Genomic DNA, 72,089 nt, shown 5'->3' with positions numbered 1-72,089 from the left:
ATGCATATTAAAAGTTGTGTATTTCTTTTAGAGAAAACTCAGGTATGAATTGTAAACTAAGTCTGACATTCACAAAGTGAATCTGAAGTACTTAGGGAGACATTAATTCAAACCCACATTCCACGTACTGTCTCATCACAAACTTCCAGCAGTGAAAGTGACAGAGCGGTTTAAAGGATGCACTTTGTAACAAATGTCTACTGATAATAACATAATATTTTATTATTGTTACGTGAATTTTGTGTTATTAAGTAATTTTGTATGACGTGCTCTCATTGCACTGTCTTACTGAAAAGTAAGTCCATTTACGAAATGGAAATGAAAGAGAATTTCAACGACATAACGTGCATGGGACCTGATCAGGTAGTATCAAGGTAACAGCGCCGCAAACCATCGTTCCGCTGTCAGGAGATTTCAGGAACGTGTGCCCTATTACACCATATGCAACCAAGCACACAACTCATGGCTGCCACACCAAGTGGTCACTAAGCACCGCTATACGCTATAAAGTGATTCTGGACAAACACTACTGCACGCTGAATTTCACGTGGAGTTAATGCCAGCACAGGCCTACGGAGATGATACAGCTAACACACCAACTGCACCCGCTTCTCCTGTGACGGGCCTGTTATGGACCCGTTTGCGTGCTACGACCATATCTGTTGCATACAGTTGGCGGTAGATGTTTTGCAATGTGCGGCACGTTGGATGTTCTCTGTCCGGGTACTGTTCTGCATACACCCTGCAGGCTTCAGCTGCATTTCGTCGACACTCGCCATAGATGAGTATCATCTCCGCCTTTTCAGAGTTCGAATACACTATGGTCACAGTTCCTACAACACTACACTGTCACAGACGTCTGTTAACACGGTGTACTACAGTTGGTCTGCGTGCGGAGACGAATGCAGAATAACAATAGCAGCAAGCGCTACATGCGGACACTGCGACAGCTAGACCAAACCACAACAGTGCACTACAGCCACACTCGTAAACACGGTCGTCATCGTAAACATGTCCCTGCAGATGCTGCTCGCCGACCGTGGCCAGTGTTTGTTACAACACGCAACTGAACGTCGGAGGTTTCAAGTGTCAACTTTAGGTTACAAGATCTCCGGATGTAATTAACATTTTACAATGCAACAAACGGCACTGATTACGTATTTGTTTATATGTTCAGATGTGCTAACAAAACTAACGTGGTTCCATTTAAAAAAACGTAGGTTTGTGATAAAAAACATACTTCCGTGCATTTTTGTATGGTTTGTATTAAACAATTACACTAGCCCCTCTCCTCACGTTCGGTCTGTAGAATCGGTTCGTCAGTATTTGATGTGGTTTACGAAATATATCCAGCGGTAACGTTAGGTGACTCACCCTGTATATATGTATGTCCATAACCTTTTCTTTCAGTTATTTGATTTCATGCAACCCGGTAGATTTATTATGTTTACTTAAAGCAGCTGCATACTTACACCTTACCATATTGAGCACCCTTGCTGAAGACAAAGGTGGAATGTGAATGTTCTAAGATGGTATCAACAGTTAACTGAGTTAATTACATTCTGGAATCACAAACCACTAGCAATGAATACTATTTCTTTGCCTGAAATTAAGTTTCAGATGAAGAAAGGTAGGTTATCGCTGCTGCTTTGGATCATAACTATTTTATGAATACACTGCAGGATGACCTGGCTTATTACCAAGATATACATGGTGTTTCAATAATATTTCTACCTATTTTGGGGAGAGGTATCTTATACCAACACAAGAACACAGTGTCTGGCAAACATGGGCTCTAAAATGCATACCTTAAGAACTATGAGCAATTCATGTTCGATGCTGTGATACATCCCTTCTGCTGCAAGCTCTTTGCTTTCCGTATTTTGGTAGGAGATAGTATGGATCTATGGATGAACACAAAAAAAAGGTTCAATAAACATTGCTTCTAAAATATGTTCCTTAAGAGCTATGAGCACTCGTTCATCTTCACTACAGTGAATCACATCTCTTCTGTCGAACAAGCGTTCATAGTTCTTAAAGCATGCATTTTAGAGTCATTATTTGCTGGACATTTGTTCTTGTTTTGGACCATACTATCTTCTTTGACAATATGGAAAGCAAAGAGCTTACAGGAGAAGAGACGTGCTCCACGTTATAGAAGATGAACAAGTGCTCATAGCTCTTACGGTACACATGATATAGCCCATGTTTACTAGACATTTTGTTCTAGTTTCGGAGTAAGGAACCCGTCCCCAAAACTTGTAAAAGTATTATTGAAACAACCTGTATTGTGGTATACGTAATAGCAACGGGGTTTTTTGATTACAATATTTGGTGGAAATTATATTCTGAACTTATGTTCTGATCTTAATGGTTCAGAAAATTATTTATTTAATTATTCTTTCAAATTCAGAGCCAATTTCTTCGTCCTACTTTTATCTGGAGAAATAACGCAAATCTAAAATTAGAGATACCAGAGTCTACACGCAGGCTTACCAACAATCGTTCATCCTGCAAACCATTCGTAACTGGAACAGGAAAGAGGAAATGACAGTGGTACACAAAGTACCCTCCACTACACACCGTCAGGTGGCCGTTGGAATGTAGATGTAGAGGTACGGAGATCCAGACGAAGCTGCTACATGATTGGTCGGATGGAGGGTTTGGTATCATGAACAGTGGAACGATACAGTACCCATGCATTTGTTTTACTAACTTTACTCTGTCGGGGGATTCCTGTTGGATGCATAATACGTTCTACTTTTGACGATCAAGAGTATGTCCAAGATGTATTAATATTTTACTTGATTGAATAGATGGGCGAAAATGGTAAGTACTCGTCATGGCGAAGGAATCTATGGATGGTCCGTTTTATGATTATGACCTGGGATTTGGAAGGATTTATTCTGAGGAGCGACTGATTGAACCTGGTGGATTATTTGAGGTGATTCTGAAGGGACTGTTTGCGATTTGTAGTGGGTGGGTAGAGGGCTAGAAAGACGCTGTCATTGTGTTATTGCAGGTGATGCACAGAAGGGGATATTTCTGTTCATCAGCGGTATACAGGATACTTAGGAGTAGGGAGAGCGCTATGCGTTGGGGTGCACCAGCTCTGAGATGGAAAGTGCAGAAACTGAAATTGGTATGGATTACTCTCCCTCAGGATGGTATTTGGCACCTCTACTATTGACTCAATGTACGATAATTGTGCTACATTGCAGCTAGAAGCAGCTGTACGATGTACTGAATATTTTATCTGAGTGTCTTTCCATAGGTATGTAGAGCGATTTTTTTCCACCGTTTTCAAACTATAGGGACTAATCGATGAGAGGATATGAAACAAGAAAGGTCTAATGAACTTATGTCCGGAAATGCATGGTTTACATGCTAGAGACCATTTATTGGTTCAAATGGCTCTAAGCACGATAGGACTTAACATCTGAGGTCATCAGTCCCCTAGACTTAGAACTACTTAAACCTAACTAACCTAAGGACATCACACACATACATGCCCGGGGCACGATTCGAACCTGCGACCGTAGCAGCAGCGCGGTTCCGGACTGAAGCGCCTGGAACCTCTCGGCCACAGCGGCCGGCGGACCATTTATTAAATCATACATTGTTACAGAGACTACTTTCTAATAGGCGCTGTACCTTGCAGCCACAGTTACAGTATGCATGGTTTCCTCCTAGAGGGTGGTGCTGTTCCTCATACGTCATGTTCTAGCGCCCTCTGCTGCCATAGTAATTGGTAATGTTTTGTCCGATTCACTTCTCTTGCTGACTCAGCTTGTAGTGGATGTGATACAGCGTTGTACACAGTGGTTCCGTACTCGGATCGAGAGCTTGCCAACATGGTGTTTACTTACGGAAAGGCAAATGGCAACTGGAAGCGGGCAGCAAGGTTGTATCAGGAGACCTATCACCGCCGACAATAACCACAGCATTCACTGTTTGCTACAGTGTTTCGCCGTTTGTCTGACACAGGGTCGTTTCAGGAAGCAGGAAATCATGACGGACTTGCCCGAAATGTTCGGACACCAGACTTGGGAGAAAATGTGATTAACACTGTGGAAGGCGACTGTCGCGTCAATGCCAGGCAGTTGGCCCGCCAGTACAAGGTAAGCCAGCCGACCATGTGGAACATTCTTCATGGCAACTCTTACTACCCTTATCACTTACAGCGTGTGCAGGGCTTACTAGTGACAGAGTTTCCACATCGGGAGCAGGTTTATCACTGGTTTCTTCACCAGGTAATCACTATTCCGGGATTTGCGTCATCCAGCCTATTAACAGATCAGGTCACCATTACACTGAGTGGTATCTTCAGCTTTCATAACGGTCATCTGTGGGGTAGCATGCAGAACGCCCTTGGTATGGTGACAGCGAATCATCAGCATCGGTGCAGCCTGAAGTTGTAGGTCTGGATAATTGGCGACCGTATTTTGGGACCAGTCTTCCTTTAACGTCGCCTATTAGGCCGGAACTATCGGCCTTTCTTGCTTGTGACTTTGCCTCCCCTACTGGAAGAAGTGCCATTTATGATTCGAGGAGTTATGTGGCTGCTACATGATGGTGCTCCAGACCATTTCGCCGTTAACATCCGGACGCATCTCAATTGTGTCTTGTCTGGTCGATGGATAGGACGATGGGGTGCAGTTGCATGGCCTGCTGGTTCACCTGTGCGATTTCTGGTTATGGGGCGATCTCAAAAGCATCGTGTATGCAGAGCCCATTCCAGATCTGGAGACACTGGAGCAGCGTACTGGAGCTGCCTTTGACACTGTTCGGATGCAGCCTGGCAGACGCGAATGTGTGAGACAGAACATTCACGCGTGCGTTGAAGCACATGGAAACCATTTTCAACACATACTGTAACTGTGACGGCATGATACAACGCGTATTAGACAGCAGTCTATGTAACAATGTATGATTGAATAAACGGTGTCTTTGTAGTAATAAGGAAACTGTTAAGACCTTCGTGGCTTTCTGTTTAAATGTACTAATCTCCGCTGTCACTAGACGAATTTTCATGGTTTTTCACGGCTAACTTGACCGTAGCTTGAGCAACAAGTAGGCTTTATTTCATCAGAAAAGGAACACGAAAAAAAGACACCGTAATTTAAAGTTTTACCTAAAATCATCTACTCAGTTTAGTAGCTCGGATGTTAAATCATGGCAAGGTACTACACCAAAGAACCAATAGATGGCGCTGGTAGCTTAGTAGTACGCCAAAGAACTAACAGATGGCACTGTACGTTTTTTTAACACAATGACATTTATTTTCGGCAGTTGACTTCAGTGACAGGATTAAGCACTCCAGTCTTACCTTTACAAATCGAAATTAACAGTGAATTTGCTTAGTTAGGATATACGGATTTACTGATTTCGTCTTTTGTATCAAAGTCTTAACGACAATGCTTTGCTTCTTTCAATAGGTTTCATTTACATTCTTTGCTAGGAAAAACGAATTTATAGAGTTTGCTTTTTGATTTGGGCGCCTACTCATTACGTTTTGATAGAAATAAAAATGCCTAGAAAACGGTCGAGTCTTTCGAATAAACCAGAACGGCTAGAAACTGTGGACTATGCGGCCTCAAGAATCCAATGAAGATCGTCAGGAGAGACTTGTTGCAGCTCAAGAACATCTGGAGACTCCTTCCAAAAGCGAGGCGCGACGTAACTGTGATCAAGAACGTCATGCATTGTCTCGCTCCTCAGAAATCTTCGCTCACCGAGGTTTAAAGTTACTTCTCTCCAACGTAACACCAAGAAGTGGAAATTTTTACGAGAACTGGCCCAGAAGGACGTGTTTTATGCCCTGAAATCTGCTTATTTCTATTTTCCATTGCTCTTTAAACATATGCAAATTCCAGTGAGCTATGTTACTCCATGATCATAAGCAAAGCACAAGGACAGACGCAGTGTGTTACAGGCGTGGACCTTAGTGACAGTCACTTTTTGCATGGTAAGTTCTATGTGGCTCTCTCCCATGTTAATGAAAGAAAGAAGCTCTCCGTTTACGTCCCGAATCATACAACTAAAAATATTGTATACAAGGAAGCTTAATAAGTTAAAAATAAATCCACCCATACGAAGTTTCAGGCACAACTACAAATAAAGACCAGATCAACGCCGGGTTTCTCAGCTAGTAGGGGAATAAAACTACGTTTATCAGAGAGCCCATGCTTCTGGATACTCATTATCGCTAATGTATTTTTCTGACCCAATCGTCCAGATAATAGTTAGGCAGGTGGCAGCGATATCTGTACGTAAGAATACGTACGGCAGAGTAGGTGTAAAAACTGTTATTTTTTGTAGGAAAGCCAATAATTTTCGTTATATAACTAGAAAAATCATAGTTCACTTTCACGCCAGAGGGAACGTTTCATCAACGAATCTGCTGCCGCACATGTTTATGCTCTCAAACAACGTATTATTCAGAGTACCAGTTTAAAGTGATTATCGACAACATCGACCTCCATAGATCCAGTATAACGGTGCGTCAAATTATTAAACTCTTATTCAAAGACACTTGGTGTTTGCTGGTCAAAAACTCAGACAGCTAGTACCTTAGGCACACTGCCTGTTATGTTGTGCACACACAGACAACCAAAAGAATATTTTCCAAAAATTTGAATCTCACATTACACTGAGACACGGGATAACGATGTCCACTCAAGCGGTTGATACAAAATACGGCCCTCATACTCGATCACGTTGTGCTAGAGCTACACGGTTTTGAGACTTTGGTGTCCTATCTCGAAGTACAAAGGGTACTCTCATTCAACTATCATCTGTCTCATTTCGTTGCAACAGGAAAGAAAAGCAGCTGTCATCATGTATAGCGAAATTGTAGAACTGGTGAGAATACTTACATGGAGCTTGAAGCCACCAACTGTAAAGAAGGCAGCGACTGCCAGAAAAAATGTGTTAGGTGTTGTTAGGAAACTCCATTCACGTAACATACTGTATGTACACGCTTTATTGCACAACCCACTTTGTCAAACATCGTGCTATGTCACAAGAAACACATCATAATCTACATACATCATACATTTTACAACACATTTTTATTCAGAATGAGAATGCTGTGCCTTCTTTACACGAATATTAAATTACGTTTCTCTCGAAAAAATCTGTACACTCATATACTTAACTGTAAATATTAATACATGGATAAAACTAATACTTCTCTCGATATATTCATAAACGACAAATTTGTTAGTAAAATTTCAAGTTCGTCCAAACACACTTTGTACAATAATTTTACATCCTACAAGATTGCATTCTGCGCCACCTTGCGCACATCAGCATGCTACGCCGACTACGTTTCCCCACACGCACTGTGCGACCGCTTGAAGGCGTTGTCCATTCAGAACAATGCCGCAGGCAGAGTCAGTCTCTTTACAGTTCATTTTGTATACACCCATCTGTGAACCTACAAAAATTACGAATTTCTTCATAATTTCTTAAATTAGCTCTTTCACAGAGGTGAATTTACATTCTCTCTCTCTCTCTCTCAAATGACTGTAATACCGCAATGAATGAAAACATGATGTCAATTTATATTCAGCTACCCGCATGGAGACTGACTTGAGTATACTTATTGCAGAGGTAACATTTTAGCAGATTTGTACGCTTACGTCGTATACTGCAAAGATGGGCTGCCTTGACTTGTGAAATGTAAAACAATGACTTAGCACCTTCGAGGAGAAGGAGACACAGTAAAAATCTTCTACTCGCTAATGAATTTTATGAAGTATTTGGTAGACAATTTGTTTTACAGAGAGCGAGCAATGGCGACATATAGGCAAAACTTAGGTTTACAACATGCAAGGCGTCACAACAGGAGCAATGCAATACTGTTGAAGAGTTTTGCAGGCTAATGTACACAGAGAGAGAATATTTTGAAACCTGGACAAAAACACTTCTCTCGATGTATAAATTAACTATGAAATGATTAAGAGAGAAAGGAAGAATATTACAAACTGTCGATTTTTTTCGTAAATATCCATATCACCGTTCCGCAGAAATAGCTGAAGAAACGTGCAGCAGAGTGACACTTCAGATATGGTAAATTGCAAAGTATGCCTGTCTTACCTTGACGTGGATGACTTGGAGAATTTCAGAATCTTCGAAGATATCTACTTTGGCATGATTCTTACGCAGCCATCATAATAAATGTCAAAAATGTGCGGCAAATGCGGAAAGGCTGCTGAAATGAATCTAAATGTAATATTCATTGTGAGCACTAATAAAGTAATAAAAAGTTTATACGCCATTATCTCAATAAGAAGCAGTTACTCAGATACACAAGGTAACCTCATTTTGGTCAGAAACTCCGAGAAAGTTCTTATTGTTATGCGGCAGTAAAATAATTAAATGATGAAACAGAAATAAGAGAAGAAACCTGAGTAGAATACACTGATGAAAGTATTACATGACAAACTGTAAAAGCGTAATACTGTGGATGAACCGAAGTTGGAATTAGAGAAATATAAAAAGAAATGTTAAAATGTTACGAGATATTTCATCATACATTTCTGTCTTCAGCTGAACGTTACTCATGGTACAACAATTTCAGTTTTATCAGACAGAGATTAGACTGCCTGCTGTTTGATGGGAGCGCTAGTTATATTCAAGAAAATTTTCATATAACGCAGATTATAACGAAATAACTGCTCAGGTATGATTTATTTAGTTGTTAAGTATATAATTTCGTTGTAAGTGAATCATGCGACAAGTGATCAATACAAATGCTGTAAATGACACATTCTGTCCCAATGAAATGCATTCAACGATTTGTTTCGGATGTGACTTCCAAATCCAAGTGCATATTATATCCAATCATCACCCCTAAAAACTTTTTTGTGGTACAGCTCCTTCCAGCAGTATTAACAGAGCTGAAAATTTAACGGGAGTATGTGATTCTCTTAACAAAACAATCATTTATGAAGCAGAATGTAAAAGAAGAAGAAGAAGTGTTCGGCTTTGTGTCATAAAGTGATATATTTGATATTTCAGAAAGTGTTTCAGAAATACTCACATAAATTTTACATGTCATGCAAAGACGGAAAGTATTTTCAAATTGTGAATCGAAACGGAGAAATTAAGATGTGAAATTTCGGTTTGTCATTGGAACAGAATTCACAGTGAACAGTCTTTCATTCCGTGTCACTCGCGTTGCCGCAGATGTTTGCACGCCATTCGAAACAGATTAGAAATTATATATTCCATTACACCGCACCGCTGGGCTAAACAACGTGGCTCCTATTTCGAATTGGGTTCATCGTGGCTCTGTTGCAGTGCCTATTACAAGACATAATTATTCCACGGCGTGACGCGGCGTAATTGAGGACAGTGTCATTAATTCGAAAAAATAACGCAATCACGGGTTTAAATCTTTAATAACAGTTCTGCGGACGCGTAAATTGACCACGACGAGATGAGAAATTTGGCCAGTTTGCTTCTCACGGACAACAAGCAGAGGACTGCGAATGACACTGTAGTTTATCAGTTTAGTTTCTGTCTAACCAGAATCTCCTGAAATGCAATAAACTGCTCTTAAAATTACAAGAGAGTAGTTATACTTCTATATTTCTGACGTAATTATTCTAAAAACACGTAAGTTCACAAGGTCACCTGCGTATGATATCACTGCTTGATGCAGTTGTTAGTAATTACTAAGTGTTTCTAAAACTCCTGCTTTCCGTAAAAAAAAGGGCAATGTTGAATTTTTATTTTGCTGTTTTTGACATGGCCCAGTAAACATTTTGCCCAAAAACGTAGTTTCCACGAACCAGCAGCTCATTGTTTCGGATGTAACTTACATTTTCATGATAAATCTTTTCAGTATAAGTACTTTAGAAAAGTACCTTAGAAATGTTACATCGCCTGTTCTGATTCATAATCTGAAGCTTTTCCAGAGTCAGAAAAATTATGCTAACCAGTTACGCTAGAGAACTAGCTTGTTATAATGATTTTTTGTTGAGCTGTATCCTAATTTCGTGAAGAACAGCCTAGGGACTACAGCAATCGGATTGACGATAAAAATATTTGGCTGTTAAAACACAAATAAATTACTAAACACACACTATTTGATTTACTTCCTTTATTCATTCCGGAGTCCAAAACTTCATAATTAGCTGTATCAGTCAAACTCTTATTTCAGCGTAGAATGTTCGTCGTGCACGAGTTTCAAATTGCGGAAGCCTTTATGAAGAAGCTGACAACGTTTTTTCGCTGTACCTGCTGTAGATGATTTACACACCGACTCATATCTTGAAAATACAAAAATACAAAGACTTTGCAGTAATTCATTTGTATTTTAACCACTCTTTAAGAAATCAAAATGGAAATTAACAAGCAATATCTAGATTTAAAAAAATTAGCGTGTATGTGGAAGCTATGTGTTTAGTAAATTGTACGCTACACTTACGAACACTTCTTTATAAACTCGTGTGTTGCAAATCTGATATATGAGCTTTGCCGTTTACTGAACCACAAGTTAACAGACTTGTCATTCTTAGTAATTTACTCCTAGTGTTACCATCTTACATAGGCTGTTTCTATTAGATCACCCTATAGAGAAGGGTCACGAAAGTACAAATAGAAAAAATTAGCATTACAGGAATAGCAGAATGAAATATTTTCACGTATTTCATTAAATTAAGTATGTGGGTAGTGAACTGGTGAAAACACTAGAACTTGAAAGACTTTCCACAACATTCATGGCATATGAGCAAGTCGATAGTTTCGTTTCTATGCGGGAGGAAAAACGAAGGAAGGAAGATGGGGGGGGGGGGGGGGTTAACGACACGTCGACGGCGAAATCATTAGGGACGAGGGACGGAGCACAAGCTCGGATTGGTTAGTGATGAAGAAGGAAATCAGCCAAGTCCTTTTAAACAAATCATCCCGGTACTCGTCTTCGGCGAGTCAAGGAAATCACTGAAAACATAAATCTGAACATACAGACAGGTTGAAACGTCATCCTTCCAAATATGTGTCGAGTGCCTAACCACTACTCCAGTTCACTATGCTTTACCTGTGGAGTTCATGGGGAAACGAACTCCACTCTTAGTGTACTGTTGTCTTTTGTTCAAAAGAAAAAAAGCTTCTCCAATAGACAATTCGAAAAATGTGCACCTATACTCTTTTATATTGTGTGAGAGGCCTTGCCACTTTTACATATAATCGTAAATAAGTTGATCCGGAAACCTTGCTATCATGAGATAAGAGTGACGACGATTTGTACAGATGTTTTAATTTACAAAGATTCGCTCTTAAGTTTCAATCTTGCATTGTCTTAAGAGAGTAAGAAATTATTGCAACTCATTTTTGTTGCCGTCCTGGTGGTGGAAGATTCTGCCGCTAAGATAATTCCTAACGTGGCCCAGGGTACACCCGGTAGTCTGTGATGGCATATTATCAGCGGAGCGATCTTCAGGGAGACAGCTTTCTTCGGAAAACTGAAGCAATTACAGTATCACCTTCCGCTCGTCGAATAGAAACGTGGAGAAACAAGGCCACTGGTAGTAACGACCAAACCTTAAAGGAAGAAATCGCTGCTGTTTCCAACTATCCTACCAGACGTGGAAGACTGAACAGACTGCGAACTGGAGTGAAGTGGCACAAGCATAACTTGAAGGGATGGGTCCACATCACTGGAGATGCAACCTGCGAATGTCGAGAGCTTCAACACGGTGAACACCTCTTGGTCTGCCCGAAGTTGTGCGAAGCCAGCACGCTGGAGGACCTGATTTCAGAGAATGTCCCAGCAATCAAGACTGGCGAATTTTAAGCTTAAAAATCAATATGACAGGTACGAAGTCCAGTGTATGTATTGTCAATGTTGTATTGTACAGTGCTGATTGTAATGTGTTATTTTGAATTTGTAAATAACTGTGCAGTACTGCCCTGGACACGAAAATAATAGTAAGTACTGCAACTAACACACATGTCTAAAACGTTTACAGAAATCAAGACTCTTTGGTAAGATGTAAGAATTAATTCAAATATGAGAAAGGTCACTTACTCTCCTACAAAACATGAAAGAATGCAGTGCTCTCCGTGTGACGCCTTACAAATTACAGGCTATTTTAGTCGAAGACGTTCTGACTCAATTTCTCGAGGGTTGAATATAAATATGTAAGGCGTACACGTACTTTAGTTTCAATTGTGGCAGTCCCATCGATGGTTTTATAAAGAACATCCAGCTAATAAATCGACAAATTCTCAGAACCTAACTGAAACGTGTTGCTAGTATGTCCTCTAAATTGTCGTTAAGCCCGGCGGTTCCCGGGGGGAGAGGCATCGCAACACGCCGCTAACACTTAGACAGGTCCCCGTCGCCGGACGCCGGCGTCACGCGCACTTCACTGACGTCACCACGCCGGCCGGCCTGGGCACACGTTCCCTCCGATGAAACGCTGGTCATTGTTGCCGTGGTTCCTCTTGCAGAAGCGGCGAGGAGGGCGCTAGTCGAACCGGCGCACTAGCCACGGCGCTGGCTCTCAGTTGAGGGCGTCATTGCCTTCGTGCCCGTAGAAGACCGGATCTGTCGACAGAACAACGGAAAGACGTCACATGTGTAGCGCAGTATAAGGAAAAAAATCGCAACATCAAAAAATAATTAGTGTAAACTAATGAAATTTCTGAAATATATTTGTCTAGGCGACATATTTAAGTGATTAACATTGCAGATAACACATTGCAAATGTGGAATGCTGGTACATTGGTAACCGGTGTAACCGCCAGAATGTTGAATGCAAGCATGAAAACGTGCATGCGTTGTGTTTTACAGATGCCGGATGTCAGTTTTGTGGGATGGAGTACCGTTTTTGATACTAACTCGAGTCGATAAGGTCTTTCCATTCTTGGGAGTACACCTACAGGTGTCAGAAGACACGTAGCGGCAGAGACTGAACAGAAGAATTAAGAAACCGATTCGAGGCCTCTTTTGTTTGGAATTCGTTTTTATCCATTACGACTGAAATCCAGAAAAAAAATTCCACCAATTTCAACGTCAGCGGACGCCCGCCTACCTGAGATGTGGGGAACGAAGTCCTCCAGACGATTATGGAGAATAAAAGAGAAGCTACTATCAGGCCCGCATCTCCAATATGGGACTTGGAAGACCGTCAACAGACTGGCTGTTGGGTGACAAGGTGCAAGACTAATTTGAAGAAATGGGGTATCAGTGATGATGAAGTTTGTGTGGGGCAAGGCAGAACTCGGAATAGCGAACCTGTGATTGAAATACTCGTTTGCAGTGAATGATTGCGCCGTTCTGGCTGCTGAACACGGGACTCACGAAGTGTGCATTCAGTCATTAATATCAGATTGTATTTTTAGGATTATAACGTGTTTTAGTGCTGGACGCGGATAAATCCATACATATTATAAAGACGGATGTATTTTCCACATCTCCTACTAAACCACTGGACCGAATTAAAGCAAACTTCGTACACACATTACTCACTGTCTGGAAAAAATCGCTGTGGGGATCAGAACAACCTATCTACCACAAGGGTGGGGGTGAAAAAGCAATGTAGCCCACGACGTCCGAATATCTACTCTTTATTAATCCTGTACTTGTTGATGAGGGTACATGGTGACTTACAAGCTTTACACATAATTTCAAACTATTATGAAACTTTTTCTCGCTGACAACCTCCACAAAATGATGAAATGGAAATAAGTTTATCGCTTACTACATTTTTGCTGTTCGCGCAGTAAAACTGCCGCATGAATCATGACGTTTTAATTTATCTCTTCTCTACTACTAATCCTTCGTGACACATGTTGCAGACAGTATTCACATACATCATTGAATGTCTCGCAAAAATTATATCCTTGTTCGTTTCATAGTTCAGGAGGTATGATGTGAAATACACTGAGATACGTAAGAACCTGCTGCATCATGCACGATCTTTGAAGTTATTACCTCTTTACTACTATCTCAGAAAATTATTTTGGACAATTAGTTCATGAGCCCACTCGAAGGGTACATGGTTGCGAAAATGTACTTGACCTCATAGCAACAAATAATCCTGGACAAGGGTGAGTATCGTGACGAATACAGGGATTAGCGACCACAAGGCAGTTGCTGCTAGGCTGAATACCGTAACACCTACAACCATCAAAATGAAACGCAAAGTATATCTATTTAAAAAAAGCTGATAAAAATGCTCTTAACGTCTTTTTAAGGGACAGTCTCACTCCTTCCGATCTGATCATGTAAGCGTAGAAAAGTTGTGGGATGATTTCAAAGAGATAGTATTGACAGCAATTGAGAGATATATTCCACATAAATTAATAAGTGATGGTAGTGATCCTCCATGGTGCACAAAATTGGTCAGATCGCTGCTGTACAAGCAGCGAAAAAGCATGCAATAATTTAAAAGGACGCAAAATCCCCACGACTGGCAAAGTTTTGCAGAAGTTCGAAATAAAGCGCGTACTTCAATGCGAGGTGCTTTTAATCATTTTCCACAATCTGTCAGAAGACCCAAAGAGATTCTGATCATACATAAAGCCCCACTAGTGGCAAGACGCGATCAATACCTTCACTGCGAGATAACAACGGTGAAGTAACTGATAACGGTGCCACTAAAGCAGGGTTGTTAAACACGGTTTTCCAAAACTCCTTCACCAAAGAAGACGAAGTAAATATTCCTGAATTCCAATCAAGAACAACTGCCAAGATGAGAAACATAGAAGTAGATATCCTCGGAGCAAAGCAGCTTAAATCACTTAATAAAGGCAAGGCCTCCGGCCCAGATTGTATACCAGTCAGGTTCCTCTCAGAGTATGCTGATAAAATAGCTGAATATTTAGCAATTATATACAACCACTAAGGACTGGAAAATTGCACAAGTCACACAAATAACCAAAAAAGGGAAGTAGGAGTAATCCGTTGAACTACAGGCCCATATAACTAACGTCGATTTGCAGTAGTGTTTTGGAACATATACTGTATTCGAACATTATGAAGTAACTCGAAGGAAGCGATTTATTGACACATAGTCAGCAAGGATTCAGAAAATATCGTTCTTGCGAAACACAACTAGTGCTTTATATTTATGAAGTAATGAGTGCTATCGACAGTGGATGTCAAATTGATTCCATATTTTTAGATTTCTAGAAGGCTTTCGACAACGTTCCTCACAAGCGTCTTCTAACCAAACTTCGTGCCTATGGAATATCGCCCAGTTGTGCGACTCATGATTTCCTGTCAGAAAGGCTGCAGTTGGTAGTAATAGACGGAAAGGCATCGAGTAAGCAGAAGTAATAGCCGGCGTTCCCCAAGGAAATGTTATAGGCCCTATACCGTTCCTGATCTATATTAACGACATAGGAGAAGATCTCAGTAGCCGTCTCAGATTGTTTGCAGATGATGCTGTCATTTACCGTCTTGTAAAGTTAAAACGACTTGCAAAATGATTTAGATAAGATACCTGTATGGTGCGCAAAGTGGCAGTTGACCTTAAATAAAGAAAAGTGTGAAGTTACCCAGTTGAGTACTAAAAGAAATCAGCTAAATTTCGATTACGCGATAAGTCACACAAGTCTGAAGGCTGTAAATTCAACTAAATACATGGGGGATTACAATTACAAATAACCTAAACTGGAACGATCACACAGATAATGTTGTGGGTAGAGCAAACCAAAGACTGCGGTTCATTGGCAGAACACTCAGAACAGGTCTGAGATTGCTTACACCACGCTGGTACGCCCTATTCTGAAGTATTGCTGTGCGGTGTGGGATCCGCATCAGGTGGGACTAACGGACGACATCGAAAAAGTACAAAGAATGGCAGCTCGTTTTGTATTATCGCGAAATAGGGGAGATGGTGCCACAGACAGTATCGAGAATTGGAGTGGCAATCATTAAAACAAAGGCGTTTTCCGTTGTGATGATGGAATTTCAATCACCAGTTTTCTCCTCCGATTGTAAAAACGTTCTGATGGCAGCCACCTACATAGCGAGAAATGACCATCACTATAAAATAAGAGAAATGAGGGCTCGCACAGAAAAATTTAAGTGCTCGTTTTTCCCGTGTGCCGTTCGAGAGTGGAACGGTAGAGAGACAGCTTGAAGGTGGTTCATTGAACCCTCTGCCAGGCACTATATTGTGAATACCAGAGTAATCACGTAGATGTAGATCTCTGTTCACTACACATTTTGCAGGCACTAGTCACATATTCCACTAAACGTCCCTGCAAAATTATATCATTGTACGACACATATTTCAGGATATACGTCATAAACATTGAGTTGCGTGAAAATAAAACTTCAGGGTCAAATTCGCTAGACACACAGGTGAAATATGTGTAGAAATACGTGTGAAACATGTTAAATACGAGTATATGTGAATATATAATACATGTGAGTACGTGGACAAAGCCACGGATAAAAAGCTCATCCTAAATCCCTAGAATGATTTGAAAACAAAAAGCTGTAGAGGTGAGAACCACCGGCCTCCTATTGGTGTGGGGGCGATATCATGGCGAAAAAGGGAGGAGGAGGAGTTAGACAAAGAGGGGGAAGGAGGAGATGGGCAGGAAGAAGGGGGAAGGAAATGCACAGAGAGTGGGATGAAGAGGAGGAGGAGGAGGAGGAGGAGGTGGAGGAAATGTTATATGCTCTATGCTGTTCCTGATTATATAAAAGATTTAGGAGACAATTTGAGCAGCCCTGTTACATTGTTTGCAGATGTTGCTGTAATTTAGACTTGTAAAGTCATCAGATGATCAAAACCAACTGGAAAATGATTTATAAAAGATATCTGTATGGTGCGGATAGTGGTAACTGGCTCTGAATAATGAGTGGTATGAAGTCGTCGACTTGAGTACTAAAATGAGTCCGCTAAATTTCGGTTACGTGATAAATCACACAAATTTAAAGGCTGAACATTCAAATAAATACTTAAGGATTACAGTTACGAATAACGGAAATTGGAACGATCATATAGATAATATTGTGGTTTAAAACAAACCAAAGACTGCGATTTATTCGTACAACACTTGGAAAATGCAACATGTCTACTAAAGAGACTGCTTACATTGCGGGCTTGTACGATCTCTTCTGGAGTACTGCGATGCGGTGAGGGATCCACATTAGATAGCACTGACGGAGGACCTCAAAAAAGTATAAAAGAAAGCAGCTCGTTTTGTATTATAGCGAAACAGAGGAGAAAGTGTCACAGGTATGATACGCGAACTAGGGTGGCAATTATTAAAACAAAGGCGTTTTTTGTTGCCACAGGATCTTGTCATGAAATTTCAATCACCATCTTTCTCCTCAGAGTGTAAAAAATATTTTGTTAGCGCCCATCTAGATAGGGAGAAATGATCATCACAGTAAAGTAAGAGAAATAAGAGCTCGCACGGGAAGATTTAAGTGTTCGTTTTTCCTGCGCGCTTTTCGAATGGAACAGTAGAGAAATACTTGAAGATGACTCGAAGAAGTCTCTGCCAGGCACTTAATTATGAATTGCAGAGTAGTCGTGTAGCTGTAGATAGTCCCCCACGAATCGCTCCTGTAGATACCGGGAGACAACATTAGATTAATTTCAAAGCGCACAGGATTTCTGAGCAATCATTCTTCCCGTACTCCATATACGAAAGGAACGGGAAGAAGCCGTAATAAGAAGTACCCTCTGCCATTCACTCACTTCATAGCGCTTCTCAGACCATAGATCATAGATGTAGATGTACATGATACCACTGTCACTGCCAGGGAACACGCACTGTCAGTTTAAAAAAAAAATTGAGAAGTGGTACTGCCAGAAAAGTCATTTGGGATGTTCTTCAACTAGCACGGTACATTGGCTTGAACGTCGATTACGTCGTCAAAGCATTGACCTTTCACGTGACTTTGCGCACTGTGTATTTTTGTGGTAGGTTCATAAACGTAACACTAAGTCTTGTCTCCCATGTTGATTTTTTCCAGAAAAGAATTGTTCGAATATTGTATTCAAGTTGTGGCAGGCACCCACGCGTCGTTGTTTTCGTTGGCGAGTCGCGTGTCTGGGACAAACTTTGCATACACTTCTCTCTTTTTCAAAAAATTCTGGATATCGCCTTGAACACCTGATTTAGAGATGTTGTACCATTGCGATTTACGACAAAACAGCGTTTACACAACACGGCCGTACGGCCATTACTTAATACTGGCTGCCCACAATTGACAGATGGAATGCTCGGGTGTTGTTCACAGCTTTTAGTACAAGCAGGCACTGTAGTTACTCCGCTAACGTCGCTTGTACGCCAGAGAGGAAATGAATATCGGAGTTTTTGAAGAACGGTTTACTCATTGGTAAAGGTTCTTTTGATGACTGAAATAAAATAGATGGTTTTTGTAGGATGTGTTGAGACTGGAGCAACTCTGAAGCAGCTGCCATGAAGGTTTGTTAAGCGCATACAGTTTCTGGAACGTGCAAGAACCAACCAGTGTAAAAATGCTCCTATTGCAGCACAAAAACCCGAATATCCTCCAGCTTAAATAAAAGATTCTGACTGAAAAGAGGGGTACCAGCTGCTTCATTCTACCATCCTCAGTACCTTCAAAAATTTCCCCAAAATTTTGGCATGCCAACATATTCGCGCTCGTTTTAACATGCAACCGTCATCTCACTCCCACAAGCTCCTTTAATTGTAACTTTCTCACACCCACCAGTCCATCGCTGTAAGTCGCTCATACCCATCCACCCACTTATTCAAACCCGACACATTGTCATTATCGGTCTTTGTGCCTCTAACTGTAACTGTCTTATAGCCAGTCTCCTTTGTTCTGTGCTACTACTACTGTCTCCTTTCACTGTCACTGTATCCCTATTGCTCTCTCTTTCTGCTACTGTCTGGTTCATTCCTTCTCACTGCTGCCGCCTCTTCTCACTGCCACTATCTCTCTCTTCCTATTATAATTGTCATTGACTCTTAGCCACTTCCACTTTGTCCTTTTCTTTATTCCTTTTTCACTGGTACTGTCTCCTTCACTCTTTTTCTAGCACTATTCTATCACTGTCAACTATGTTCCACGGCCACTATGTCCCTCTCCCTCACACACTCCTTTGGTCTTTCTATGCCACAAACACTCTCTACTATCTTCCAATATTTATTACTTTTCCGTTTCTTTCCCACTACGACTATCTCCTTCTCTCTCAGCACAAGAAAGTTCCAACATATTCGCAAGCTAAAATTTTTGGGAAAATTTTTGAAGAAGGCAGCTGGTACCATATTTTTCAGAGTCTTCTAAACAGCAGCGTATTCGCCATTTTTGTTCTCCGGTAGTGGCATTTTTCTGCTGGTACCCTTCTTATCTCTGCTACAGCACCGCATGTCACTCACAAGAAAAGAAGTTTATGGGTCAGTTGAGCCGTGCTGCGGTTCGCCTTGATGCTGTTTGTAGGTTTCCGCTCTCTGTTGGAGGCCAGACGGTATAGTTTAGTTGGCATGGTTGCGGTTGTTTGTCTTCTTCTCGTGTTCACTGGCACCACTCGGTTTCGTAAGCGTTGCCTGTCCACTAGTGACAGCAGCGGTGGTTATCGATATGTAGTAACTGTTGCCCTATCTTTGGGGCGACGTCGTTTTTTTTCCGGGTCGTGTGAGTGGGCTAGTTCGGTTGGAGACTCAGGAGGAGCTAGGTCCGTGCAGTGTGCCAACATGCCAGGACCGCTGGTGGCATGCGTGGATTGCCGGATGGAAGGGCTGTGGTCAAGAGGGTGCACGACCTCATCGTAAACCGGATCCAGCAAGCTGTAAGATGAGTGCATTTCAATCAGAGTAGAGAAACCTCCACCATTGTGATATCTCGCGATTTTCCAGTGACTTGGGTTCGTGTTCCTGCTCGTAGTGTCGCTGAGGTGAAGAGCAGCGTGTGGAGTGCTTTCTACTCTGGTGGTAGTGGTTCCTTTCTCGTTCTGGGCACTCTAAACACAGTTTCCTGGGTACGTAGTGCAGACCGCCGGTTCCGGCTTTGGCGTATTGTTCCGTCATTGCATTTGATTTATCGGACATCAGGTAGTTTCAGCAAGATTATCATTAGTCATTCGTTAGACTGCCACTAGTCTGAGTTACCATCTTGTGAAGTGAATGCAACTCTTGGCTGCCTATGTCATCGCTCGCGAAAGTCTTTGTTGACAGACCTTCTCAGAGGTCGATTCCTGGAGCACCGTCTGGATCAGTTGCTTGTTTTTTTTTAACTAACTTTTGCTATTGTATTTGCTGTTTTACCGCAGGTTTCAGAAACTTTTTTAAAAATATTATTGCCTTCAGCTGTGATTGTGGTCATTTGCCTTAAAATTCTAATTGGGTATTTGTATTTTAGCCATAAAACCTTATTTACTGCCATTCCTGACGTCTGATGCCTTCTGCTGTGTTTGTGGGAACTTACCCTAATATTTCAACACCTGTAAGTTGTAAATTGCAGCGAGTTCTTAAACAATTCTTAATTTATTGAAATTTTTGCGTGTGAGGCCTTCAGCCGTGATTGTGGTCGCTTGCCTCAAAATTCTAATTTGGTATTGGTATTTCCCCCCCCCCCCCCCCCCCCCCCCCTGAACCATGGAACTTGCCGTTGGTGGGGAGGCTTGCGTGCCTCAGCGATACAGATAGCCGTACCGTAGGTGCAACCACAACGGAGGGGTATCTGTTGAGAGGCCAGACAAACGTGTGGTTCCTGAAGAGGGGCAGCAGCCTTTTCAGTAGTTGCAAGGACAACAGTCTGGATGATTGACTGATCTGGCCTTGTGACAATAACCAAAACGGCCTTGCTGTGCTGGTACTGCGAACGGCTGAAAGCAAGGGGAAACTACAGCCATAATTTTTCCCGAGGGCATGCAGCTTTACTGTATGATTACATGATGATGGCGTCCTCTTGGGTAAAATATTCCGGAGGTAAAATAGTCCCCCATTCGGATCTCCGGGCGGGGACTACTCAAGAGGATGTCGTTATCAGGAGAAAGAAAACTGGCGTTCTACGGATCGGAGCGTGGAATGTCAGATCCCTTAATCGGGCAGGTAGGTTAGAAAATTTAAAAAGGGAAATGGATAGGTTGAAGTTAGATATAGTGGGAATTAGTGAAGTTCGGTGGCAGGAGGAACAAGACTTCTGGTCAGGTGACTACAGGGTTATAAACACAAAATCAAATAGGGGTAATGCAGGAGTAGGTTTAATAATGAATAGGAAAATAGGAATGCGGGTAAGCTACTACAAACAGCATAGTGAACGCATTATTGTGGCCAAGATAAACACGAAGCCCACACCTACTACAGTAGTACAAGTTTATATGCCAACTAGCTCTGCAGATGACGAAGAAATTGAAGAAATGTATGATGAAATAAGAGAAATTATTCAGATTGTGAAGGGAGACGAAAATTTAATAGTCATGGGTGACTGGAATTCGAGTGTAGGAAAAGGGAGAGAAGGAAACATAGTAGGTGAATATGGATTGAGGGACAGAAATAATTAGTGAAGTTCGGTGGCAGGAGGAACAAGACTCCTGGTCAGGTGACTACAGGGTTATAAACACAAAATCAAATAGGGGTAATGCAGGAGTAGGTTTAATAATGAATAGGAAAATAGGAATGCGGGTAAGCTACTACAAACAGCATAGTGAACGCATTATTGTGGCCAAGATAGACACGAAGCCCACACCTACTACAGTAGTACAAGTTTATATGCCAACTAGCTCTGCAGATGACGAAGAAATTGAAGAAATGTATGATGAAATAAAAGAAATTATTCAGATTGTGAAGGGAGACGAAAATTTAATAGTCATGGGTGACTGGAATTCGAGTGTAGGAAAAGGGAGAGAAGGAAACATAGTAGGTGAATATGGATTGGGGGACAGAAATGAAAGAGGAAGCCGCCTGGTAGAATTTTGCACAGAGCACAACATAATCATAACTAACACTTGGTTTAAGAATCATGAAAGAAGGTTGTATACATGGAAGAACCCTGGAGATACTAAAAGGTATCAGATAGATTATATAATGGTAAGACATAGATTTAGGAACCAGGTTTTAAATTGTAAGACATTTCCAGGGCAGATGTGGACTCTGACCACAATCTATTGGTTATGACCTGTAGATTAAAACTGAAAAAACTGCAAAAAGGTGGGAATTTGAGGAGATGGGACCTGGATAAACTAAAAGAACCAGAGGTTGTACAGAGATTCAGGGAGAGCATAAGGGAGCAATTGACAGGAATGGGGGAAATAAATACAGTAGAAGAAGAATGGGTAGCTTTGAGGGATGAAGTAGTGAAGGCAGCAGAGGATCAAGTAGGTAAAAAGACGAGGGCTAGTAGAAATCCTTGGGTAACAGAAGAAATATTGAATTTAATTGATGAAAGGAGAAAATATAAAAATGCAGTAAGTGAAACAGGCAAAAAGGAATACAAACGTCTCAAAAATGAGATCGACAGGAAGTGCAAAATGGCTAAGCAGGGATGGCTAGAGGACAATTGTAAGGATGTAGAGGCCTATCTCACTAGAGGTAAGATAGATACCGCCTACAGGAAAATTAAAGAGACCTTTGGAGATAAGAGAACCACTTGTATGAATATCAAGAGCTCAGATGGAAACCCAGTTCTAAGCAAAGAAGGGAAAGCAGAAAGGTGGAAGGAGTATATAGAGGGTCTATACAAGGGCGATGTACTTGAGGACAATATTATGGAAATGGAAGAGGATGTAGATGAAGATGAAATGGGAGATATGATACTGAGTGAAGAGTTTGACAGAGCACTGAAAGACCTGAGTCGAAACAAGGCCCCCGGAGTAGACAATATTCCATTGGAACTACTGACGGCCGTGGGAGAGCCAGTCCTGACAAAACTCAACCATCTGGTGAGCAAGATGCACGAAACAGGCGAAATACCCTCAGACTTCAAGAAGAATATAATAATTCCAATCCCAAAGAAAGCAGGTGTTGACAGATGTGAAAATTATCGAACTATCAGCTTAATAAGTCACAGCTGCAAAATACTAACACGAATTCTTTACAGACGAATGGAAAAACTAGTAGAAGCCAACCTCGGGGAAGATCAGTTTGGATTCCGTAGAAACACTGGAACACGTGAGGCAATACTGACCTTACGACTTATCTTAGAAGAAAGATTAAGGAAAGGCAAACCTACGTTTCTAGCATTTGTAGACTTAGAGAAAGCTTTTGACAATGTTGACTGGAATACTCTCTTTCAAATTCTAAAGGTGGCAGGGGTAAAATACAGGGAGCGAAAGGCTATTTACAATTTGTACAGAAACCAGATGGCAGTTATAAGAGTCGAGGGACATGAAAGGGAAGCAGTGGTTGGGAAGGGAGTAAGACAGGGTTGTAGCCTCTCCCCGATGTTGTTCAATCTGTATATTGAGCAAGCAGTAAAGGAAACAAAAGAAAAATTCGGAGTAGGTATTAAAATCCATGGAGAAGAAATAAAAACTTTGAGGTTCGCCGATGACATTGTAATTCTGTCAGAGACAGCAAAGGACTTGGAAGAGCAGTTGAATGGAATGGACAGTGTTTTGAAAGGAGGATATAAGATGAACATCAACAAAAGCAAAACAAGGATAATGGAATGTAGTCTAATTAAGTCGGGTGATGCTGAGGGAATTAGATTAGGAAATGAGGCACTTAAAGTAGTAAAGGAGTTTTGCTATTTGGGGAGCAAAATAACTGATGATGGTCGAAGTAGAGAGGATATAAAATGTAGGCTGGCAATGGCAAGGAAAGCGTTTCTGAAGAAGAGAAATTTGTTAACATCCAGTATAGATTTAAGTGTCAGGAAGTCATTTCTGAAAGTATTCGTATGGAGTGTAGCCATGTATGGAAGTGAAACATGGACGATAAATAGTTTGGACAAGAAGAGAATAGAAGCTTTCGAAATGTGGTGCTACAGAAGAATGCTGAAGATTAGATGGGTAGATCACATAACTAATGAGGAAGTATTGAATAGGATTGGGGAGAAGAGAAGTTTGTGGCACAACTTGACCAGAAGAAGGGATCGGTTGGTAGGACATGTTCTGAGGCATCAAGGGATCACCAATTTAGTATTTGAGGGCAGCGTGGAGGGTAAAAATCGTAGAGGGAGACCAAGAGATGAATACACTAAGCAGATTCAGAAGGATGTAGGTTGCAGTAGGTACTGGGAGATGAAAAAGCTTGCACAGGATAGAGTAGCATGGAGAGCTGCATCAAACCAGTCTCAGGACTGAAGACCACAACAACAACAACAACATTGGTATTTACGCAGTAAGCCTTTAAAACCTAATTTACTGCCATTCCTGGCGTCTGACGCCGTCATATGTGTTTGTGGCGACTTGCATTTAATATTTCAATACCTGTAATTTGTAAGTTGCAGCAAGTTTTAAACAATTCTTAATTTATTGCTATTCCTGGCGTGTAAGGCCCTCTGCGCAGATAACAGTGGCTTGCTTTTAAAACATTATCTGTTGTATCTGTATTTAATGGTGATTTGCTAAATTGCAACCCACTGAAAACACTAGTATTTACACTGTTGTTTATTCCACTGTTGTTTATTTCTTCATTAATAACATGTGGTATTTTTTAAATTTATTGTTGAGTCTGGAATTACTGGTTTAAAATAAATTGTGTGTAATTGTAAAAGGCAACCAATAGTAACTGATAACGGCCCCGTCCACAATCGTAACCAAATCCTGCCTTCACTTGACTACCAGGTCTCAACTGGTGGAAGCGTGCTGGGCTCATAACTCAGAGGTCCGTGGATCGAAAACACTCTCCTATTTTTTGCGCAGCGTTTTGGAACACATTGCTAGCGCATGCTGTTGCAAGTGTACGGATACTTTGATCAGTTTGATGAGAGTGGAATAGTGGAGACGTAGTCCAAGAACAATGACCAGGAAGACGACGTGAAGTGATGTTACTCCACGATAACGCTCGAACGCATTTTCTAGACTGACAGGAAACACTGAACAGGAATTGGGTTGGGAAGTAATTCCGCATCCACCTTATTCACCTGATCTTACGCCCTCAGACTTTCACCTTTCCTGCTCTCTATCGAAGAACCTTAAAGGAACTTCCTTTTGCGGATAAAGATGCTTTCCGAACTGGCTCGACGAGTTCTTCACCTCAAAATCCATGTGGTTTCTGCAGTCGCGGAATCGGAAAGCTATCTCCGCGTTGGCAGACTGTTGTAAATAGTGAATGAGAATGTACTAGTGATGACTTACACCTGTTATGTGTATCTGTTGTGTTTATTAAACTTATGGAAAAACGCTATGAGCTTCTGCACCATCCTGGTACCTAACTGGTAACATATGGATAACTCTCAGCCAAATGAATGAAAACACTGAACGCTCTTTAATGTTACAATCTATTTAGCTAGTGACGTACGGATAATTGCCAGTCAAATGAGTGAAAAGAACACTGGCCGAGCTACAAGTAAATAAAAGACATTGAAATTCCCACGCAACGGTAATTTCTTTTACGGGTTTTGTAAAATCGATAAGTTACAGGCCTTGCTGCGTGCGCGTTCCAAACTGCCCGTTGAGTCCTGCATTAATATGGCGGCGGTTTTAATCGATACAGACGCTGGTTGGAGCTTCCATCAGCCTTCTGTGCCCACTCACAGAGCAGTCCCTTAATCCTATTATCTCTCGAGGAATAGTGAACATCAAAATTGCTTCTTCTCGACTTCTAACCGCGTATTAAACCACAGACAGTATAGTTCTAAATGAACGCTTACTTTTCACGGACAACTCGTATGCGTTAATTTCAATTCAGCTCAGGTGTTATGGCGAAACAAGTCGTTATTTCTGCAGAAACTTTCGGCAACAAGTATCACTTCTATTTTCAGGTGACTGCTGAGGGAGGCAAGAACTTAAACAAAACACAAAAAAAGAAATTAAATTACAAATTCTCCAAGAAATTCACCGACCGCATGCCTCTGCAAATGCAACGCAAGTTATGTGTCATATCTGTGGAAATATCAATCTAACACTGAATTGTTCCCGTATGAAGAATAATTTTGTTAGCCTAAACAGAGACATGAAGCGGCTTCCTTGAACAAAAAATTGACTACGAGTTGTTAGGTATCTTGTACTGGTCGCTGCAAATTATGTTTTACAGGCACAATCAATGAACCGTTTCACAACATAAGATCCGAGCGATATGGTGCAGCGGCAAGACATTTCGCTGGTATTCGCGGATGTACGGCAGTTCAAATCTCCAGCCAGCAATTCGGATTTAGGTTTTCCTTGATTTCCCTAAATCGTCATATTAAACACTTTAGTTTCCAGTTACGGCTACGAACAATCATTTTATTAGGATAACATACCTCAAGCAGTGAAAACGGAATTCTTTGGATCGCTTTGTTATCCGTGTGTCTGTCAGTCCGACCGTTAAGCTCTGTTTTTCTCGGGAACTGGTAGAATATCAAGTTGAAATTTACGTAACATACTAAGGTCTGCGGTCCCTGGCGATGTGAAAAGTTTCTATGTCAATGCAATCAAGAGATACGGCTATTTATGTCACACATTTCGATACTCTCAAACTCCCATCAAAACCTATAGAATGTTTTCCGTTGAACAACAATCATGAAGCAAGTTTTCACAGTACAAAGAAAATACCCGAAAATTGTTAATTTGTAATTATATAATATAAAAGACATTTTTTACCATTTGTTGTCCGTCTACCTGTCCGTCCGTCGGTTAAGATCCCATTTTGTCAGAATGCATATAGGATCAAGATGAAATTTGTGTCAGGTACTAAAGTCCACGGAGCCTTAGCGCTGTAAATAATTGAAGCTTCTAAGTCAATGAAATCAAAAGAAATGGCCATCCAAGTCACATTTTTGATACTCTCAAACTCTCTCATGAAAACCTGGAGATGGGCGTGGTGGCATAGGAGTAAAGCGGGGACCTGGGAAACTGAAAGATCGCGGGATCGATTCTCAGTCGACCCACGACTTTTTCAGCCTTTATTTTAACCTAGCCTTGAACTCTCAACGACGTGAGGAGTTGCCAGAAGCAATACGTGGTTTGTATTCCACGTTAAACTTCGGGGCCCCGTTTTCACGCTTGGATAACTGGGGTAGATTAGGGACACGCAGGTCGGAGAATTTGCGTCCAACAGCTTGCATTTATCGCGTATCTCTTGCCCAACGTAAAGTCCCGGGCGACTGGAAAAAAGCGCAGGTGATGCCTGTATATAAGAGGGGCAGAAGGATGGATCCTCAAAATTATAGACCAATATCCTTAACATCGGTTTGTTGCAGGATTCTCGAACATATTCTCAGTTCGAATATAATGAATTTCCTTGAGACAGAGAAGTTGCTGTCCATGCATCAGCACGGCTTTAGAAAGCATCGCTCCTGCGAAACGCAACTCGCTCTTTTTTCACATGATATCTTGCGAACTATGGATGAAAGGTATCAGATGGATGCCATACGCCTTGACTTCCGGAAAGCGTTTGACTCGGTGCCCCACTGAAGACTCCTAACAAAGGTACGAGCATATGGGATTGGTTCCAAAATATGTGAGTGGCTAGAAGACTTCTTAAATAATAGAACCCAGTACGTTGTCCTCGATGGTGAGTGTTCATCGGAGGTGAGGGTATCATCTGGAGTGCCCCAGGGAAGTGTGGTAGGTCCGCTGTTGTTTTCTATCTACATAAACGATCTTTTGGATAGGGTGGATAGCAATGTGCGGCTGTTTGCTGATGACGCTGTGGTGTACGGGAAGGTGTCGTCGTTGAGTGACTGTAGGAGGATACAAGATGACTTTGACAGGATTTGTGATTGGTGTAAAGAATGGCAGCTAACTCTAAATATAGATAAATGTAAATTAATGCAGATGAATAGGAAAAAGAATCCCGTTATGTTTCAATACTCCATTAGTAGTGTAGCGCTTGACACAGTCACGTCGATTAAATATTTGGGCGTAACATTGCAGAGCGATATGAAGTGGGACAAGCATGTAATGGCAGTTGTGTGGAAGGCGGATAGTCGTCTTCGGTTCGTTGGTAGAAATTTTTGTAAGATGTGGTTCATCTGTAAAGGAGACCGCTTATAAAATACTAATACGACCTATTCTTGAGTACTGCTCGAGCGTTTGGGATCCCTATCAGGTCGGATTGAGGGAGGACATAGTAGCAATTCAGAGGCGGGCTGCTAGATTTGTTACTGGTAGGTTTGATCATCACGCGAGTGTTACGGAAATGCTTCAGGAACTCGGGTGGGAGTCCCTGGAGGAAAGGAGGCGTTCTTTTCGTGAATCGCTACTGAGGAAATTTAGAGAACCAGTGTTTGAGGCTGACTGCAGTACAATTTTACTGCCACCAACTTATATTTCGCGGAAAGACCAAAAAGATCAGATAAGAGAGATTAGGGCTCGTACAGAGGCATATAAGGAGTCATTTTTCCCTCGTTCTGTTTGGGAGTGGAACAGGGAGGGAAGATGCTAGTTGTGGTACGAGGTATCCTCCGCCACGCACCGTATGGTGGATTGCAGAGTATATATGTAGATGTAGATGTAGAAGACTTGTAGCAGGCCACCGAGCCCCACGAAATCAGTATTACTATCTATACACATTATTAAGTTTGTATGGAACCCACAGAGCGCGAATTATATTCGCATTTGTCTCTTTTTTAATTATTATTTATTTGTTGTCCGTATCGTTCGTTTGAAAGGGCACAGCCGGATTTCATCTTCAAACCAAAATTGTGTTCCGTCTCTAATAACCTCGTCGTTGACACCAAGTTCTTTTCAATCATTCAGCCGTCATCAGCAAACAGTAGATATACAGACGTACTTCGTTAAGGTATTGTACATGTAAGAGGCTTGCGTTTGTTTCCTGGAAATGACCATTGATTGTTGAAATCGGTTACTTTGCGAGACTTTTCAGAAATTCTAGCTGTGAAAAATAAGCACTCTATTTTAAAGGTTTTTTCGTCACATAAGAAATAATTACGACATCAAATTTACATAGTGAACTATTCATAGGAAAAGTAGGAATTTATGTCCCATTTTATGGTTGATAATGCTGGTTCTTCACGAAAAGTGAAAATACGTAACCTAAAATGAAAGTTGTGATACTAAATGTATATTCACAAAAGAAAGTTATCTTTATTCTAGTGCAATAGCTAACGATATCATCCTGCAAGACAACACAAATCTAACACAATTGTATCGGCTCGTGGATAATTATTTTGAACAGTAATTAAGCGGCCTGTACGACACTACGTGTGTTCGGAAAGCTCTGGGGAGGAATATTGCTACCCAGACACTTTTCACGGCGAGGAAAGTTGCATACATGCATACACTTCCGATGAAGATGTATTGATGGTCAGCGCAAGCACACTCACTTTGTCAGTTGTAACAACCGAGTGACTCATCCGTTCTGCACGTTTCAAATATTTTCCAAATACGAACTTAAACTTTTTCCTGGACCTATTGTCGTGTTTGGTTCATGCTGAGCCTTGTATTCCTCATTTCAACTACATTTCAACTCATGCTTCAACACAACGTGCTGAAAAGACTCGTTAAATTCATCCATCGTCGAGCACTTAATGTCCGCTGAACAAACCAGTGTGCCAGAAATCAGCTATGTTGAGAGATAACTGCTAAAGAACAGAAGGCACATTGATGTAAGAGCGGTAGTGATAGGATGGAACAATGAAATGAAAATTGGAAATTTTATAGTACTATCCGAACCTTTTATCCATATAACTTTATTTTGTGTTATACTTTGAAAAACTCAAGCACTTATAATTGGCTTACATACGAACTGACTGATACTAACTTCGTGACTCTCTACGCTAGTAGCTGCAAGTTAACATATCTTTACTATGTGTTGCGCTAAATAAATGTAACAATTTCATCTCATACCTTTTGAGCTATCTTTATTTCCGGAATTCAAGCTTCATTTTTGGAACTATCGCGTTCAGTAAACGATGTAAGTTCATTTAAAATAGAGTCCTGTTTATTCGAAGTAAAATCTTTCAGGAGGTTTTAGTTAAAACTTTGCTCTTATTTCTTAGTATTCGAGACGTTTTTCTCGTTATTCAGCTACACAAGGTTGGAACGGAAGTATTCAGTCAACCTATGACCGGCAACCCGGTGCATATGAGGTGCGGCTAGAAAAAAACCGGACTGATGCTGGAAAAAACATTTATTTACAATTATTTACAATTTCATGTTATCTCCTTCAATGTACTCTCCTCCTCGGTCTCTACACCGCTCCATACGAATTTTCCACTGTTCATAGCAATGCTGCAGATCGTTTTCGGTAAGTCCATACATTACTTCGGTCGCTTTTTCTTTTACTGCTTCAACAGTCTCAAATCTAGTTCCTTTCAAAGCTGACTTGACTTTAGGGAAAAGAAAAAAGTCACAGGGGGCCAAATCAGGTGAGTAGGGTGGATGATCTAAGATGGGAATGTTGTGTTTTGCCAAAAACGTCTTCACTGACAACGCACTGTGAGCTGGGGCATTGTCTTGGTGAAGGATCCATGACTTTTTTCTCCACAAATCGTTCCGTTTTCTCCGTACTCGCTCACGTAGGGTAGCCAGGACGCTAATGTAGTAATTCTGATTCACTGTTTGTCCCTCTGGTACCCAATCAATGTGCACAATCAATTTGATGTAAAAAAAAAAACAATCATCATTGCCTTGAATTTCGATTTTGACATTCGTGCTTTTTTTTGTAGTGGAGAACCAGGAGTTTTCCAATGCATCGATTGGCGTTTAGTTTCGGGATCGTAAGTAAAAAACCACGATTCATCGCAAGTACACTCCTGGAAATTGAAATAAGAACACCGTGAATTCGTTGTCCCAGGAAGGGGAAACTTTATTGACACATTTCTGGGGTCAGATACATCACATGATCACACTGACAGAACCACAGGCACATAGACACAGGCAACAGAGCATGCACAATGTCGGCACTAGTACAGTGTATATCCACCTCTCGCAGCAATGCAGGCTGCTATTCTCCCATGGAGACGATCGTAGAGATGCTGGATGTAGTCCTGTGGAACGGCTTGCCATGCCATTTCCACCTGGCGCCTCAGTTGGACCAGCGTTCGTGCTGGACGTGCAGAACGCGTGAGACGACGCTTCATCCAGTCCCAAACATGCTCAATGGGGGACAGATCCGGAGATCTTGCTGGCCAGGGTAGTTGACTTACACCTTCTAGAGCACGTTGGGTGGCGCGGGATACATGCGGACGTGCATTGTCCTGTTGGAACAGCAAGTTCCCTTGCCGGTCTAGGAATGGTAGAACGATGGGTTCGATGACGGTTTGGATGTACCGTGCACTATTCAGTGTCCCCTCGACGATCACCAGTGGTGAACGGCCAGTGTAGGAGATCGCTCCCCACCCCATGATGCCGGGTGTTGGCCCTGTGTGCCTCGGTCGTATGCAGTCCTGATTGTGGCGCTCACCTGCACGGCGCCAAACACGCATACGACCATCATTGGCACCAAGGCAGAAGCGACTCTCATCGCTGAAGACGACACGTCTCCATTCGTCCCTCCATTCACGCCTGTCGCGACACCACTGGAGGCGGGCTGCACGATGTTGGGGCGTGAGCGGAAGACGGCCTAACGGTGTGCGGGACCGTAGCCCAGCTTCATGGAGACGGTTGCGAATGGTCCTCGCCGATACCCCAGGAGCAACAGTGTCCCTAATTTGCTGGGAAGTGGCGGTGCGGTCCCCTACGGCACTGCGTAGGATCCTACGGTCTTGGCGTGCATCCGTGCGTCGCTGCGGTCCGGTCCCAGGTCGACGGGCACGTGCACCTTCCGCCGACCACTGGCGACAACATCGATGTACTGTGGAGACCTCACGCCCCACGTGTTGAGCAATTCGGCGGTACGTCCACCCGGCCTCCCGCATGCCCACTATACGCCCTCGCTCAAAGTCCGTCAACTGCACATACGGTTCACGTCCACGCTGTCGCGGCATGCTACCAGTGTTAAAGACTGCGATGGAGCTCCGTATGCCACGGCAAACTGGCTGACACTGACGGCGGCGGTGCACAAATGCTGCGCAGCTAGCGCCATTCGACGGCCAACACCGCGGTTCCTGGTGTGTCCGCTGTGCCGTGCGTGTGATCATTGCTTGTACAGCCCTCTCGCAGTGTCCGGAGCAAGTATGGTGGGTCTGACACACCGGTGTCAATGTGTTCTTTTTTCCATTTCCAGGAGTGTAATAACATTTTGTAAGAAGGTGGGATCACTTTCAATGTTTTCCAGGATGTCAGAACAAATCATTCTTCGGCGTTCCTTCTGTTCAATTGTGAGACACTTTGGAACCATTTTTGAACACACTTTGTTCATGTTGAAACTTTCATGAAGAATCTGCCTAACACTTTCCTTGTCAACTCCTGTTAACTCAGACACTGCTCTGATTGTTAAACGGCGATCTTGTCGAACAAGTTTACCGATTTTTTCAATGTTTGCATCAGTTTTTGCTGACAATGGTCTGCCAGTGCGAGTGTCATCACTGGTGTCTTCGCGGCCATCTTTAAATCGTTTAAACCACTCAAACACTTGTGTTCGCGATAAACAATCATCGCCGTACACTTGTTGTAACATTACAAACGTTTCACTTGCAGATTTTCCTAGTTTGAAACAAAATTTGATGTTAACACGCTGTTCTTTCTGTACACTCAACATTTTCCGGCGCACAGACAAAACGTCAACTACTTAAAACAGACGCCACGGGCAGACTGAGTGCAGGAGGGAGATGAAACTCGAGCAGTAGGCGGAGCGAGAGTCACGTGACAGGCCACGCGACTTTCAGCCTTATTGCATTCGTTTTATTGTTTCACCAGTACTAGCCCGGTTTTTTTCTAGCCACACCTCGTATATACTGAACAGCCAAAGATACTGGTACACCTGTCTCATATCGTGTAGGGCCCACGCGAGCACCCAGCAGTGCCGAACACGACGTGGCATGGACTCGATCAATGTCTGAAGTAGTGCTGGAGGGAATGGACTCCATGAATACTGCAGGGCTGTTCACAAATCCGTAAGAGTGCAATGGGGTTGAGATCTCTTCTGAACAACACGTTGCACGGCATATCAGACATGTTTAATACTTTTCATGTCTAGGGAGTTTCGTGGCAGTAGAAGTGCTTAAACCCAGATGAGTGTTCCTGGAGCTACTCTGTAGCACTTGGGGACGTGTGGGGTGTTGCAGTGTCCTGCTGAAATTGCCCAAGTCCGTCGGAATGCACAATGGACATGAATGGATGAAGGTGATCTGACAGGATGCTTACCTACCTTTCACGTGTCAGATTCGTATCTAGACTATCAGAGGTCCGATATCACTCCAACCGCACACGCCCCACACCATAACAGAGCCTCCATCAGCTTGAACAGTCCCCTGCTGACATGCAGGGTGCTTGGATTCATGAGGTTGTCTCCATACCTGTACCCGTCCATCCGCTCGATACAATTTCAAACGATGCTGGTCCGACCAGGCAGCATGTTTCCAGTAATCAACAGTCCAATGTCGGTGTTGACGAGCCCAGGCAGGGCGTAAAGCTTTGTGTCGTGCAGTCATCAAGGATACACGAGTGGGCCTTCTGCTCCAAAACCTCAGATCGATGATGTTTCGTTGAATGGTTCGCTCACTGACACTTGTTGATGGCCGGCATTGAAATCTGCAGCAATTTGCGGAAGGGATGTACTTCTGTCACGTTGAAGGATTCTTTTCAGTCGTCGTTGGACCCGTTCTTGCAGGATCTTTTTCCGGCCGCAGCGATGTCGGAGATTTGATGTTTTACCGGATTCCCGATATTCATGGTACACTCGTGAAGTGGTCGAACGGGAAAATCCCTTCTTCATCGCTACCTCGGAGATGCTGTGTCCCGTCGCTCGTGCACAGACTATAACTTCACGTTGAAACTCACTTAAATCTTGATAAACTGCCATTGTAGCAACAGTAACCGATTTAAGAACTGCGTCAGACACTTGTCTAATATAGGCGTTGCTGACCGCAGTGCCATATTCTGCCCGTCTACACATGTCTGTATTTGAATACGCATGCGACAACAGATTCTTCGGCGCTTCAGTGTGTTACGTGGGAAATACTTGAGTGTCAGCATGTTCGTGGTGTACGTGCATAATAACAAAGAGCAACAAGGAAATTTCCAGAAGGCGAACAGGCGGAAGCCAACCGGGAAGAGATCGTCTGTAAAGTCATCCTTCGCTGGAATCTTGCCAGACACATACGAGAGTGTTTGTTGAATACAACGGCTGCTGGCGACAGAGGAAAATGACACGCCGGGAGGTGACGCCGCGTTTAAGAAGCTATTATGGCTATCCTTCACATCCGCTGTTATATATAAATTACTATTGGTTTTCCGTCTTAAGATTATTGCAGTTTAAGATTATTTTCCACGAGACGCTTTTCACTTTTAATTGTAAGAATTTTAATTGGTCATTCAGGAAATATGGTACACATAATACAGTACATCTCTACATTTTGGTATCTGCGGATTAAAAACGGTATTTCAAGAGAAATTTGGAGTGCAATTTACTTACAGTATTTATGTCCCTTAATTACCTGTTAAGAAGTCTAATGTTTTGTGTTTTTTCTTCGTTGTTACCGGACGCTGAAGTCTAAATAAGGCTGGCTGCACATTCACTTTTAGATTTTTTTCAACTTTTATGAACAATCGTTTTCTTACGCTGCATTTGCGTTTTTTCTGATTTAATTTTTGTAAACTTTAAGAAGGGAAAAGCTGTATTCGTAAGTCTGGCAATACTCACAACTTACACAGAAAAGAAACGAATAAACAAAAACACTGTGCTGAGCACTGAATGGGAAAAGGCGCAAATGCTTTTGTAAGAAAAAGCTAGTTCACAAAAGCCGAAGAAGTTCGAAAAGTGAGTGTGCAACTAGGTTTCTTGACTTCAGCCTTCGCTAACAACGAAAGAAAAAGCAGAGGACCTCAGAACACGTAAACAAGAAGCAAATGCACTGTAAATAAATTGTACGCCAAATTTTAAAAAAAGGACTGCTTTTAATTTACAGATAACATACTGTATAGAAATATTATGTATACAGTAGTTCCAGAATGATCTTTGAAGATGCTTTATAAATAGAAGCGAAACGTATCTGGCTTGTAAACACAGTTAAACTTCTGTAAGCTGAAGAAGAAAAAAGTTGGCTACGAGTGAGTAGGACCTGCGCACTGAGGGTTCCTTTCTAGCTTAATTACGTATATATAGAGTTCATCCATCCTGCGAATGGAGAATCTCAACGATTTTTGCCTGTTATTGACACCGATACTGGCAAGATATTTGTCTCAGGAATTTCAAGAACGTGACAAAGTCTCTAGAGTAATTTCTCAGACTAGTCTGAATATACAAAAAGAAGCAGACAAGGGACTTCAGTTTATGTATGTGGAAAGAGAAGATTCAATAAAACGTTTTTATTTACTTACTAAAGGATTACTATAGCTCACTTTTTATGTCTGCATGCAGTAATGTTCTTCTATCATGTTTCTGACGGATGTATGACCAACGAAAAACTATATTTTTATGTGATATAATTACCGTTCAACAGGCTTCAGATTTTCCACTTGATTTCCACAGTGAAATACTGCTTCTTCCGAAATTTCATGATTCCAGGTCGACGGGAAATGCACTATAGGTTCTGATGAGAGAATTTTCGAGTATCAAAATACGTGACGTAAATGGCCATATCATTTGGTTGAAGTGACTTGAAAGCTTAAAATGTTTACACCTGAAAGAGACCACAGACCTTAATGTGAGACATAAAATTGAACTTGATACGTCAATCCGTTCCTGAGAAAAAGGTTTCCTAACAGTCGGACAGACAGATAAACGGACGGACGGGAACAAAGCGATCCTACACTGAAGAGCCAAAGAAACTGCTACACCTGCCTAATTTCGTGTAACCCCCGCGAGCACGCAGAAGCGCCGCAACACGACGTGGTATGGACTCGACTAATGTCTGAAGTATTGCTGGAGAGAACTGACACCATGAATCCTGCAGGGCTTCCGTAAATCCGTTAGAGTGTAAGTAGGCTGTTTATGTTTTCTCTATGTAAGTAGGCTGTTTATGTTTTCTCTATGTAAGTAGGCTGTTTATGTTTTCTTATTGGCAACGTTACGTAGCGCTCAAAATGAAATCACTGGCTGTGCTGTGTGCAGTCTGTGGCTAGTTTGCATTGTTGTCTGCCATTGTAGAGGGGCAGCTGGATGTTAACAGCGCGTAGCGTTGCGCAGTTGGAGGTGAGCCGCCAGCAGTGGTGGATGTGGGGAGAGAGATGGCGGAGATTTGTAATTTTTCATGAACTGCTATATTTATATATGATGATATCAAGGTAAATACATTGTTTGTTCTCTATTAATATCTTTCATTTGCTAACTACCCCTATCAGTAGTTAGTGCCTTCAGTAGTTTGAATCTTTTATTTAGCTGGCAGTAGTGGCGCTCGCTGTATTGCAGTAGTGGGAGAAACGAAGATTATTGTGAGGTAAGTGATTTAGTGATTTGTGAAAGGTATAGTTTAATGTTAGTCAGAGCCATTCTTTTGTAGGGAATTTTGAAAGTCAGATTGCGTTGCGCTAACAAAATATTTTGTGTCAGTTTAAGCACAGTCATGTAGAATTGTTCAAAGGGGACGTTTCATATGGCAACCCTTAGCCGAGGATACCTCACTGGAATCTTCTGATTTTTTTTCTTGTAGTTTGTGTAATTAGTGTAGCTATTGTTTATTGCTAGCGCGTAATTATAGAGAGAATTTCCTTTGTAGTTGTAGTTTTTCATTGTTGTACAGCAAAACAGTTGTGGCATGCATGTAGATTTGCACCAAGTATTTCGCAGCTGCGCTGGCAATTAAGTAGACATTATTTCCATTCCTATGTTATTTTATTTTGCTCTTCAAATTGCGCTTTTCTGTGTTATCGTGTGAAATACTGTGACAATAATGGCGTGTGAAAAACGTAATACTAGGCTCCAAAGTAAACTGAGAAATGACAGTGAAGACGAAAGCAGTGTGTTAGCGCCGCAGAGTAATGAATTAACTAATGTTCAAAGTAGTAATTTGGTAATTGCGCATAGGGAAATGGAGCGGGCGGCAAACAATGGTGTAGACAGTGAAACAGGTAGTGAACAGGGAAGCGTTATCGATCGATTGGTCGGCAACAGCTCGCCTCAGGAATCGGGAATGACAGAACACAATATTGCAAATACTGCAGACTCAGGTTTTGCGTTCCCACCGTTTTCTCAAATGAGTCAAGACACATTTTCCACTTGTCAAAATGTGAATGTTGCCGGTGCAACTTCACTGCCGAAAAGCACTGAGGAACATGTTTCAGACACCAGTGCATTGTTATTACAATTAATGCAACAAATGGGACAAAAGCTTGAAAAGTTAGACAGAATGGAACAACATCAGAGACAAACACAGCAACAGTCAGACAACAATGCAAACTAGCCACAGACTGCACACAGCACAGCCAGTGATTTCATTTTGAGCGCTACGTAACGTTGCCAATAAGAAAACATAAACAGCCTACTTACATAGAAAAAACATAAACAGCCTACTTACATAGAGAAAACATAAACAGCCTACTTACAAGAGTAGGGATGGTGTGAAGATCTCTTCTAAACAGTACGTTGCAAGGAATCCCAGATATGCTCAATAATGTTCATGTCTGGCCAGCGGAAGAGTTTAAAGAAGAATGTTCATGTCTGGCCAGCGGAAGAGTTTAAACCCAGAAGAGTGTGCCGGCAGACACTCTGCAGCAACTGTGGAAATGCAGGGTGTCGCACTGTCCTGCTGGGATTTCCCACGTCCGTCGGAATGCACAGTGGACATGAATGGATGCAGGTGATCAGACAGGATGCTTACGTACCTAACACCTGTCAGAGTCGTATCTAGACTGTCAGGGGTCCCATATCACACCAACTGGACACGCCTCACACCCCTGCAGAACCTCCATCAGCTTGAACAGTCCCCTGCTGACATGCATGGTGCATGTATTCATGAGATTTCTCCATACCCGTACCCGTCCATCCACTCGATACAATTTGAAACGAGAGTGATCCGACCAGACAACATGTTGCCAGTCATCAACGGTCCAATGTCGGTGTTGATGGGCCAAGGCGAGGCGTAAATCTTTGTGACATGCAGTCATCAATGGTACACGATTCGGCCTTCGGCTCCGAATGCCCAGATCGATGATGTTCCGTTGAATGGTTCGCACGCTGACGCTTTTTGATTGCCCAATATTGAAATTTGTAGCAAGTTGTGAAATAGTTGCACTTCTATCACGTTGAACGAGCCTCTTCAGTCGTCGTTGGTCCCGTTCTTGCAGGATCTTTTTTCGGTCGCAGTGATGTCAGAGTTTTGATGTTTTACCGGATTCCTGCTGTTCGCGGCTCACTCGTGAACAGATCTTACGTGAAAATCCCCGAATTCATCGCTACCTCGGGGATGCCGCGTACCATCGCTCTTGCGCCGACTGTAACACCACGTTCAGAACTTACTTAAATCTTGATAACCTGTCATTGTAGCAGCAGTAACCGATCTAACAACTGGGCCAAACATTTGTTGTCTCATACAGGCGTTGCCGACCGCAGCGCCGTATTCTGATTGTTTACATATCTCTATATTTGAATACGTATGCCTATACCAGTTTCTTTGGCACTTCAGTTTTTACAGATGAAAACGCAGCCCCACAAATTAACAATAACTGACTTTGAGTAATGAAGCAACATAGGGAAACCGTTGTGCCGAGCGATTGTATTCATTTTAATCAGTATAGCGCACAGCAATCAGTCGCAAATGTTCGAATTTTGTAATAATAAAACAGGCAACAGCCAACAATATGTTTTTAGTTTCCTGTTGCGCTGACTCATATTGTCGAATCTGTTCCAATTAGTTACGATACAATGAAAGTGTATAAGACACTGTCTCACTGATAAATAGTTAGATAGAGCCGGCCGTTGTGGCCGAGCGGTTCTAGGCGCTTCAGTCCGGGACCGCGCTGCTGCTACGGTCGCAGGTTCGAATCCTGCCTCGAGCATGGATGTGTGTGCTGTCCTTAGTTAGGTTTAAGTAGTTCTAAGTCTAGGGGACTGATGACCTTAGATATTAAGTCCCATAGTGCTCAGAGCTATTTGAACCAAATAGGTACACAGAAGAGTTTGAGAATCTGCATAAAATGGAGGAAATTAATCATACTATTGTGTATAAATTTTATCTGCTTGTGAACGTAGCACCAATATGTATACGCTAAATACAAATTTATGTAACACGCGACTTGTAAACAAATGGCCATAAACTTGCAGAAATTATGTCTGCAATATAAGACTTTATAGTACCGTGTCTCGATATTTTTCAACATATGAAGTGCCTCACATCAATATGACATTTACAATTAAACATTTGTTGTGTATGTCTATGAAGAGTAACTGGTCTTCTTTTCACATGGGCCTACTTCTCTTTACATTTGTGGCAACAACAGTACCGCACTATAGCTGTCACTAAAACTCGAACGTGCTGCAACGTATATAAAATGAGGCGAATACGTGTAATATTCAAGTTACGCTCTTACTGCAAGTTGTACAGTAGCAGCATCGTCCAAACGTCAAGTGACTAACACGTTTTGATGTTGAGAACATGTGCAGTAGACTATGCTCGTTCCATAGATACGTATTCTATGGCTGGAATCACAGATAATAAATCCAAGAAAGTTCTGCGATAAATTATCAATGCAACAAACTGAGAATAAAGGGGGTGCCGCTGTTCCGTCAGGCCTCAAACGACATGTTATATGCTGGTTTTTGAATGGGACTCGAAGTCATGAATAACGCTAGATCATAAAGTGTTACCACCGGCCCTCGCTTATGCAGTCGCTCCTCCCCGCAGTGGCCGAGTCGGCCTGGCGATCGCAGCGCCAGGCCCGGCGCGGGGCGGCGCTGGGAACGCAAACACGGCCGCTGCCGTGACGTCACGCGCGGCGCTAACAGTGCTAAGTGGCGTCGGCTGCCCCCGGGCGCCACGCCAGCCCGCGGCCCCACCAGGAATGCGTCCGCCGAGTCTTGCGGGCTGATCTGGCGGGTGGCTGCCGGAGGAGGCAGTTCCGGAGCTGTTGACGTGCTCTGGGAAGCCAGTCGCGTGAGCATGGGAGGACTAGACTCTAGTGGCAGTACGAATTGAAAACAGAATCTGAGAAATGTGACTGAACGTCCGATCCTGATATGCGGATAAAACACGAGCGATTTAGATGATAGGGCGAGGTAATAGACGCAGAAACAGGGATTGGACACAGCACTCTGGACACAAACCTAAAGTCACTGAAGCTAAACTCTACCTACAAAATTTCCAAAGTTGTTAAGCCACTCTCGGACAGCGCACGGAAAAAAACAAACAGTTATAACTTTTCGTGCGAACTCTGATTTCCCTTGCATAAAAAGTTCTCGCTTTACTTGCCGCGTCAAATTTGGGTAACACCCCAAGCTTTTGACGACTACCTCCGTCATCTTCGTCAGGGGTAAAACTGACTGTCGTGAACCGTTTTTTTTTTCTTTATTGTGATTTTATTCCCCTGCCCCATATGGGCAGGGGAGGGCTGTCAGCGGCACAATCCGCCGCTCTTCAGCCAAGTGACACTACAACTAAAACAAGAATAAAATGATATATACATAAGGAGATAAAAAAAGGGGAACATAAAACAGAGTAAGGGGAGAAAATGGAGGTAAAATATACACTGACATGGAGACGTTCATGAGGGACAGTCAAAAAAGTCACCAGAAAGTTAAAAACACAGTTGGCGATTCTTAAAACACAGAGAAGACACTGAATGCGCAGGCACAGGTTAAAAGTCGGCCACAGTAGTAAAAACACTCCAGAACAACACACTTAAAACCCACTTGGAGCACACACGACGAAGAATAAAACTGCCAGGTGGGCCCTGCCGAGGGAAAAGGTCAGAGAGGATGGAAAAGGAGGGGAGAGCATGGGGCAGCAGGGAAAGCAGCGGGATGAAGAGAGGAGGGGCATCAGTGGGTTCAGGAAGAGGCAGGAGACACGTGGGGCTGGAGAGGAAGAGGGAAGACAGGGCAGGAGGGAGCGCAGAGACACTGAAAGGAGGAACAAGAGATGGAGGGGGAGTAGGAGGGGGAAGCCGCTCAGGAGGATCGTGGACCGGTTAGGCTTCCGCTTTTATAAGCAGTGGACGGCTTCTCATTGGCTGGATGACGTCACGGTGAAAACGGCGCGTACCGAGGTGGCGGCCTCTATATCCGTAGATTTTCTTTGCGCGCTTTATCCAGCGTTGCTTGCAGCGCCATCCATCGCAAAAGGCGGAGAACTGCGAGGAATGTAAGAAGTCTCCCTCTGCGCTCTTTCTTTATCAATTGCGCGCTTCCATTCATTGCTGAGTGCATAATCGGTGTCTCTGGTGAAATAATTTTAACAGAGTCTAATTTCAACTGCTTCCCTGATGGCGGAGTCCCAATAGTTTGAAGCGTGAGCAAGTGGTCTTGTTTCATCGAATAAAATCTTATGTTTATTTAACAAACTATGCTCAGCCACCGCTGATTTTTCTAGATACTTGTTTTTCAGGTGACGCTGATGTTCCACACAGCGATCGGCAACAGTTCTTATAGACTGGCCCACATAACTTTTGCCACACTCGCAAGGAATGCTGTAAATTACCTGCATTCTCAGGCCAAGATTATCTTTCACGGGCCGCAACATCTCCTTAATCTTCCTGGGTGGCCGGAAGACTGGTCTGATTCCCTGCCGGCTCAAGACTCTGCCGATCTTGCTGGTCGTTGCACTGCAGAATGGTAGCCGCGCGATGTGTTGGTCCTCTTCATCTGTTCGAACAGCGTCCTTCCTAGGTTTCTTCGGCAGAGTAGATCTGATATCACGATTGGAATATCCATTTTTACTGAATACCGTCGTCAGATGGTTAATCTCCGGGCCGAGATGATCCTTGTCCGAAATAGTCCTTGCTCTGTGTACAAAGGTATTCAGCATAACTGATTTCCCTTATTTTATTATAATGATCGTTTCTCCCTACGTAGGTCGGCGTCAATAAAATATTTTCGCATTCGGAAGAGAAATTTGGTGATTGAAATTTCGTGAGAAGATTCCGCCGCAGCGAAAAACGCCTTTCTTTTAATGGTGTCCATCCCATACCCTCTATCATGTCCGTGACACTCTCTCCGCTACTTCGCGATAATACAAAACGTGCCGCTCTTCTTTGAACTTTCTCGTGGCCTGGTAAGGAACCCAGACCGCGCAGCAGTACTCCAAAAGGGGAGGGACAAGCGTAATGTAGGCAGTCTCTTCAGTAGATCTATTACATTTTCTAAGTGTTCTGCCACAACATTTTCTGTGTGTTCTCCCAATTTAAATTGTTCCTAATTGTAATTCCTAGGTATTTAGTTGAACGGCCTTTAGATTAGGCTTATTTATCGTGTAACCGAAGTTTACGGATTCCTTTTAACACTCAAATGGATGACATCACACTTCTTTTACTTAGGATCAACTGCCAATTTTCGCACCATTCATATACCTTTTCTAAAGCGTTTTGAAATTTGTTTTGATGATCTGATGAGACTATTGGACCATAAATGACGGCATGATCTGCAAACAACCTAAGACGCCTGCTCGGATTGTCTCCTGAATCGTTTATATAGATAAAGAACAGCATTGGGCCTATAATATGACATAGGGGAACGCTAGAAATCACTTCTGTTTTAGTCGATGACTACCCTTCAGCTCCTACGAACTGTGACCTCTCTGACAGGATCATGAATCCAATCACATAACTGAGACGATATTCCATAAGCGCTCAGTTTCACTATAAGCTGCTTGTCTGGTACAGTGTCAAAAGCCTTCTGGAAATATAGAAATACGGAATCATTATGAAATCCCTTGTCAATACAACTCAACAATGTGTAAAGAGCCAGTTGTGTTTCACAAGGACAATGTTTTCTAAATCCGTGTTGACTGTGCGTTAATAGACCGTTCTCTTCGAGGTAATTCATAATGTTCAAACACAATATATGTTCCAAAATCCTGCTGCACATCGACATTAACGATATGGGCCTGTAATTTAGTGGATTACTCCTACTACCTTCTGTCAATATTTCTGTGACCTGTGCAAATTTTTTAGTCTTTGGGTACGGATCTTTCGTCTAGCGAGCGGTTATATATGCTTGTTAAGTATGGAGATATTGCATCAGCGTACTTCTGAAAAGATCTAATTGGTACACAGTCTTTACCAGAAGACTTGCTGTTAATAAATGATTTAAGTTGCTTCACTACTCCGAGAATATATACTAAGTTACTCATGTTGGCAGCTGTTCTTGATTCGAATTCTGAAATATTTATTTAGTTTTCTTTCGTGAAGGAACTTCGAAAGGGTGCGTTTAGTAACTGCTTTCGCAGCGCTGTTCAGATGCTTCAAATGCCTCTAAGCACTATGGGACTTAACGTCGGAGGTCATCAGTCCCCTGGACTTAGAACTACTTAAACCTAACTAACCTAAGGACATCAAACACATCCACGCCCGAGGCAGGGTTCGAACCTGCGACCGCAGAAACTTCGCGGTTCCGGACAGAAGCGCCTAGAACCGCTCGCCACAGTGGCCGGCCGCAGCACTATCGTCGATAGTATTTCCATTGCTATCGCGCAGAGAAGGCATTGACTGCGTCTTGCTGCTAGCACATCTTATATACGAACAGAATCTCTCTGGATTTTCTGCTAGGTTTCGTGACAAAGTCTCGTTGTGGAAACTATTACAAGCATCTCGCATTGACGTCCGCGCTAAATTTCGAACTTCTTTAAAAGATCACCAATCTTGGAGATTTTGCGTTCGTTTAAATTTTGGCATGATTTCTTCGTTGTTTCTGCAACAGTTTTGTACACTAAAGGGGATCAGCTCCGTCGTTTGTTAATTTATTTGGTACAAATTTCTCAATTGCTGTCAATACTATTTCTTTATATTCAAGCCAAATCTGGTCTACACTTACATTATTAATTTGAAAGGAGTGGAAATTGTCTCTCAGGAAGGCGTAAAGTAATTTTTATCTGCTTTTTTGAACAGGCATATTTTTCGTTTATTTTTGGAGGATGTGGGGGTTACAACATTTAATTTCGCTATGACAACCCAATGTACAATAATCCCTGTATCCGTTTTAATGCACGTTATTAGCTCAGGATTATTTTTTGCTAAGAGGCCAAGTGTGTTTTCACAACCGTATACTATTCGCATGGGCTCATGAATTAACTGCCCGAAATAATTTTCAGAGAATGTGTTAAGCAGCGTAAGTGTTTGAAATTAGACTTAAGTTCTCTTTGAACCGTTCAACAATTATATCATCTGAGTTGGGAGGTCGGTAAAAGGATCCAATACCGTTATGTTCTTAGCAAAAATTTCGGCTGAACTTATCACTGGGTTTAACCAGCTTTCAGTCCTTATAACGATTTGAGCGTCCGTGCTTTATAGACCGTGTTTTCATAATCGATTAATCATAATGCTCCAAAATACGAAATGTAAAAACATGCAACGCACGCAACGACAAAAGAACTCACCAGTCACCATTTTAGGAGAGGAAGAAGGTGTTTTGACGACATCTTTATTGTCTTGTGACACTTAAACTTCACATTTTCGAAATACGCAAGGAAACCTACATACTGCAAGAAAACGAAATGTTTATAAACAACATAGCCAAAGACAATGGTGGACCAAGAGATGAAAGGTCGATATCTCAAAAATGCTATTATTGCACCACGAAAATATGATCTTTGGACAAAAGTACAATTATTTATCACAACAAACAAAGATTTTGAGTGCGAAAACACACACACAGGTTGCTTATCGTAATACATAAGCATATTTAGAGGTCCAAACGAAAATATGTTCTCTGAATCAAAACAAAATTACTTATCAAAATATGTAAGACTTCGAGCAAAAAACACTCGTGGCACTCCTATCAACTTAACTGTTCTATAGGATTGTGAATCCAGCTCACGAATTTTTTTGATCTTTTTTACTGCAGTGTCTCGCAACCTAATCTAGCGTTTTATGTGCTGGTGATGTCACTGAACTCGATTGTTGCGATACTACAAGAAATTACTTCACAGAAAACTAGTAAAGCAAGTGTTACATTTGAGAGAGTACAAGGATTTCGATGTAATTTTGCGTTACACAATTAGTATCGGTTACATGGTGTAGGAATTCGAATATTAATCGCTGGATGTTGGCGGAAACTCATAAGTTGCGTATCACTGTTCTTGGCAAGATGTGATTGAAGGGTAATTGCTTATTCTTAGCTCAGTCAGTAAATGATTTTCGTGGTAGGGAAAAGCAGAAAATAGAAGCCAGTAACGACGGCCTGTGAAGAGTTATGTTGTTTCTGTGTTTCTACCCTGGAGACTGGAGACTGGGAGAACAGAGGATGGGTAGGTGGTTGTAGCAAACAACCTTTCTGATGTATAGCTCATCAACAGAGTCATTCATATCCTCACTCGCTACGATTGTCTGGAAAGGTTTGTAATTTAACTAAGCAAATCGGCATATCGTCAGTCGATGATCACTTGATGCACATTACCACTTCTTCTAGCATTTTGGCACTATTCTTGTGATACAAAATATCTCACTCAACCAAGTTTCCAAATGACAGCATTTGTATTGAGCGGCACCATACTTCCATGTGTGAACGACTTCGACTAAGGAGCCAGGTACAACTTCGCAAGTTCCAACTTCATCCAACTTGGTAATTTTGGTTGCACTGAAATAAAATAGTGTATATGCACTAACATGTCATGCCCATTCACAAAAAATATTAATTTTTTTGAAATGTCATGATTTGGCACAATAGCTGTATGATGCTTTAATAAAACTAGTAGCTTTAGTTCAAAATGGCTCTGAGCACTATGGGACTCAACTGCTGAGGTCATTAGTCCCCTAGAACTTAGAACTAGCTAAACCTAACTAACCTAAGGACATCACAAACATCCATGCCCGAGGCAGGATTCGAACCTGCGACCGTAGCGGTCTTGCGGTTCCAGTAGCTTTAGTCAGACAACAGACCATCCTCAGGTACAAAAAGCTTGTTTACAGGACGTGCATCAAACCATGAACATTTATATATGTACGTTATTATAAAGGGTGTCCAAGAAGTCTTCCCCCGATTGCAAACATTCATAAGGCATAAAACATTACATGGAGAAATACTTTTTCTCTTGAATTACTTGCGACATATTCGAGTTTTTCTGTACATGCATACTTACTGTTACTTTAATTGTTATAGGGTCCCGTTACATAATAACAGCGGAATCGGATACCATTTCCGAACAAAATGTATTCAGACCAGTAGAAAGCCTGATGTATCCTCTGGTATCATGAGACACAGTCAACAACAGTCGAGAGAAAATTCCAGACGGCGTACCACGGACTCCCATCAGATGTTAAAAGCATTAAGATGTTGTCTGTGAAGATTAAGAAATAGGGAGCGTCTGTCATCTCCCTAGAACCTGGAAGTAGTGCATAGACAATTCAGACAGTGAGAGACGCCTTTGCGAGAAGCCCCAAGAAGTCAGTCCGCAGAGACTCAAGTTAGTTGAAGATTCCGAAGACATCAGGGCACTGCATCTTACATAAACAACCTCTTTTCTGTCCGTGTAAAGTCTAGATCGCTCAGTCCCTCCAACCGAAAGGTTATACTGCTCACTCTGACTTTGCTGTTGCCATTCTGGCTGAGATGAGGAAGATGATGACTATCTGAAACGTGACCTACTCTCAGACGGGGCCACATTAAATACCAACAGCGTGGTCAACCGACACAATGCTAGGATCTGGGGGTCCAAGAACCCCCACACTGTATTTGAGACAGTCAGAGACCACACTAGGCTGAACGTGTCATGTGGTCATCTGCACAGTAAGATCATAGGACCTTTTTAATTCAAGGAAACCAAAATAAAAGCCCGGACTTATCTTAATATACTGGAGTTATTTCTTGTGCCACAGAATCAGGACACTCTGGACTTAATCTTCCAGCAAGATGGTGCAACATCTCACTGAGGGTTAGAAGTACGTGTCTGTTTAGATACATTTCCTGAGAAGATGGATCAGGTGTAGCCATCAACTGGCCTCTGCGATCGCCTGACAGTAGTACCATTGGATTAATTCTTTGGGGGTTAGGTCAAGAATCAGGTTTACCAAACACAAGTGAATGACATCGCAGCATTACAGGGCAGAATTGCTGACGTCATAACATCCACCCCTCACGAATTATTGACCAACAGGTGGTTGGAATTGGAATAGCACTTGGACATCCATCGGGCAACTTCGACATTTATTAACTGTGTGTACACAAAAACTTAAATATGTTAGCTGCACTTCATGTTTGTAATCATGGAAAGACTTTTGGAACACCCGGTATATTAACTGTAAGGAAACTGGACAATGCAGGGAGTACCCGATTTACATGTTAAGCAATTACGTTAACGGGTGAAACACACGGCTGGTGAACATACTACCTAAGGCACAATATCTGATGGAAAGTATCCGGACACTCCTGTGTAATACGCAATTGGCGATTAGATGTCATGATTGGCGAATTCGGCAATACAAAAGGAAGCGGAGAATGTTGCGTTGTCAGCAGTGCAGCAGAACAGCAGGATGGGTCGGTCACGAGAGCTCGGTGACTTCGAACGTGGACTAAACACTGGTTATCACCTGAGTAACAAATCCATCACAAAGGACCACAGCGAAACTAGGACTAGGCGGACCTCATGTACTGAGGAACAGGGACCGTTGAGCATGGCGGAAAACAGTTGTAAAAATCGAGTGAAGTCAGCAGAAGGAATCATTCGTGAGTTACAAAGTGCTACCAGCGGTCCAGCCAGCCCAGTGACTGTGTGTGTGGATTTGAAAAGAATGGGGATCAAAGATAGAGCAGTTCCTCATAAGCCACACATTTCTGCAGTCTGTGCTAAGAGAAGCTAGAGGTGGCGTATAGAGCAACGCCATTGGACAATGGATGACTGGAAACTAGTGATCTGGAGTGATGAATCTTGCTATACCCTTTTGGCGATCCGATGGAAGGATTTGGATTTTGTGAATGCCTGGATAACGTTACCTACCATTGTGTGATGAGGCCAGCAGTGAAATACTGAGACGGTTGTGTTACGGTGAGCGGTTGTTTTTCTTGGTTAGGGTTTGGTCCCCTTACTGCGCTAAGGAAAATGCTGACTGCGAAAGATATGAACACATATTACAGCAATGATTACTCCGTTCAATATGGAAACAGTTCGAAGATGATGGTTGTTTGTATCAGCATAACAGCATAACAATGCACACTGTCATAGAGTGGCATCCGTGAGGCAATGGTTTGTGGACAATAATATGCCTGAAATGGACTGGCCTGACCAGAGTCCCGATCTAAACCCAATGGAACACCTTCGGGATGAGTTAGACGTCGACTTCTCTCTAGATCCCAACGTCCAACATTACTACATTCTCTGGTTTCAGTTCTCGCGCAAGAATTGACTACCATTCCTCCAAAGACATTCAGACAGCTCACTGAAAGTGCCCCAGGAGAGTTGAAGCCATCATATTTGTGAAGGATGGGCACACCCCATATTAATGTCAACCAATTGGTCTACGGTTACTTCTGATCAAGTAGTGTATAATTCGGACAGTGACTTGCATTCTATAATTTTTATATAGTTAATTTATTTTGTTGATCTAGGTACAAATGGCCATGACTGGACGCATATCTCATAGTTACCTGTTGTTTGACTGAAAGTCGTTGTTTGGCTATTGAGCAAAATCATGATATCTGAAAAGTATTTAAGAGCTATAAATCGTGACCTCCTTTAAATAATATTAAGACTGACACTGGTCTTCAAACCTCGAAGTTATATACCCGCAATATTACCCTACGGCATTCTGCTGTTCAGTTATCTCCAAACCTATTACGCTTCAGGGTTGTGAAACTGTTTCCCAGAGAGCCCAGTTACGTACGTAGTGAAACTGCGGAGTGCAGACCAGTGATATGTGATGACTTACCCAGCGTGTTGAGGCCGTAGTGGGCCTGGTAGACGGTGGAGCCGTTGGACGCCATGCTGGACGCGATGGGCAGCCCCGAGTTGAGGCCCGACGCGAGTGGTGAGCCCTGGTTGAGCTGGCCTATCGACTGCCCGAAGCTGCCCATGGACACACCGCCTTGAGACAGCTGCCCCAGTCCTGCACACAAACGATCCACTCCACAGTCGACATCGGAAATGTTACGAGATTTGTCGTTTGAATATTAAAACCTGCCACTCTCAGTATTACAGTACAGTTTGTTTTTGTTGTCTGAAGTTATTTGGTAAATGGACAGATATTCCAATCTACCTCCCATTATTTGCGTATTTCCTCCACTGCGGCAGGCCGCTGTGGCCGAGCGGTTCTAGGCTCTTCATCCTGGAACCGCGCTACTGCTATGGTCGCAGGTTCGAATCCTACCTCGGGCATGGATGTGTGTGATGTCCTTAGGTTAGTTAGTTTTAAGTTGTTCTAAGTCTAGGAGACTGATGACCTCAGATGTCAAGTCCCATAGTGCTCAGAGCCATTTGAACCACTTTTTTCCTCCGCTACAACAATTTTATACACTCCTGGAAATTGAAATAAGAACACCGTGAATTCATTGTCCCAGGAAGGGGAAACTTTATTGACACATTCCTGGGGTCAGATATATCACATGATCACACTGACAGAACCACAGGCACATAGACACAGGCAACAGAGCATGCACAATGTCGGCACTAGTACAGTGTATATCCACCTTTCGCAGCAATGCAGGCTGCTATTCTCCCATGGAGACGATCGTAGAGATGCTGGATGTAGTCCTGTGGAACGGCTTGCCATGCCATTTCCACCTGGCGCCTCAGTTGGACCAGCGTTCGTGCTGGACGTGCAGATCGCGTGAGACGACGCTTCATCCAGTCCCAAACATGCTCAATGGGGGACAGATCCGGAGATCTTGCTGGCCAGGGTAGTTGACTTACACCTTCTAGAGCACGTTGGGTGGCACGGGATACATGCGGACGTGCATTGTCCTGTTGGAACAGCAAGTTCCCTTGCCGGTCTAGGAGTGGTAGAACGATGGGTTCGATGACGGTTTGGATGTACCGTGCACTATTCAGTGTCCCCTCGACGATCACCAGTGGTGTACGGCCAGTGTAGGAGATCGCTCCCCACACCATGATGCCGGGTGTTGGCCCTGTGTGCCTCGGTCGTATGCAGTCCTGATTGTGGCGCTCACCTGCACGGCGCCAAACACGCATACGACCATCATTGGCACCAAGGCAGAAGCGACTCTCATCGCTGAAGACGTCTCCATTCGTCCCTCCATTCACGCCTGTCGCGACACCACTGGAGGCGGGCTGCACGATGTTGGGGCGTGAGCGGAAGACGGCCTAACGGTGTGCGGGACCGTAGCCCAGCTTCATGGAGACGGTTGCGAATGGTCCTCGCCGATACCCCAGGAGCAACAGTGTCCCTAATTTGCTGGGAAGTGGCGGTGCGGTCCCCTACGGCACTGCGTAGGATCCTACGGTCTTGGCGTGCATCCGTGCGTCGCTGCGGTCCGGTCCCAGATCGACGGGCACGTGCACCTTCCGCTGACCACTGGCGACAACATCGATGTACTGTGGAGACCTCACGCCCCACGTGTTGAGCAATTCGGCGGTACGTCCACCCGGCCTCCCGCATGCCCACTATACGCCCTCGCTCAAAGTCCGTCAACTGCACATACGGTTCACGTCCACGCTGTCGCGGCATGCTACCAGTGTTAGACTGCGATGGAGCTCCGTATGCCACGGCAAACTGGCTGACACTGACGGCGGCGGTGCACAAATGCTGCGCAGCTAGCGCCATTCGACGGCCAACACCGCGGTTCCTGGTGTGTCCGCTGTGCCGTGCGTGTGATCATTGCTTGTACAGCCCTCTCGCAGTGTCCGGAGCAAGTATGGTGGGTCTGACACACCGGTGTCAATGTGTTCTTTTATTCCATTTCCAGGAGTGTATTCCCTCTGCTGAGATTGCACATGGTTTTTTAACTGTAGTTTTTTCTGTTCCTACATTGTGTTAAATCTTTCATCTTTGAATACTCATTACATCCAGTGACTTCACTGTATTTAACAAATTCTGATCTTGCTATGCCTGTGCAATTTCTGTCTTTTAATACTCCGCGCGGTGTCAAGTTGATTGTATATTTGATTGCTCTACCATGTGTGCCACCAAATACGCCATTTATCCGTGACTTCATCCATCACCTGTTCATTTTCTATTTTATTAGCCACTTAATTTTTTTACTTCTTTCTTTACCACCACATTTACAAGGTTATCAATTTCTTATTTTCCAATTCGTCCACTGACTATGATCTCTATATCACACTGTCGGAAATTTCTTCCTCAGTTTCGCGATTCATATCATCAGATCGAATTGTCAAGACACTGAGATTGGGAACAGATCTTATGTTGTGTGGTTCTATAGATAATTATAAATTTGGTAATGGACTACACATTTTGCTGGGGGGACTACAATCCTTTCCGCTGTCTTCTATCGGTGTCCCTCTCCTTTACTTCACTGTTCCACGTACTGTCCCCACAGGAAAGTGTGGCATTAAAGAGTACATGATGATACAGTAGTAACGTACAAAAGCTTAGCAGTCATGACACGCGGATCGTATACATAACCTGCCTATTGAATATGAATTCGTAATCAAGGGAATACTGATCGCAACTCAAAGGGGAAAGGCAAGGTGTCAATGGTGTTCGATGAGGGTCCAATCTGATCGGCAATCATAACTAATTGGACTTTAGAGGTCTCCATGAGAAATAGGTTTCAGTTCTGTTCTCACGGTATTCACTTCAGAGGAATTAGCACTGAATTAACAGAGAAAATGTGCTGCTATCAGTCTTTGGACTACAATCCCAGAGAGTACAGAGGGGCGATGCACTTACTTGCAATGAAATAATTAAGAATGCTGCAAAAATACTGTCGAGGTGGGCCACAGCACATCACATGAGATATTGTGATCGTCGAACGGCGCATACGGAGCTTGTTGTGCATCAGCGTCATCATCTTTGTAATTGCAAAGAGAGTAGCATTGAATGAGATTTACCAACTCTTGCAGAGGAATAGCTGTGAATGGTCACAGTTGGGGACACGAATGGTGTACAACAAGTACGTCTACATCTACGTGATAACTCTGCTCTTCACAATATACTGCTTGGCAGAGGATCCAATGAGCCACCTTCAAGTTGTCTCTCTACCGTCCCACTCTCGAACGGCGCGAGGGAAAAACGAGCACTTAAATTTTTCTGTGCGAGCCCTCATTTCTCTTATTTTATAGTGATGATCATTTCTCCCTATGTAGGTGGCTGCCATCAGAACGTTTTCGCAATCGGAGGAGAAAACTGGTGATTGAAATTCCATGGGAAGATCCCAACGCAACGGAAAACGCCTTTGTTTTAATGATTGCCACTCCAATTCTCGATACTGTCTGTGGCACTATCTCCCCTATTTCGCGATAATACAAAACAAGCTGCGCTTCTTGGTACTTTTTCGATGTCATCCGTCAGTCCCACCTGATGCGGATCCCACACCGCACAGCAGAATAGGGCGGACCAGCGTGGTGTAAGCAGTCTCTTTAGTAGACCTATGACACCTTCTAAGTGTTCTGCCAATGAATCGCAGTTTTTGGTTTGCTCTACCCACAACATTAGCCATGTTATCGTTCCAGTTTAGGTTATTTGTAATTGTAATCCCCAAGTATTTAGTTGAGTTTACAGCCTTAAGATTTGTGTGACTTATCACGTAATCGAAATTTAACGGATTTCTTTTAGTACTCATGTCAATCCTCACACTTTTCTTTATTCAGGGTCAATTGCCACTAATCGCACCATACAGATATCACATCTAAATCATTTTGGAATTCGTTTTGGTCATCTGATGACTTTACAAGACGGTAAATGACAGCATCATCTGCAAACAATCTGAGACGGCTACTGATATCTTCTCCTATGTCGTTAATAAAGATAATATAGATCAGGAACAATAGAGGGCCTATAACACTTCCTTGGGGTACGCCGGATATTACTTCTGATTTACTCGATCACTTTCCGTCTATTACTACGAACCGTAACCTTTCTGACAGGAAATCACAAATCCAGTCGCACAACTGAGGCGATACTCCGTAGGCACGCAGTTTGGTTAGAAGACGCTTGTGAGGAACGTTGTCGAAAGCCTTCTGGAAACCTAAAAATGTGGAATTAATTTGACATCCACTGTCGATAGCACTCATTACTTCATAAATATAAAGAGCTAGTTGTGTTTCGCAAGAACGATATTTTCTGAATCCGTGCTGACTATGTGTCAATAAATCGTTTCCTTCGAGTTACTTCATAATGTGCGAATACAGTATATGTTCCAAAACACTACTGAAAATCGACGTTAGTGAAATGGGCATGTAGTTCAACGGATTATTCCTGTTTCCCTTTTTTGGGTATTGGTGTGACTTGTGCAATTTTCCAGTCTTTAGGTACGGATCTTTCTGTGAGCGAACGGTTGTATATAGCTGCTAAATTTGGAGCTATTGTATCAGCATACTCTGAGAGGAAGCTGACTGGTGTACAATCTGGACCGGAAACCTTGCCTTTATTAAGTGATTTAAGCTGGCAGTTGTTCTTGATTGGAATTCATGAATATTTACTTCGTCTTCTTTGGTGAAGGAGTTTTGGAAAACCGTGTTTAATAACTCTGTTTCAGTGGCACTGTCATCAGTGACTTCACCGTTGTTATCGCGTAGTGAAGGTATTGACTGCGTCTTGCCACTGATGTGATTCATTTATGACCAGAAGCTCTTTGGGTTTTCTGCCAGATTTCGAGACAGAGTTCCGTTGTGAAAATTATTGAAAGCATCTCGCATTGAAGTTCGCGCTGTATTTCGAACTTCTACATAACTTTGCCAGTCTCGGTGATTTTGCGTTGTTTTAAATTTGACATGCTTTTTCTCTGCATCTGCAACAGCGATCTGACTCGTTTTGTGTACACATTGTGTATCCAACTAAACTCAGTTGCCCTGTGTGATGGTATCTGTGAATGACGATTCTGTGAGACGACAAACTGCCGAGACCAGATGGTGTGAACGGAACAAGGAACTCCTCAGAACATACTGGAAAATGACCAGATATTAGAGCAATGATTTTATGGTCTGGGCAGTTATGATAAATAAACGAAAATAATACATATCTGCGTGACACGGTCGGGCACAAGAGGTGGTATTGTGTTGAGATGATGATTCTTTCTCTTTTTCATTTTTCTACATGATAATTGTGTCTCACAAGTCGCTTGGGCTGTGAGAAACAGCGAAAGGCGTAGATTATGTGTTTCTAAATGACCGGAGACGAGAGGAACAGACGTCACCACAGTACACCGTGCGCTGTCTGGAAGATTCTGAACTTCTCTATGGTCTTACGGAGACTGTCGAACACAGATGGAGGTTGTTCAGAGTGTAGATAATACAAGGTATTTCACAAAGATTCATCCGAATGCACAAGACTAAGTATCCTACATGAATGAAGATAGAAACTTGGAGTAAAATTCCAGTTACGAGAAGACTACAATCTTCGGAAGAACCGTACGATTTTACGCTGGTATATTTTTTACATGCATGCAAAAACGGGGGGTGGGGGGAACCATTCACCTTTTTTCTTTAAAAAATTTGTGGTGAGGTGAAGTGACATAGCAGGTCAGCGATCTAATGAGAGATCAGTAGGCTCATCACGCCAGTTCATTGTTAATAAATACTCTTTCATCAATACATGCCGCGGTACTTCGTCCTACTGAAAAGTCCGGATAAGTTCGTACAGAACTCGCGCATCGAGGGTTCCGTAGAAACTTAATTATGTATATAAAGAGTTCATTGATCCCGAAAATCGAGAATTTCGACGGTTTTTGCGTGTTATTGTTATCGATATTGGTAAGATATCAAAATACGTGACATATATGGCATTATCTTTTGATTGCGTTGACGTAGACGCTTAAACTTTTTCTACCGCCAAGAGACTGTGGACTTTAGTATATGACATAAGTTTCAACTTGCTATGTGTACCTATACCACTTGTATGAATATCAAGTGCTCAGATGGAAACCCAGTTCTAAGCAAAGAAGGGAAAGCAGAAAGGTGGCAGGAGTATATAGAGGGTCTATACAAGGGCGATGTTCTTGAGGACAATATTATGGAAATGGAAGAGGATGTAGATGAAGATGAAATGGGAGATACGATACTGCGTGAAGAGTTTGACAGAGCACTGAAAGACCTGAGTCGAAACAAGGCACCGGGAGTAGACAACATTCCATTAGAACTACTGAAGGCCTTGTGAGAGCCAGTCCTGACAGTACTCTACCATCTGGTGAGAAAGATGTATGAGACAGGCGAAATACCATCAGACATCAAAAAGAATATAATAATTCCAATCTCAAAGAAAGCAGGTGTTGACAGATGTGAAAATTACCGAACTATCAGTTTAATAAGTCACAGCTGCAAAATACTAACACGAATTCTTTACAGACGAATGGAAAAACTGGTAGAAGTCGACCTCGGGGAAGATCAGTTTGGATTCCGTAGAAATGTTGGAACACGTGAGGCAATACTGACCTTACGACTTATCTTAGAAGAAAGATTAAGGAAAGGCAAACCTACGTTTCTAGCATTTGTAGACTTAGAGAAAGCTTTTAACAATGTTGACTGGAATACTCTCTTTCAAATTCTAAAGGTGGCAGGGGTAAAATACAGGGAGCGAAAGGCTATTTACAATTTGTACAGAAACCAGATGGCAGTTATGAGAGTCGAGGGGCATGAAAGGGAAGCAGTGGTTGGGAAGGGAGTGAGACAGGGTTGTAGCCTCTCCCCGATGTTATTCAATCTGTATATTGAGCAAGCAGTAAAGGAAACAAAAGAAAAATTCGGCGTAGGTATTAAAATCCATGGAGAAGAAATAAAAACTATGAGGTTCGCCGATGACATTGTAATTCTGTCAGAGACAGCAAAGGACTTGCAAGAGCAGTTGAACGGAATGGACAGTGTCTTGAAAGGAGGGTATAAGATGAACGTCAACAAAAGTAAAACGAGGATAATGGAATGTGGTCGAATTAAGTCGGGTGATGCTGAGGGAATTAGATTAGGAAATGAGACATTTAAAGTAGTAAAGGAGTTTTGCTACTTGGGGAGCAAAATAACTGATGATGGTCGAAGTAGAGAGGATATAAAATGTAGACTGGCAATGGGAAGGAAAGCGTTTCTGAAGAAAAGAAATTTGTTAACATGGAGTATAGATTTAAGTGTCAGGAAGTCGTTTCTGAATGTATTTATATGGAGTGTAGCCATGTATGGAAGTGAAACATGGACGATAAATAGTTTGGACAAGAAGAGAATAGAAGCTTTCGAAATGTGGTGCTACAGAAGAATGCTGAAGATTAGATGGGTAGATCACGTAACTAATGAGGAGGTATTGAATAGAATTGGGGAGAAGAGGAGTTTGTGGCACAACTTGATAAGAAGAAGGGACCGGTTGGTAGGGCATGTTGTGAGGCATCAAGGGATCACAAATTTAGCATTGGAGGGCAGCATGGACGGTAAAAATCCTAGAGGGAGACCAAGAGATGAATACACTAAGCAGGTTCAGAAGGATGTAGATTGCAGTAAGTACTGGGAGATGAAGAAGCTTGCACAGGATAGAGTAGCATTGAGAGCTGCATCAAACCAGTCTCAGGACTGAAGACCACAACAACAACAACAACATGTGTACCTGTTCCTGAGAAAAAAAAAGGAGTCTTAACAGACTGACAGACAAAGAGTCGGATAACATGAGAAAAAATATTTTTTTCGAGTTATATAATACAAATTAACAATAGTTGGAGGTTTTCCTTTACTTCTACCGTCAAACCTTACTTCTTGATTCTAGGTCAACGGGAAGTACCCTATAGGTTTTTACGAGTGAGTTAGCGAGTATCAAATATGTGACATAAATGGCCGCATCATTTCATTGAATTTTTTACGTTGGGAAGGTACCATAGACCTTAGTAGGTGACATACATTTCAACTTGGTATATCGACCAGTTCCTGAGAAAAAGGATTCTTAGCAGCCGGACAGACAGATAGGCTGACAATATAGTGATCCTATGACGGTTCCGTTTTTATCGACTGAGGTATGAAGCCGTGAAAATGTGAATTTCGGCTTGTTCTAGCAATTGTGGAAGAAGCCAGATCTCCAACACATCCAGGTACGCAATTTCAGTAACTGTCTCTCCGCAAAAATGAACATTTTTTTCAGGAAACAGCGATACACATACAAAGCTTCATAAGGCCCTCTCGTGCCTGACTACGGAGTGTGACTGATGTTTGTGGCGGACCACCTTCTTTTTTAAATGGATCGTAGCTTCATTACTGAAAATTGAACTTATCTATAAGTATATTGTTCCGTCTAAATGTCAGAAACGAATTCATTTTCTTGATTGTCACCCCCGCGAAGGGGTTGCAGAAGTTGAATCTTGTATGGTTTGAAACTGGAACATCTCCTGAAAACGTCAGAGATTCACACAAGGAATGACCGACGCTTTCTTTCACGTCCAGTAGAGCTGTGTGGACTGTTTCGAATGCGCTCGGTGTTTTGAACGAGCATACGGAGGCGATAATTGGATTGAACCTTTTATGAAAAAAAACAATGTCTTGAAACTGTAAGAAGCACCAGTGAATGATTTACGTTGCTGGAAAGTTATTGCTGTACTCGTGCTGCAAAGTTGTAAGAATCTGAACTGTTAAATGAAGAACGCACAACGGCTCTGTTGTTATGGCATCACCAACTCTCCTCGACGCGCTTACGCTAATGAACGAGCGAGCGATCTAGCTCTACCAAGGAGAATTCCTACCGCCAACTACACGAACAGACAACTTACAGTTGAGGGCGAGGTAAGTTTTAGTTTCGATGTGTAAGGAAAATGTACCCTAAGTTTATTTTACCTTCATTCATGTGGAAGATATGGTCTTGTGAAATTGTTTGAATCATTTTGAAACATCCTAAACATATTTTATTGTAGTTTTTTTAGAGTTCCGTACCTCATTCGGTAAAAATGGAACCCTTACAGGATCACATTGTTATCCGTCTGTCTGTATATCTGTCCATCTGAATATCACACTGTTAAGAAACTTTTTCCTCAGGGACGGGTAGAGGTACCAAGTTCAAATTTATGTCACTCATTAAGATCTATGGTCCCTTGTCGGTGTGAAAAATGTAAGCTTCTAAGAAACGGCCATTTATGATACGTATTTTGATACTCAAAAACTCAGTCATCAAAACGTATAGTGTACTTTCCGTTAACCTACAATCATGAAATTTGGTTAGAAGCAAAGTTTCACGTTACAACAACAACAAAAAATCCGAAAATGGTTAATTTGTAATTAACGAGCAGACGTATTAAATTGAAATTGATGATACATACTGAGGTCTACGGTTCCTTGGCGGTATAATAAACGTTAGCTTCGAAGTCAATGCAATCAAAAGTTGATACTCGCAAACTCACTCTTCAAAACTTACGGGGAACTTCCCGTTGGTCTAGAAGCATGAAATTCGGCAAGAAGTAAGTTTTCACGCTAGAAATAAAGGAAAAAAGTTCAGAAATTTTTTAATTTGTTTTGTAATTTATTACCAGATTTCAAACTTGAAACTAAAACATTGTCAGTAACAGGCAAAAATCGAAGAGATCCCCGCTTTCTGGAATGAATGAAGCGGCTGTATACGAGTGCTATTCGCAAAGTAAGTTCCGATCGGTCGCGAAAAGGAAACCGCGGTGAAAATTAAAAATGTTTTATTTACAATAGCTAGCTACACCTTACAGCACGTTTCCTACAAAGTCGCCGCTCCGAGTTAGACATTTGTCATAGCGTTGTACGAACTTCCCAATACCCTTGTCATAGGAGGCAGCTGCCTGCGCTTTCCACCAATTACCTACACCTCTCTACCGCTCGTTGTCTGTATCAAAATATTGTCTTCATAGCCAGCGGTTCATGTGAGCGGTGACGAAACTCAGGACGAGCCAGTTAAGGGCTGTATTGTGGGTGATCAAACACTTCCCATGGAAAACGCTGGAGGAGCACCTCCATTGCCTCTGCAGAGAAGAACGAAACACATCACAGTTATAATATGTGAGCTGCACGACATCAGGCGAAATTTCTCACCAGACGCTCATTTTTGGCGGGAGACGCTATTTTCTAGGAATCTTTACGCCCTCATTGTGCGCTCAGAATTGAAAAGAGCCAATTGCTGCGATCGACGGGTATACTAGAGACATTGGCCGTCATATGTGCAAAATTTCATCGGATTTCTCGCAGTGGTTTCTATTTCGCGACCGATCGGAACTTACTTTCCGACTAGTCCTTGTACATTATCTAGTTTGTACGGAACCCTCTGAGCTCGAGTGCTACTGGCACCTGGCAAATTTTTTTTATATGGTTTACCTTCACGGTGGGGATGTCGAGCTTGGTGGTGGAGCGGAAAATCGCTTGGGTGGAAACCAAGAGGTCGAGGTATCGAATTCTAGCCTGCACTTCTCAATGATGTGAGGAGACGCCAGAAACGACACGTGGTTCGGATTCGATGTCAAAATGTAGGCCTCCTTTCCGCAGTTGGTTAATTGGGGGTAAGTACATAACTTACCCCCAATTAACCAATATTTCTGGGTTGGTCAGCCATCATATTAGGCTCCAAGAAGCTGTTCCTAGAGCAGTGGAGATGCAAGAAGTATGTAGATGTGAAATGTGGTGTGAGGTACCTGTGACAGATGTTAAATTCGGTACCATTCCCGCGAGAAAGATCGCCTGCATAATACTACTGCTCTATGATTGGCTGCTGTGTTCGGAGCAAGGGCGCCGAAACGTTAAAGTATAGTTATTATTATTAGTTAAACTACTCATTGGAATGACTTCACTTTTTAATATAAATATCTCTCAACAGCTATCAATTAGTTATTTTAGAATTATTAAAAACAATTTAAATAAAAAACAAAAGACTGACGAAATTGCTGACGAAGCACTTCGGAAGCGTTCGGGTCACGCATTTTCTGGTATGGCGCGTGAAGTGTTTCGGGCTGTTCGTCACTCTGGATTAGGCAGTCGAGATGTACAGTCTTGTTGTCTGTGGCAGGATGTGTGTGCCAGTATTCAGTATTAAAAGATTCACTCCGGTAGTCTTGAGGCACAAACACGTGCCACAAATAGTGTAAAGATACATTTTCGTAAACATTGTGTTTGATCATGTACTCTGCTGTATCAGAAGGTGTTGTATTAAGATCATGTAGTCTTCTCGTGTGGCTATATTAAAATACGCGAGGGGCATCCCAAAGAAGTGATACATTATTTCAGAACAGAACCTCGCTAAAAGTCAGTTTCAGCCTCAAGATACAGAACCTACGACCTGCGTGCTGATTTCTGTGCTGGGGACATCAACTTGAAGACAGCAAGTTAGTGAACTATAACAGAACCTTCGTATTCCACACAGTGCAGTGGAAACAACTAGGCGCCTCACGTGTACTGCATGCACAGAACAAATGTGCTCAATGACACGTCATCTGCAGTAATGCAGAGGAGGTAAAGGTGGATGATCGTTATTAACACCAACAATCGATTCATTCTTCCTTTCGTGCCGTAGTTAGGGACACAAAAGGCGCCGAAGTGGCATCCAACAGAAAGACTTGGACCAGGATTTTGAGCTACACAAATGGTGAGAACAGCATTTTGTCTCAGGTCCACGCTGTGACTCGACTCGATACGACAGTTAGTGCACTAACTGAGGCGGCGGCAAGCAGGTAGTTACCTGGCGCCATGCTGGAGACGCCCCAGCGCGAGTCCCCGGTGAACATGCCTGGCGAACAGAGCCCGTCCGACATGGCGCCGAATGGCGGCAGGCCGTGGGAGGGCAGCAGAGCGCCCGGCGTGCGGAACACATTCGTCGTCTTCTTGCGCTTCTTCCACTTAGCGCGCCTGTTCTGGAACCACACCTGCAACAGCGGCGCCGCTCTCTGTCAGCATCCGGTCAACGCAACACGACAATACATCAATCAGTAACCTAAATATTAATAGAAAAGAAACAGAAATTGAATTTATCTTAGAAGGAACTTCCATGTACTTATTTTTATTTGTCTGACAAACCCTATTCTCAGGGCTACATTTTATTTGGACTAATGGAGCTATGCAGATGTTTGTAAAAACGACAATGACATATCACTCCATGTTAATGTAATACTGCCGCCTTCTGAAGAAGATAGATTTAAATCTATCGAAACCTAGGTAAAGATTACTTTATCCTTTGCAACTGGTCGGCTGTTTTTAATCTTATTAGAAGGAACTGTCATGAAATTGACCTCTTCTATTAGGGCGAAAAGAGCATACTTGCAAGACAACATCCCCAGCAATCGATCCCGCTCTAAAGTTTGGGCCAAAATTCTGAGTTGTAAAACTACCATAGGCTACTGTAGACTTTCACAAGTAGGCGTAAGGTACGATAGTTTTTCTAGCAGGAAGGAAGGGAGATTGGGTTTAACATCCCATCGACACCGAGGTCGTTAGAAACAGAGCACAAGCTCGGATTGTGTCAAGGAGGGAGAAGGAAATCGGCCGTGTCCTTTCGAAGGAACCATTCCGGCATTTGCCTGGAGCTATTTAGGGAAACAATGGAAAACCTAAATCTAGTAGCCGGAGGAGGGTTTGAACCGCCGCCCTCACGAATGCGAGTGTAGTGTGCTAACCACTGAGCCACCTCGCCCAGTTTTTCCAGTACATAACTTTGATCAGACAATATCATAACCGCGTTGCCTGCACGGTAGGTGTGTTGCATACCCATCGGGCGCTATCTCATTTCGAGTTGGGTTGGGTTGTTGTGGGTAAGGAGACCAGACAGCGAGGTCATCGGTCTCATCGGATTAGGGAAGGGCGGGGAAGGGAGTCGGCCGTGCCCTTTGAAAGGAACCACCCCGGCATTTGCCTAGAGCGATTTAGGGAAATCACGGAAAACCTAAATCAGGATGGCCGGACGCGGGATTGAACCGTCGTCCTCCCGAATGCGAGTCCAGTGTCTAACCACTGCCGCACCTCGCTCGGTATCTCATTTCGATCGCTTTGTTTGCGTGTATGATCACTGTCTTACTAGGTTCCTCTAGGAACCGGAAGTTGTGAACCATCAAGAAACTGAGTGACGACATATAAACGGCCGTCTAACCTACGGAACATTTTTGTTCTGCATAGTTATCCCCCTGTATGTTACTTGAAAATAAACAATATTTATGTCAAAATTCAAACTGTCAGTATATAATTCAATTTTTTTCATAACATGGAAAAGAGGGATGTTGCAGAAAAAATAAAAGAAAAATGTAATTTTATCGTACTGGGTGATCAAAAAGTCAGCATAAAGTTGAAAACTGAATAAAACACGGAATAATGTAGATAGAGAGGTACAAATTGACACACATGCTTGGAATGATATGGAGTTTTATTAGAACAAAAAAAAAATACAAATGTTCTAAAAATGTCCGACAGATGGCGCTTCATCTGATCAGAATAGCAATAATTAGCATATCAAAGTAAGACAAAGCAAAGATGATGTTCTTTACAGGAAATGCTCAATATGTCCACCATCATTCCTCAACAATAGCTGTAGTCGAGGAATAATGTTGTGAACAGCACTTTAAAGCATGTCCGGAGTTATGGTGAGGCATTGGCGTCGGATGTTGTCTTTCAGCAATCCTAGAGATGTCGGTCGATCACGATACACTTGCGACTTCAGGTAACCCCAAAGCCAATAATCGCACGAACTGAGGTCTGGGGATCTGGGAGGCCAAGCATGACGAAAGTGGCGGCTGAGCACACGATCATTACCAAACGAGGCGCGCAAGAGATCTTTCACGCGTCTAGCAATATGGGGTGTTTTTTTTTGGTTCTAATAAAACCCCATGTCATTCCAAGCATGTGTGTCAATTTTTACCTCTCTATCTACATTATTCCGTGCTTTATTGAGTTCTCAAATGTATACTGACTTTTTGATCACCCGGTATATGACTAAAAAGGTGGTTTCCTCAAAAAGAGGTAAAATTAAAAAGAACTACAAAACAAAAACGTAAGAACCATCGCTTCAATATCTCATCGAGCTTATATAAATACTTCCATAGAAGAGGCAGGCGACCATTCAGATTTAGCACAACTTTGAAATACAGAAAAATCTTGATCGCACAATTCTTTATTAAGCGTTACGACTTTCAAAATTTCATTGTCAGACTGAAGATAAAAATCAAACTTTAGTACAAAGCTGACGAAAGTGAGCACATAGACTGAATACATCTCATGTAGACATATTTGATTGTGTAGTGCATTCGAATAGAGCCAGTGCAGGTTTGAAATTTGTAGATGGGTTCAAGTAGACCTACGTGTGATAAAAATTGAAAAATATGCGCCTGAAGCATATTGTAGGGTACTATGGAAAACTGATGTCAAAGTTCTTGTACAATAAAAAACTTAGCTCTCTTGTGGAGAAATAAATATTATAATTTTGAAAACATGGTGCTTAACAATTTTCAATTGTGTATTATAACAGTTAATATAAAAGAAGAAAAAGAAATCGGTTCTGTCTTGATGTCGGGATGCTCTACTTGGTTATCCTTCGGTGACAATGTTCGCAGCTTCGTAATACTTCTTTAACAGGCAACACCGTGGGGGATCACCTTCTGATGAGGTGAAGTGTCCGTGAAATGAAAGCATGGCTCCCTAGGTTACGCCCTTTAAAATTACGTCTCCTGTGATCACGGAGACATTACGTTATACTCGTCTGCTAATGGACACCTGATTCATTAATTAGCCGCTCGGCTGCGCTGCGCCTCGCTGCCACCGGAGTCGCTTCCCTGGCGGCCGTAATGTGATGAACTCCGAAAATAGTCTGAGGCGTTCGCGTCTGTAGAGAGCTGCGAAAGACCAGAATGGTTTTATCCAATGACGAGCAAAAGTGGCACCCAGGAGAACTTTACAGTACTTAAACTAAATTCGGTAAGTAGGCTCGACTTTCAGTGTAACGAACGAAATATAATTGTAAGTGGAGACGCAGGAAACCAAATTCTTCAATAAACTGTCTCTGTATTGTTGCTCTACATGGAAAAAAAACTATCACCGCTTAAAAGATGTATCTGTTACGAACCGTGCATTCGTTTCTTCTGCTTATCACGTACTAATGTGGCACTTCCATGGATAAAGAAGTACTTTTAAATTAATGACCTGCGTCTTAAGTAAGAAAACTTTGGAACGTGTCCTGTTGGCGAAACATGCAATATTATTTACAATTCATCAGACTGTAAACTGACCAGATAGTAATAATGATGTTACTATCGACAATTAAAAACAGATTCGTGTAACTTATTGCGTAATTGAAATTTAGCGGATTTCTTTTCGTACTTTTCTTTATTCAGGGTCAATTGCTACTTTTCGCCGTTTTGAACATCTGATGACTTTACAAGACGGTAAATGACAGCATCATCTGCAAGCAATCTAATACGGCTACTCAGATTTTCTCCTATGTCGTTAATATAGATCAGAAACAACAGAGGGCCTATAACACTTCCTTGGGGAACGCCGGATATTACTTCTGTTTTACTCGATGACTTTTCGTCTATTACTACGAACTGTGACCTTTCTGACAGGAAATCACGAAACCAGTCGCACAACTAAGGCGACACTCCGTAGGCACGCAGTTCGGTTAGAAGACGCTTGTGAGGAACGGTGTCGAAAGTCTTCTGGAAATCTAAAAATATGGAATCTCTAAAAATATGGAATCGTGTAGGTGTAATTATTGGGTCGAGGAAGGTAATGCGTTTAAATAAAACTGTTTCCTGCGACGCTGTATGTATTCACTATACACTTACTTTAAAAGTCTTGATTGACCAATTTACACTACAATATATGAGTCTTTTCAAGTGCAAGAACAATGGAAATAAAATAGGGGAACTAGGTATTAAAATAATTAAAGTTCTCTCTTAAACACTAAGTCTAAACGTATGTTAGCTGTTCCCCAACCTTTAAGATAAGTCGTAGGATCAGTTCTGTCTCGCGTGTTTCTAGATTTCTCCGGACCCTAAACCGATATTTCCCAACGTCGATCTCTACCCGATTATTCCATTCTTCTGTAAATAAATCGTATCAGTATTCTGCAAACATGATTTATTTAACTGATAGTTCAGTAATATTCACAACTGACATTATCTACCTTTTTTGGAATTGGAGTTATTACATGTTTCTTGAATGTTGGTGGTATTTCGCCTTTCTCATATGCCTTTGTCATGGCTGGCTCTCCCAAGGATTCAGTGCTGCTGAGGGAATGTCATCTTCTCCGGGCGCCTTTTTGGACTTCGGTTTCTCAGTGCTCTATCAAATTCTTCTGGTATCGTCATATGGTCCACCTTATTGTCATTTAAATCTTCTTCTGTTTCTATAATACTGCATTCGAATTCATTTTTCTTACGCACTTAATTTCGCCAACTGAAGAGGCCAAGAGAAGCATTTAAATTGTGATGTGCTCTCTGACTTGCAACTGAAGGTTGTAGCTCCCATCTGGTTATCACCTACTAAGAAGCCGAAACAGACCACGAAACTACATATTTGTGTGCGTCGAGGCGAGGAATGCAGCAAACGAATTGGGTTGCAAGAACATCGTTGTGTTACTCGTGGACAGTATGCCTAGACTATATAAGAGTTTGCATTATAAATTTTTTTAAACAAGTGATAAAAATAATGCTGCTGTCACAGATTTCAGATGTGTTGAGATGGTAGACCGAGATAAATAAGTGACCGTGTAATGGTGAATAAGTACCATCTATGGACAGAATTATGAAGCAATAAAGACAAATTCTAAATTCCATATTTGTGTTACTTTCGCCTCATAATAAACACATTTTGATAAAAATCCATTAATTCATGTTTATATATTTTGTACCGTTACATGTTAATTACGTTACCCATTTGAGGATATAGGTAAATTAAATTTTGGCTTGTGAATAATTACACTACTGGCCATTAAAATTGCTACACCAAGAAGAAATGCAGATAATAAACGGGTAGTCATTGGACAAATATATTATACTACAACTGACATGTGATTTCATTTTCACGCAATTTGGGTGCATAGATCCTGAGAAATCAGTGCCCAGAACAACCACCTCTGGCCGTAATGGCGGCCTTGATACGCCTGGGCATTGAGTCAAACAGAGCTTGGAAGCGTGCACAGGTACAGCTGCCCATGCAGCTTCAACACGATACCACAGTTCATCAAGAGTAGTGAATGGCGTATTGTGACGAGCCAGTTGCTCGGCCACCATTGACCAGACGTTTTCAATTGGTGACAGATCTGAAGAATGCGCCGTCCAGGGCCGCAGTCGGACATTTTCTGTATTCAGAAAGGCCCGTACAGGACTTGCAACATGCGGTCGTGCATTATCCCGCTGAAATGTACGGTTTGGCAGGGATCGAATGAAGGGTAGAGCCACAGGTCGTAACACATCTGAAATGTAACGTCCACTGTTCAAAGTGCCGTCAATGCGAACAAGAGGTGACCGAGACGTGTAACCAATGGCACCCCATACCATCACGCCTGGTAATACGCCATTATGGCGATGACGAATACACGCTTCCACCGCGATGTCACCAAACACGGATGCCACCATCATGATGCTGTAAACAGAACGTGGATTCATACGAAAAAATGACGTTTTGCCATTCGTGCACCTAGGTTCGTCGTTGAGTACGCCATCGCAGGTGCTCCTGTCTGTGATGCAGCGTCAAGGATAACCGCAGCCATGGTCTCCGAGCTGATAGTCCATGCTGCTGCAAACGTCGTCGAACTGTTCGTGCAGATGGTTGTTGTCTTGTTGACTCATGGATCGAGACGTGGCTGCACGATCCGTTACAGCCATGCGGATAAGATGCCTGTAATCTCGAATGCAAGTGATACGAGGCCATTGGGATCCAGCACGGCGTTCCGTATTGGATCTCGACCAACGCGAACAGCAATGTCGCGATATGATAAACCACAATCCGACCTTTATCAAAGTCGGAAACGTGATGGTACGCATTTCTCCTCCTTACACAAGGCATCACAATAACGTTTCACCAGGCAACGCCGGTCAACTGTTCTTTGTGTATGAGAAATCGGTTGGAAACTTTCCTCATGTCAGCGCGTTGTAGGTGTCGCCACTGGCGCCAACCTTGTTTGAATGCTCTAAAAAGCTAATCATTTACATATCACAGTATCTTCTTCCTGTCGGTTAAATTTCGCGTCTGTAGTACGTCATCTTCGTGGTGTAGCAATTTTAATGGCCAGTAGTGTACATGTATACTTTTCTGACATATGAGGATATTTAGGAATATGAAACTTTTGATCTTCATAGTTTTTATTCTTTATCAAAGTCCTGAAAACAGTTTGTTTTCTTCTCAGTGTAGAAATTAACATTACATTTCTGGCAGATAACTAATGGACTTTCTTTGCAGTTTGGCGTCTTGCACCCATCTCTTTTCTCAGGAACAACTGGTCACTGTCCAACAGTGTGCTGACGAACAATCTTTTGGGGAACTGTCTTTGATGCGTGCCCCAATTTCTTCTTCTTTGCATATTCATTATCTACGCTAGAAGAAGGTCTTCTCCTTTTTCTCCCACTTACGTTATTGTTCATTTCGCGCAGGGCATTATCAGCTCTTCAGCTTTGAACCGACAAAGTGGCCTCGCCTTATTTTTGTGTACGACAAGAGAGTCAGAGTTTCTCGTGCCATGCATTTACTACCATAATATCAAGAAGGTAAAAAATAGCCGATGACAGTACTTCCTTGATCTGATGTTGACTCTGCATAATGCAGTTAGTGAAACTAAGAAGTCCGTTCCTCCCACAAAATCGCTGTGGAGAAGAATAACTGGTAGACAGTCAACTTTCAGCCTTTCTTTGGCTTTCTTATCCAAACGGTTCATCTTACTTCGAGGTATAACTAGAGGAGGCACTGATGAAGCAGTCATCACTCTCTCCACCAGTCTCAAGAGCAACAACATTCCTCTTCTTTCCGTAATATACTGCCGGATTCAGTATTTAAATAAAAAGAACAGTTTGCCTATGAGTGTCTAAGTTGACAAATTTGTACCTTTTAAAAAATAGGCTCACAAATCCTAAATAATGCCTACAATAATCATTTTTTATCCAGAAATACCTCAAAATAACACCCATCACGTAATATTTATTTAAACTTCATGACTTACGATTTTCAAGGTCAGTTATAATACACTGCTGGCCATTAAAATTGCTACACCACGTAGATGAAATTTAACTGACAGGAAGAAGATGCTGTGATATGCAAATTATTAGCTTTTCAGAGCATTCACACATGGTTGGCGCCGGTGGCGACACTTACAACGTGCTGACACGAGGAAAGTTTCCAACCGATTTCTCATACACAAACAGCAGTTGACCGGCGTTACCTGGTGAAACGTTGTTGTGATGCCTCGTGTAAGGAGGAGACACGCGTACCATCACATTTCCGACTTTGATAAAGGTCGGATTGTAGCCTATCGCGATTGCTCGCCTTGGTCGAGATCCAATGACTGTTAGCAGAATATGGAATCGGTGATTTTAGGAGGGTAATACGGAACGCCGTACTGGATCCCAACGGTCTCGTATTACTAGCAGTCGAGATGGCAGGCATCTTATCCGCATGGCTGTAACAGATCGTGCAGCCACGTCTCGATCCCTGAGTCAACAGATGGGGACGTTTGCAAGACAACAACCATCTGCACGAACAGTTCGACGACGTTTGCAGCAGCATGGACTATCAGCTCGGAGACCATGGCTGCGGTTACCCTTGACGCTGCATCAGAGACAGGAGCGCCTGCGGTGGTGTACTGAACGACGAACCTGGGTGCACGAATGGCAAAACGTCATTTTTTCGGATGAATCCACGTTCTGTTTACAGCATCATGATGGTCGCATCCGTGTTTGGCGACATCGCGGTGAACGCACATTGGAAGCGTGTATTCGTCATCGCCATACTGGCGTATCACCTGGCGTGATGGTATGGGGTGGTGGTGGTGATTAGTGTTTAACGTCCCGTCGACAACGAGGTCATTAGAGACGGAGCGCAAGCTCGGGTTACGGAAGGATGTGGAAGGAAATCGGCCGTGCCCTTTCAAAGGAACCATCCCGGCATATGCCTGAAACGATTTAGGGAAATCACGGAAAACCTAAATCAGGATGGCCGGAGACGGGATTGAATGGTATGGGGTGCCATTGTTTACACATCTCGGTCACCTCTTGTCCGCATTGACGGCACTTTGAACAGTGGACGTTACATTTCAGATGTGTTACGACCCGTGGCTCTATCCTTCATTCGATCCCTGGGAAACCCTACATTTCAGCGGGATAATGCACGACCGCATGTTGCAGGTCCTGTACGGGCTTTCTGGATACAGAAAATGTTCGACTGGCTAGCACATTCTCCAGATCTCTCGCCAATTGAAAACGTCTGGTCAATGGTGGCGGGGCAACTGGCTCGTTACAATACGCTAGTCACTACTCTTGATGAACTGTGGTATCGTGTTGAAGCTGCATGGGCAGCTGTACCTGTACACGCCATCCAAGCTCTGTTTGACTTAATGCCCAGGCGTACCAAGGCCGTTATTACGGCCAGAGGTGGTTGTTCTGGGTACTGATTTCTCAGGATCTATGCACCCAAATTGTGTGAAAATGTAATCACGTGTCAGTTGTAGTATAATATATTTGTCGAATGAATACCCGTTTATCATCTGCATTTCTTCTTGGTGTAGAAATTTTAATGGCCAGTAGTGTAAATATCAACAGCTGAAATACACGCGTCCACGCTACGCGGAACTCCAAAAATTCAACTGTTCAAGTATTTAAAGATATTCTTACAGTCCAGTGCAACTTACAATATTTTGAAGCGTTACGAATCTGCTGCTCATGACGACTGCGAGAAAGTGTTTCTTGCTTTGCAAGTACAGCGGTGTATTGTGAGCATTACAAATTTGTCGAGCTCGTCCATAGAGGGTTCACTAGCTCACTGGCAGAGGGAAGGTGCTGCTCCAGGGCATCGTGTGTAGCCTGCCGAGGCCCAGCGGCCGGTCTGGGCCGCAAGGCTGTTGCGCTAAATTCGGGAGGGCGCGTACCTGCTGCAAGTTTCATCTGCGGACGCAGCACTAAGTACGGAGCGCGCCGTAAAATAATCACTTAGCAAGCGCCCAGACCAGGCGCTAAGCCGCGCAACTTGCTCGCCGCAGCCTCGCCGTTGGAATAAACATGACCGCCGCTGCGTCCCGAGGAAGCACGGGCTCTCCTCTGCGCCTGCGCTACTCAGATTCTGGGCGGCAGTCACTGCTCCGCCTACTCCATGTATTCAGAGCTCCTGCCGAGAGTTCTGAAAAACACAACATTGTGTTCCTGGCCATCGGTGCATCACAGCGTATTATAACCGTTACAATATTAATAATTTATTTATTCGTGCTCTGTAATGCTGATGTTCAGTTCAGTACCTATTTCAGATACCTATGCAGGGGCACCACGTGCAGGAATCAGCTTATGAATAACATTTATAATGAGCCTAGTGTTTTTAAAACACCTTACGAACATAGGGTGGAAAGTATGTGTGGGTGACCGACATATGAATTTTTATTACTGTTATAAATTTTTCAATCTATGCAATAGTCACCCACACTATCAGCTCATTTTTTATCATTTTTTATAATTTTATTATTTTTTAAATAAAAAGATGATGGTGTAAATTACACTCCTGGAAATGGAAAAAAGAACACATTGACACCGGTGTGGCAGACCCACCATACTTGCTACGGACACTGCGAGAGGCCTGTACAAGCAATGATCACACGCACGGCACAGCGGACACACCAGGAACCGCGGTGTTGGCCGTCGAATGGCGCTAGCTGCGCAGCATTTGTGCACCGCCGCCGTCAGTGTCAGCCAGTTTGCCGTGGCATACGGAGCTCCATCGCAGTCTTTAACACTGGTAGCATGCCGCGACAGCGTGGACGTGAACCGTATGTGCTGCTGACGGACTTTGAGCGAGGGCGTATAGTGGGCATGCGGGAGGCCGGGTGGACGTACCGCCGAATTGCTCAACACGTGGGGCGTGAGGTCTCCACAGTACATCGATGTTGTCGCCAGTGGTCGGCGGAAGGTGCACGTGCCCGTCGACCTGGTACCGGACCGCAGCGACGCACGGATGCACGCCAAGACCGTAGGATCCTACGCAGTGTCGTAGGGGACCGCACCGCCACTTCCCAGCAAATTAGGGACACTGTTGCTCCTGGGGTATCGGCGAGGACCATTCGCAACCGTCTCCATGAAGCTGGGCTACGGTCCCGCACACCGTTAGGCCGCCTTCCGCTGACGCCCCAACATCGTGCAGCCCGCCTCCAGTGGTGTCGCGACAGGCGTGAATGGAGGGACGAATGGAGACGTGTCGTCTTCAGCGATGAGAGTCGCTTCTGCCTTGGTGCCAATGATGGTCGTATGCGTGTTTGGCGCCGTGCAGGTGAGCGCCACAATCAGGACTGCATATGACCAAGGCACACAGGGCCAACACCCGGCATCATGGTGTGGGGAGCGATCTCCTACACTGGCCGTACACCACTGGTGATCGTCGAGGGGACACTGAATAGTGCACGGTACATCCAAACCGTCATCGAACCCATCGTTCTACCATTCCTAGACCTGCAAGGGAACTTGCTGTTCCAACAGGACAATGCACGTCCGCATGTATCCCGTGCCACCCAACGTGCTCTAGAAGGTGTAAGTCAACTACCCTGGCCAGCAAGATCTCCGGATCTGTCCCCCATTGAGCATGTTTGGGACTGGATGAAGCGTCGTCTCACGCGGTCTGCACGTCCAGCACGAACGCTGGTCCAACTGAGGCGCCAGGTGGAAATGGCATGGCAAGCCGT

At 42.9% G+C, this 72,089-nt stretch overlaps 1 protein-coding gene across 1 annotated transcript; it reads right to left on the bottom strand.

The window, feature by feature from the left end:
• Positions 1–12,518: 12,518 nt before the first annotated feature.
• Positions 12,519–67,806, bottom strand: LOC126484816 (homeobox protein orthopedia-like). Its single transcript, XM_050108413.1, has 4 exons — positions 67,795–67,806; positions 60,924–61,107; positions 49,077–49,253; positions 12,519–12,562 (listed from the first exon to the last, which is right to left on the bottom strand). Exons 1-4 carry the CDS (start codon positions 67,804–67,806, stop codon positions 12,519–12,521), a joined length of 417 nt encoding a protein of 138 aa, XP_049964370.1.
• Positions 67,807–72,089: the final 4,283 nt, after the last annotated feature.

This window comes from Schistocerca serialis, chromosome 6, assembly GCF_023864345.2.
Source record: "Schistocerca serialis cubense isolate TAMUIC-IGC-003099 chromosome 6, iqSchSeri2.2, whole genome shotgun sequence".
NCBI lineage: Eukaryota > Metazoa > Arthropoda > Insecta > Orthoptera > Acrididae > Schistocerca > Schistocerca serialis.
The sequence above is the reverse complement of the archived record's forward strand: the minus strand, read 5'-3'. Positions and strand labels throughout refer to the sequence as shown.

Bases quoted from the DNA above. Each gene is read 5' to 3' on its own strand.
- LOC126484816 (XM_050108413.1), bottom strand. The intron at 49,254-60,923 runs GTAACTACCTGC...GTTTGTGTGCAG, and splicing joins CGTCTCCAGCATGGCGCCAG to GACTGGGGCAGCTGTCTCAA. The intron at 12,563-49,076 runs GTAAGTCATCAC...TTCTGTCGACAG, and splicing joins CTACGGCCTCAACACGCTGG to ATCCGGTCTTCTACGGGCAC.